General features: G+C 42.8%; 2 protein-coding genes and 1 long non-coding RNA gene across 6 annotated transcripts; 2 read left to right on the plus strand and 1 right to left on the minus strand.

Annotated features, from left to right (window-relative positions):
* Positions 1-1,175: 1,175 nt before the first annotated feature.
* LOC101478330 (protein NLRC3) lies at positions 1,176-32,380 on the plus strand. Of its 3 annotated transcripts, XM_012921800.4 has the most exons (14): positions 22,559-22,840; positions 22,917-23,033; positions 23,252-23,365; positions 23,633-23,749; positions 24,045-24,155; positions 25,463-25,579; positions 25,924-25,972; positions 26,070-26,283; positions 27,358-29,152; positions 29,508-29,675; positions 29,915-30,088; positions 30,218-30,391; positions 30,755-30,801; positions 30,907-32,380. In XM_012921800.4, exons 1-14 carry the CDS (start codon positions 22,758-22,760, stop codon positions 31,467-31,469), a joined length of 3,843 nt encoding a protein of 1,280 aa, XP_012777254.2. In that variant the 5' UTR covers positions 22,559-22,757; the 3' UTR covers positions 31,470-32,380. The 3 variants fall into 3 exon arrangements, with proteins under 3 accessions (XP_014263958.3, XP_014263960.2, XP_012777254.2); XM_014408472.3 differs by lacking the exons at positions 22,559-22,840; positions 22,917-23,033; positions 23,252-23,365; ... (9 more) ...; positions 30,755-30,801; positions 30,907-32,380 and adding exons at positions 1,176-1,294; positions 3,094-3,270; positions 4,937-5,039; ... (6 more) ...; positions 18,730-18,776; positions 18,996-21,221; XM_014408474.3 differs by lacking the exons at positions 22,559-22,840; positions 22,917-23,033; positions 23,252-23,365; ... (9 more) ...; positions 30,755-30,801; positions 30,907-32,380 and adding exons at positions 7,664-7,755; positions 7,941-8,169; positions 9,959-11,738; ... (2 more) ...; positions 18,730-18,776; positions 18,996-21,221.
* Positions 32,381-36,611: 4,231 nt separating this feature from the next.
* allc (allantoicase) lies at positions 36,612-45,298 on the plus strand. 2 transcript variants are annotated; one of them, XM_012921805.5, is made up of 12 exons: positions 36,612-36,814; positions 37,356-37,406; positions 39,216-39,303; positions 39,642-39,761; positions 39,863-39,942; positions 42,108-42,240; positions 42,323-42,478; positions 42,603-42,676; positions 43,271-43,379; positions 43,456-43,574; positions 43,647-43,797; positions 44,727-45,298. In XM_012921805.5, exons 1-12 carry the CDS (start codon positions 36,725-36,727, stop codon positions 44,741-44,743), a joined length of 1,188 nt encoding a protein of 395 aa, XP_012777259.1. In that variant the 5' UTR covers positions 36,612-36,724; the 3' UTR covers positions 44,744-45,298. The 2 variants fall into 2 exon arrangements, with proteins under 2 accessions (XP_012777259.1, XP_012777258.2); XM_012921804.4 differs by having other exon boundaries at positions 43,647-45,298.
* LOC101478887 (uncharacterized) lies at positions 45,249-56,424 on the minus strand. The gene is made up of 3 exons (XR_003024865.2): positions 56,353-56,424; positions 49,828-49,924; positions 45,249-47,681 (listed from the first exon to the last, which is right to left on the minus strand). It is a non-coding gene; the product is annotated as an uncharacterized LOC101478887 (long non-coding RNA).
* Between the last annotated feature and the right edge of the window lie 15,422 nt (positions 56,425-71,846).

The following is a 71,846-nucleotide window of genomic DNA, read 5'->3' on the forward strand; positions in this document are numbered from 1 at the left end:
CTGATCAAAGCCCACTGTATGTAGGTAAACTGTCAGCAATAACACAGGTGATCAGGCATAAAAACGTTTTTCATTTTTAGGTTGTTGTGCAGTCATTTGTCATACTAGAGAGAGAGAGAGAGAGAGATGGCTTGTAACTGTCTACCATGATGAAGACTGTCAGTATAAGAGGGTTTTAAATAATTAAAAAATTTTTAATAAAAAATAATAAATATAAAGTGTAAAAAAATGATTAAGATAATCAAGCACCTCCATAATTCCACCTTTATTCTGTCTGAGGTTGGAGAGCAGCCATATTTGGCACATGTGACGTCTACTTATATATTCATAAATAATATGATCATAAAGGGTGGTGCAGTGTGTCCTTTTCTAAAGAAGGCAATAAAGGAAGCATTGACGCTCTTTTCCTTAGGATTCAGAGAACTGGGACAGCTCAGGTTGCCTGGCAGATTTTTCCAGACCACTGGAATACAAGCATCACATCTCCGCCACAAATTAAACTCAAACCTTACAGTTCAGGTAAAACTGAATCCTGTTGCGATTATGTGATTTTACATATTTTTTCTCTAAGGCTGTTATATGCAGGCATGTCTGATGTACAGTGAATTTTTATCATCGTGATTTTACCTAAATGCGTGTGACTTTCTATGAAGTGTGATATATTTCTCTTTAAACTTGCTGTGAGGAGGGATCTATTCAAACCGTCAGGACTCACAGAAACGTTTGTATGTTTAAATGAGACGAGCGGTCTCTTTCAGCCTTTATTTGGGGCGATCGTGGCTCAAGAGTTGGGAGTTCGCCTTGTAATCGGAAGGTTGCCGGTTTGAGCCCCGGCTTGGACAGTCTCGGTTGTTGTGTCCTTGGGCAAGACACTTCACCCGTTGCCTACTGGTGGTGGTCAGAGGGCCCGGTGGCGCCAGTGTCCGGCAGCCTCGCCTCTGTCAGTGCTCCCCAGGGTGGCTGTGGCTACAATGTAGCTTGCCATCACCAGTGTGTGGATGACTGGATATGTAAAGCGCTTTGGGGTCCTTAGGGACTAGTAAAGCGCTATATAAATACAGGCCATTTACCATTTATTTTGATACATCGGTGAGGAGAATGACTCCATGTTTGATCTGTTAGGTTTCAGATTAAACCGAGTCACAGTGAATACTGTAGCAGACCGTGCTGTCTCCAGCTGTTTAAATGTGACGTTGTAGAAGGGAACCCTCCCTCTTCTCCCTCTACTTCCTGCTCGGTTTACTTTCACTTTGTCCGGCTGCTGTTCCGCGGAGCGTCTTTCCTATCTGTGTAGGTGAGTGAGGTCCGCGTGCCGGTGTTTGTCTCCGAGGTTCTGCTCGTGCTGTCAGATTACTGCTGTAACCGTGTTACCATAGAAACGTCAGAAATCGAGACCCTTTGAGTATCTGTTAAGATCAAACAGGTCGGTGTGTGTCCGCCGCGGCGTCAGTGACTGCAGTCATTTATGTGACGTCAGTGTGGACCCGAAGTCCACGCAGTGCCGAATAAATCCAGCATTTTATTTCTTAAACTAACATAACATTATTATGAACGTTTTTATGTTTAATATTTTATCGACAAATGTTTAAGTAGCTGCATCTCAGAGTCTGTTTGGTCACGTGAGATGTGCTGTGAGGCATTTTGTCCTCCAAACGTGGACAATAAAGTTGTTTTGATTGTTGAAGTAGAAGTAGGTCGAGGCCGGAGCATTTCTATGTTTTTCTTCATAATTCACAATGCTTGAAATCCAGCATTTACATTTAGATGTAAGACATATGTGCAGCTACCAGTCTGATATAGCCTATGCACTAACAACACAAAGTGTAACCCTGAAAAAATTTAGTCATATTACTGTTCATCTAATAAATCAGATTACTGCTGTACATGTGACTTTTGTTTAGCTTTTTTTGTATATGTTTAAAAATGTTTTGGATATCAGCTGTCATATCAGAGAGCTGTTCTACCTTTTAAGACACCAGGCTGCTGTAAATCAGCTCTGACAGAACACAGATAACAGATTTTATAGATGAGCTGCTTTTAGAACAACACGTTTAATAACCCCTTTGAAAATGTAATTGTGCTGATTTTCTGATTGTCAGCAAACTCAGAGTGCTTATGATCCTGCAGCCATGAATACATCTTGTATTCTATTGCAGCGGTCCCCAACCCACGGCCCTCGGACCGGTACCGGTCCGTGAGTTGTTTGGCACCGGGCCGCGAGAGTTTAGGCTTAGGTGTGAAATGTATAGTTTTCAGGGTTTTTATCGGTTTTCAGCGTTATTTTGTTATCGTTTTTATCGTTTACTCAGTTTTCCTTGGTCTTTTCACGTGTGTTATATGAATAAATTTTCTTTTTTTCAGTACTGGTACTAGTTTTATTTTGTTGTATTTATCCGCGACACCTTAAAGGCCGGTCCATGAAAATATTGTCGGGCATAAACCAGCCCGTGGCGCAAAAAAGGTTGGGGACCGCTGTTCTATTGAGCAAAGGCAATATATGTGTACACACACACACACCTACCCATCTATAAATAATGAAAAAGTTTTTTAATTTAGTTTTTAAAAATACTTCTGCTACGCTGAGATGATCCTGCTCTTTTTCCACACAGAGAGAATCCTACTGAGCATGTGCAGATCAAATTTCAGCCCTCTAGCTTGTTTATCTGAAACAGCCATTAAAAAAGTGTTTTTGAGAGTAAAGGAGAGATGTCCTCGTATCTCCTTATGTTCCCTTCTGCTCCCCCTACGGTGTTGGTGTTTAGGACATGGAAATGGTTTTCCAATTTTCTATTGTGTGCTCTTCTGCTGCTGTAGCTCATCTGCTGTAAGGTAGTGTGTGTTCAGGCATGCTCTTCTGCATACCTTGGTTGTAGTGTGTGGTTATTTTACTTACTGTTGCCTACTGTTGCCTTCCTGTCAGCTCACAGCTGTCTGCCCATTCTCTTCTGACCTCTGACAGGCTTTGTGTTAGGGAGAACTGCTGCTTGCTGTATGTACTCAGTGCATCTAGGAATGTAGACATGGTCAAGATCATGTCTAAGTCCATAATCCCCTATGTGTTTTCTCTGACACTGACTGGGTTTCTTTCCACAGGTGAGGCTGGTCGGATGTCTTTGGGGTTGTTTTTTTTATCTGTTGTTGTGAGCTTGTGACGGAGTCCTTAGATCGATTGCTCAGACACCAGGACTGACGAAGAGACTGAGCAGCTTCTTTTCTCAAAATATTTCTTCCACACATGAAGGTGGAAAGGGTGTGAAGTGAGCTCAGCAGGTGAGTCTTTCCAGAGAAGGCTGTTTCATGATGCTGATTGGCTGTTTGCTGTTTGTTGGTATAAAACATGAAGAGAAAAAAGAATTTCTCTCTGAGTTTAGGAACAATAACTTTACAGTGATTCATTTACTTTTAAGTGTTCAAACCATCAGGTAACACTGAAGACCAGTGTTGGGAAGGTTACTTTTAAAATGTATTCCACTACAGATTACAGAGTACATGCCCCAAAATGTATTTTGTAACATATTCCGTTACGTTACTCAAAGCGAGTAACGTATTCTGGATACATTGGATTACTTAATATATTATCATGCCTTTTTACAACTACATGAATGTACTATTGCTGTGTGATTTATTACTATTACTGAAGGCTACTCACCATACCAATACCAACTAGAGTCTTAAATCTTAATATAAAATGAGTAACAGTAGGGTGGACATTAGGTAAGGTTGTATAGAAAACTATTCCGCGTGTATATAAAACAGGTCCGCGGCTCCGAAGCATAGTAAAGGGACCTCTGGCTAATATGTCTGGTTCCATGTAGGGCTCGTAACCGAAAACTTGCTTTACTTTGTTGTCTGTGTCAACTTTGGTAGCGAGAGACAGAGAGAGGGGTTGAAAGGCTGCTCCAACTGAACTCATTTTTTCTGAGGAAAACACGAAAAAAGTGTAGAGCCGAGTCTTAATAGCTTACTTACAACTGGGCTCGTCAGGCACTCTTTTTGGCTGCAGTGGTTATTATTATATTTACATGCTTCCAGCTCCCGTTTCTGCTCGGTGACAACTCGTGCTTTTCGACTCTCCTTTTTCTCCCTCCCTCGCTCACAGACACACAGCGGGTATTGCAGTCCATTCTCCCTGCAGCACGGACTACACTGCCCATGAGGCTAGGACAGGGGTGGGCAATCTCAGGCCACGAGGGCCGGTGTCCCTGCAGGTTTTAGATCTCACCTTGGGTCAACACACCTGAATCACATGATTAGTTCGTCACCAGGCCTCTGGAGAACTTCAGGACATGTTGAGGAGCTAATTTAGCCATTTAAATCAGCTGGGTTGGTTCGAGGACACATCTAAAACCTGCAGGGACACCGGCCCTCGTGGACTGAGATTGCCCACCCCTGGGCTAGGGCAATGCCTGTAACACTCTGTCTATTGCCTTCATATTAAATAAATAAAAATATTTCTTCACGTCATTATGAGACGCTAGATTGAGACACAGCCATTTGAGCCTCTTAATGCGTGTTTTGTTTGGGTTTCCACCGGCGTGGAATTACCATAAATAGAGAGGGCATAGCCTAACATATGAAACAGGAAAAGATCTTTTCCTGTTCCTGACCGCCGTGTAATCCCTTTATTTCAACAAAGTAACTGTATTCTGAATACCACCTTTTTAAACTGTAATGTAACGGAATACAGTTACTCATATTTTGTATTTTAAATACGTAACGGCGGTACATGAATTCCGTTACTCCCCAATACTGCTGAAGACCGACTGAAGGCACACAGGAGAAGATGTTTGGATTCTGTTTTCAGACAAAATATTATAGATGTTTAAATCCTTGTGTGTGTGTGTGTGTGTGTGTGTGTGTGTGTGTGTGTGTGTGTGTGTGTGTGTGTGTGAACTAATATATGTTGTGATATTAATGTTGCTGTGTCTGTGTAAAGGTGTGGCTTCTGCTATGGATCAGTGTGAGCACAGAGAGGAGGGAGTCCCTCCCTCTAAATCCACTCTGTGTGGGGAACATGACAGCAAGACCAAAGCTCAGAGGTGAGAGGACTGTCTCTAGCTGTCAGGACCCTTCTCCAGGTCCTGGTCAGAGACACAGAAATCAAACGAACCAACTGTTTAACTCTCTGACATGTGAACTCTCTGCAGTCACTACATTGTGTGGTCATCACCTTTTCTTAATGCAACAACCTCAGTTAAAAAAACAAAAATAAGTCAGAGTTTTAAAACTTGAGAGAGACAAACATCAAATTGCTGCCAGTACACAAACTTATTTCTGCTGCTGTGTTCCTGTGTTTAGTCTCACAAAACAGCACAATCTGTTTTTTACCGTGTCATCTACTTACACACCAGGTAGAAAATACACAATGGATTGGTTGCTATAAATTTTGGTTCTACAGTTTTGTTTTGTTTTTTGTGTTTTTCAGTTGGTTACTGGAAATTGTTGCAGATGCTTTGAATCCAAACTCACTGTGCTACTGTGCTCACTATGTAGTCCCTGTTTTTTTTCTATCAGTTTCTATCAGAAAACACAAGCCCCTCCTTCATCCACCGGTGTGTCCTTCAAGAGTAATCGATCTATGATTCAACCCATTATATTCAAAGATGAAGACAAACACGCACATTCTTCACTTACAAAATTTTAATTGATTTTTGTTCTGTGATGACAATAAATAACACGTTAAAGAAAATCATTACAGTTATTCAGAGGCTCAATGAGGCTCCACGAATTTTAACAAGAGATTTAAACAGAGCGAGTGATTTAGTGAGTCTGCAAATCATTCTAGAGTTTAAACCCTGTGATAATAAGACAAGGTTGTCTTGATGTTACATGTGATTGATGCACAAACCCTTTTAGACCCTCTTCACTCTGTTAATGTTGGAAAGAAGCAGCTGTTCCATAACATATGACAGACGGTACCATCAACCAAACAGGAGACAGAAGCAGACACTTTTGCGGAATTTTGTTGTTGAGTATTGTTGGAAAGTTGTTTTTGTGCATTGCACCAGAAAAACTGCAAAAAACTGGCTGCCAGAGTTTATCCAGACTCCCAGTGCAGCTTCACACCAAAAAGATCAGCTGATATGATTTTCTCATTGTGACAACGTCAAGACAAATGCAGAGTAACAGTTTACTTATAGCATTTATTGACAGACCCTTGTCCAACCCCCTTGCCTTGGTGTCAAAGAAGGATGTGTGCATGTCCCAACATTTTTCAACATTTTTCTTTTCCTTACTTTTAAATCATGTGTTTAAAGACAGCACTGAAGGAATCTGCTTAGTTTGAAGGAAAGACCAAAGTTCTATGTTTGGCATACCATGGAAAGACAAGGTCACCAACACAGAGATACTTGCAACAACAGGACTACCAGCCATCTACACCATCCTCAAACAAAGACGAATGTGCTGAGTTGGCCATGCCATAAGAACGGATTATGGACACATCCCAAAGACCTTTTGTACGGAGAACTGAAAATTGCTCTGTGTGTAAAAGAAACATGAAGAACACTGGCATGGAAGGCCAAAGGTGAACAAGTTATTTAACAAAATGAGGAGACATGTGACAAAGACCTAAAGGGGTGATTGGGAGGAACGGACTTCCTGATATGAAAAATAATTAAATGATCATTCCTGCAGCCACATAAGTTAAATACTCAGGTGAGGAGAGAAACAGCTGTCACCTGAGCTGGATTAGGTGGTGGGGTAGGATCCTGGACAGAGCTGGTATAGCCAAACATACAGAGTGCACAGGGATGTTCAGTTCCCACCTCTGGCAGAAATTCAGTACTATTCCAATTTCTGACTGAGTGGACCATGTTCTGCACCTCCAATACAAAGGAGCTTTTCCAGTTCAATTCAGTGCCAAACACACACAACAAGATATGAGGTAAAAATTCTACAACACAGAAAAAACACCAGTATTAAGGGAGCCCCAATGAGCAAGCACTTGGTGACAGTGGGATGGAAAAACTCCCTTTGAAAAGGAAGAAACCTCTAGCAGAATCAGGCTCAGGGAGGGATGGCCATCTGAGGAAGACGGGAGTAAAATCTATTTGAGCTTACAGTGGAAATCAGTTGGGGACCTATTCTTAGGTACTGAACCTTAAGGTTCCCCCAAATATCAAACCCCACTCCGAATCATAGTTTGTAGCTATGAACAGCTTAATCGATAAAGTTTTAAAATCATTCTATAAAACAAATAGTCTCGGAGAACCAAAGATTTTGTGCTAACGAGAGTCGAGTGAATTATTTTTAATTCTTAACAGACCTGTACACATGCAATCTTATCTGTTTCATTAGAATACCAACATTTGCTGTGAATACCTTAAATAACACACGTGTGATATTCTTTATTTTCTCATTTCAGAATCAATAAGGAGACACCGTTGTCTACTTCACTGAGCTGTGTGTCAATGAAGAGTGACCGATCTATGATTCAACCAATAACCTTTTCAAACAGAGAGCGGTCTTTTGATACAGGGTGAGAACTGAAACTGTTGATTGTGTTTCTTCTTTAAAAACGTCATGTCCAACAGCAAGACCAGCACTTGCATTAGTGATCACTTTGTGTTCATACCAAGACTCATCATTACAGAGAGCAACACCTTTAACAAACTGCACATATGCTAACGTTGAGCGTTTTTGCAGTGTTTTGCAGAGCTCAGAGACTCTCAGTGGTCAGTCTGATCTGGACTCCATATTTACGGTGAGAAGATTCAAGAGTCAACAGTTTAATATCACATCAATGAGGAAAAAGTAATTTAGTTTCCATCTCTCCTTAAACATGAGACTCAGTGAGAGAATTACTAGATTCATTTAGTTAAAAACATTATGAAGGTTATAATGTGGAATATATGGTCCTAATTCTGTCAAAACCTTAATAGATGAAACTGAAAATGACTGAAAATAAGTTTAAAGTTCTAAATTTATCCCTTTTCCAGACGCTGGAGGACAACATGTTCAGTTTTTTAAAGAATGAGCTGAAGAAGATGAGGAAGGTCGTGCTTTCAGACTATCCAGAATGGTTAGAGTGTCAGAGGGAGGATGAGGAGGTGCTGAAGGCTGAGGATGAAGAACAGAGGAGGAGCAGTAGAGAGTCATTTTTGAAGATCACGCTGCAATTCCTTAGGAAAATGAAGCAGGAGAAGCTGGCTGAGTGTCTGCAGAGCAGTAAGAGGATTTGAACACATGCACAGCATTTCCTCAAGTTTGTCTACAACCCCAGCTGTTCTATGCCCCACAGTCTGAGAAACACTCTGTTGGATCTATAAATTTTTCTTTATCGAAACATAAATGATGTGCACCATGATTAACACAACACCCTGGTGCATGACAGAGACATAAACATTTATGCATCTTTTGTTTTTATGTTTCTATTTGTTTATCTATAACTTTTGTGGTCAGACATACTACATTATAGATGGTTGATTACATCAGGAAAGCCCATAAATCAATGGCTAAAGTACACTGAACAAAAATATAAACGCAACACTTTTGTTTTTGCTCCCATTCCCCATGGGATGGACGTAGAGACCTAAAATTCATTCCAGATACACAATATAACCATCCCTCCCAAACAGTGGTCACAAATCAGTCCAAATGTGTGGTAGTGGGCACATCTGCTATATTGAGATAATCCATCCCACCTCACAGGTGTGCCACATCAGGATGCTGATCTGACATCATGAGTAGTGCACAGGTGTACCTCAGACTGCCCACAACAAAAGGCCACCCTGGAATGTGCAGTTTTTTGCGCTATTGGGGGTCTGGGGACCCAGAACCGGTCAGTATCTGGTGTGACCACCATTTGCCTCATGCAGTGCAACACATCGTCGCATGGAGTCTATCAGATTGTCAATTGTGGCCTGTGGAATGTTGGTCCACTCCACTTCAATGGCTGTGCGAGGTTGTTGGATATTCGTGGGAACTGGTACACGCTGTCGTATACGCCGGTCAAGCACATCCCGAACATGCTCAATGAGTGACATATCCGGTGAGTATGCTGGCCATGCAAGAACTGGGACATTCTCAGCTGCCATCTGCCCTGAACAATGTGAACCATGATTCATCCGTGAAGCGCACACCTCTCCAACGTGCCAGACGCCATCGAATGTGAGCATTTGCCCACACAAGTCTGTTACGGCGACGAGCTGGAGTCAGGTCAAGACCCCGATGAGGACGACGGGCATGCAGTTGAGCGTCCCTGAGACGGTTTCTGACAGTTTGTGCAGAAATTGTTTGGTTGTGCAAACCAATTGTTCCAGCAGCTGTCTGGGTGGCTGGTCTCAGACGATCTTGGAGGTGAACCTGCTGGATGTGGAGGTCCTGGGCTGGTGTGGTTACACGAGGTCTGCGGTTGTGAGGCCGGTTGGATGTGCTGCCATATTCTCTGAAACGCCTGTGGAGACGGCTTATGGTTGAGAAATGAACATTCAATGCACGGGCGACAGATCTGGTTGACATTCCTGCTGTCAGCATGGCAATTGCACGCTCCCTCATTGCTTGTGGCATCTGTGGCATTTTGCTGTGAGACAAAACTGCACATTCCAGGGTGGCCTTTTGTTGTGGGCAGTCTGAGGTACACCTGTGCACTACTCATGATGTCAGAAGAGCATCCTGATGTGGCACACCTGTGAGGTGGGATGGATTATCTCAATATAGCAGATGTGCCCACTACCACACATTTGGACTGATTTGTGACCACTGTTTGGGAGGGATGGTTATATTGTGTATCTGGAATGAATTTTAGGTCTCTACGTCCATCCCATGGGGAATGGGAGCAGTAACAAAGGTGTTGCGTTTATATTTTTGTTCAGTGTAGGTGATAGGCAGAGGGTAGGTGAATTACAGAGAGCTGAGGGAATCCAAGGTAATCCTGTCAGTTCTTAAATAAAGGAAACACCACGGCAAATATTCTAATCAATTCTAATGTTTGTTTGTTTTTTAATTATTAATTTAGGAACTCGTGCTGCAAAGTTCCAAAAAAACCTGAAGTCTAATCTGAAAAAGAAGTTCAAGTGTGTGTTTGAGGGGATTGCTAAAGCTGGAAGCTCAACCCTTCTGAATCAGATCTACACAGAGCTCTACATCACAGAGGGAGGGACTGCAGGGGTCAATGATGAACATGAGATCAGACAGATTGAAACCGTATCCAGGAAATTGAACAGACCAGAAACTGCAATCAGACAAGAAGACATCTTTAAAGCCTCACCTGTTAAAGACAAGCCAATCAGAACAGTGCTGACAAAGGGAGTGGCTGGCATTGGGAAAACAGTCCTAACACAGAAGTTCACTCTGGACTGGGCTGAAGACAAAGCCAACCAGGACATCCAGTTCATGTTTCCATTCACTTTCAGAGAGCTGAATGTGCTGAAAGAGAAAAAGTTCAGCTTGGTGGAACTTGTTCATTACTTCTTTACTGAAACCAAAGAAGCAGGAATCTGGAGCTTTGAAGACTTCCAGGTTGTGTTCATCTTTGATGGTCTGGATGAGTGTCGACTTCCTCTGGACTTCCACAAAACTAAAATCATCACTGACCCTAGAAAGTCCACCTCAGTGGATGTGCTACTGACAAATCTCATCAGGGGAAAGCTGCTTCCTTCTGCTCGCCTCTGGATAACCACAAGACCTGCAGCAGCCAATCAGATTCTTTCCCAGTGTGTTCACAGGGTGACAGAGGTAAGAGGGTTCACTGACCCACAGAAGGAGGAGTACTTCAGAAAGAGATTCAAAGAAAAGGAGCAGACCAACAGGATTATCTCCCACATCAAGAAATCACGAAGCCTCCACATCATGTGCCACATCCCAGTCTTCTGCTGGATCACTGCTACAGTTCTGGAAGATGTGCTGAAAACTAGAGAGGGGGGACAGCTGCCCAAGACCCTGACTGAGATGTACATTCACTTCCTGGTGGTTCAGGCCAAAATGAAGAAGGTCAAGTATGATGAGGGAACTGAAACCGATCAGCACTGGAGTCCAGAGAGCAGGAAGATGATCGAGTGTCTGGGAAAACTGGCTTTTGATCAGCTGCAGAAAGGAAACCTGATCTTCTATGAATCAGACCTGACAGATTTTGAAGTAATTATCAAGGATGCCTCAGTGTACTCAGGAGTGTTCACACAGATCTTTAAAGAGGAGAGAGGACTGTACCAGAACAAGGTGTTCTGCTTCATCCATCTGAGTATTCAGGAGTTTATGGCTGCTCTTCATGTCCATCTGACCTTCATCAACTCTGAAGTCAACCTGCTGGAGAAACGGCAAAAAAAAGATCAGTATTCTTTAAAACATCTCCACCAGAGTGCCGTGGACAAGGCCTTAGAGAGTTCAAATGGTCATCTGGACTTGTTCCTCCGCTTCCTCCTTGGGCTTTCACTGCAGTCTAATCAGACTCTCCTAAAAGGTCTACTGACACAGACAGGAAGTAGTTCAAATACTGATGTGGAAACAGTCCAGTACATCAAGAAGAAGATCAGTGATAATCAGTCTGCAGAGAAAAGCATCAATCTGTTTCACTGTCTGAATGAACTGAATGATCGTTCTCTAGTGGAGGAGATCCAACAGTCTCTGACTTCGGGAAGTCTCTCTACAGATAAACTGTCTCCTGCTCAGTGGTCAGCTCTGGTCTTCATCTTATTGTCATCAAAGGAAGATCTTGATTCATTTGAACTGAAGAAATACTCTGCTTCTGAGGATGCTCTTCTGAGGCTTCTGCCAGTGGTCAAAGCCTCCAAGAAAGCTCTGTAAGTCGATTTATGAACCATTATAAATGTTTTTACATTCTTGATTGTTATCTTCATTAATAATTCTTTCTCTCAGGCTGAGCTGTTGTAACTTGTCGTGGAGAAGCTGCAAAGCTCTTTCATCAGTTCTCAGCTCCGAGTCTTCTAGTTTGAGAGAGCTGGACCTGAGTAACAATGACCTGCAAGATTCTGGCGTGAAGCTGCTGTCTGGTGGACTAAAAAGTGTACACTGTAAACTTGAAACTCTAAGGTAGTATTTAGTATTTATTTATTTATTGTCATTGTCAAGAACAATGAAATTGCGTTTGGGGCTTCCATACAACCCAAAAAAAAAAAAAAGAAGAAAATAATAAATACCCCTTAAAACCCAAGTGTACATATTTAACCCAGTGTGACTCCAATGCAATAAGACAATCCTTAGCAATAATGTTCGTAGAAATTCAGACAAAGACCTGAGAAACATGACAAAATACAACAATGCAACCCATTCAATATTATTGTACTGTGAGATATGATATCAGATATGATAGTTATCTATTTAAGAAAGAGGGGGGGGGGGGGGCAGGAGGGGGAAGAGAATAAAGATATGATGCACCAATGCAGACCAGTTCATTGCTATTAAGAAGTTGGATATGGTTATTGTCCGTGAGAGGGGGGCAGAGAGTTCAGGAGCCTCACAGCCTGTGGATACAGGCTGTTGGCTAGTCTGGATGTTCTGGCTTGTATAGACCTGTACCTTCTCCCTGAGGGCAGCAGATGGAAAAGGTGGCGCGCAGGGTGATGTTGGTCCCGCAGGATACTGTGCACCCTCCTCAGACAGCGAGTGGGGAAGATATTACTGATCTCTGGCAGACTTGTTCCAATAATTCTGCCAGCTTCTTTCACCACCCGCTGGAGTGCTTGCTGATCGGCCTTGGTGCAGCTGGGGAACCACACTAGAAATCCATACGTCAGAACGCTGCTGATGGCACAGTTGTAGAAGTTCAACATCAGAGATCTGGGAATGTGTGCGCTCCGCAGTCTCCTCAGGTAGTAGAGGCGCTGTTGGGCCTTCCGTACAACTGAGGTGATATGGTTACCCCAGGACAGGTCCTCGGTCACAGTTACCCCCAAGAATTTAAAACTGCTCACCCTCTCCACCGCCTCACTGCCAATGAAGAGAGGCAGATGGTTGTTATGACCCCTCTTCCGGAAATCTACAATGATCTCCTTGGTCTTTTTGGTGTTTAAGACCAAGTTATTGTCATGGCACCATGACTCTAGTTGTTGCACCTCTGTCCTATAGTTTGTCTCATCATTGTTGGATATAAGTCCGAGCACTGTGGTGTCATCTGCAAACTTAACAATGAGATTGGACGCGCAGGAGGAAATACAGTCATGGGTGAAGAGAGTGTATAACAGAGGGCTCAGAACACACCCCTGAGGGGCACCGGTGTTGACCACAAGGGTGGAAGAGGTGTTCTTACCCACTCTGACACTCTGTCTACGGTTAGTGAGGAAGTCCACAATCCAGTTGCACAGAGAGGAGTTAAGTCCCAGTTGGTGGAGTTTGGGACGGAGTTTGTATGGCCGGATGGTATTAAAAGCCGAGCTGTAGTCTACAAAGAGGAGCCGTGCATAGGTGTTCCTGTGTTCCAAGTGCTTCAGTAATGTGTGCAGCACTGTGGCGATCGCATCCTCGGTTGACCGGTTCTCCCTGTATGCAAACTGGTGCGAGTCCAGGGATGGTGGAAAAGCAGCTCTGATGTGTTTAATGACCAGTCTCTCCAGGCATTTGGCGGGAATGGGGGTGAGTGCCACAGGTCTGAAATCGTTCAGACATGTGACATTTGACTGTTTTGGGATGGGAACGATGGTTGCTGCTTTGAAACAGGATGGTACCAGTGAACAGGACAGCGAGGTGTTATGATTCAGTGTGTGTGTGTGTGTGTGTGTGTGTGTGTGTGTGTGTGTGTGAGAGAGAGAGAGAGAGGGAGAGAGAGAGAGAGAGAGATTTACGTGTTATTTTAAATTGCAGAATCAGAATCAGAATCAGAAAGGGGTTTATTGCCAAATGTTGAGCAGGTTTACAACATTAGGAAATTGCTGCGGTGCTTCAGTGCAAACATAGTGTCATAAATAGCACTTAAATAGACATGAAAAAATAAAAGTAGAATAAGAAAGTGCTACGTAGAAAGATATGTGCATGAGATATACATGAGATATATACATGAGAATAAGAATTAAGAGTGCTACGTAGAAAGATATGCGTGCAGGTGGTGATCAGTGCCAAACATGGAATGATGCAGTGACACAGCGTAGGGTCATGTGTTAGTGGCGGGGACAGTCATATGGTTATTGTTCATGTGTCCAACAGCAGAGGGGAAGAAACTGTTCTTATGGCGAGAGGTTCTGGTGCGGATGGACCGGAGCCTCCTGCCTGAGGGGAGCAGGTCAAACAGACTGTGTCCAGGGTGAGAAGGGTCAGCTGAGATCCGAGTTGCACGCCGCAATGTCCTGGAGGTGTACAGGTCCTGCAGAGATGGGAGTCTGCAGCCAATCACCTTCTCAGCAGAGCGCACAACACGCTGCAGTCTCTGTTTGTCCCTGATAGTGGCTCCAGCGTACCACACGGTGATGGAGGAGGTGAGGATGGACTCGATGATTGCAGTGTAGAACTGCATCATCGTCCGTGTTGGCAGGTTGAATTTCTTCAGCTGCCTCAGGAAGTACATCCTCTGTTGGGCCTTCTTGATGACGGAGGTGATGGTGGGCTCCCACTTCAGGTCCTGGGTGATGGTGGTACCCAGGAAGCGGAATGAGTCCACAGAGGTGATGGGGGTGTTAGTCAGGATGATGGGGGGGAGTGGGGCTGTGTGCTTCCTGAAGTCCACAATAATCTCCACTGTCTTCTGGGCATTCAGCACCAGGTTGTTGTGGCTGCATCAGGACACCAGACGTTCAACCTCCCTCCTGTAGGCAGACTCATCCCCGTCCGAGATGAGCCCAATAACGGTGGTGTCATCTGCAAACTTGATTAGCTTGACAGACTGGTGGGTGGAGGTGCAGCAGTTGGTGTACAGGGAGAAGAGCAGAGGAGAAAGAACACAGCCCTGAGGGGAGCCGGTGCTGATGGTCTGGGAGTCCGAGACATTCTTTCTCAGCCTCACATGCTGCTTCCTGTCCGTCAGGAAGTCAGTGATCCACCGACAGATGGGATCAGGCACATTCATCTGGGAAAGCTTGCCTCGGAGATGGTCTGGAAGGATGGTGTTGAAGGCAGAGCTGAAGTCCACAAACAGGATCCTGGCGTAGGTTCCTGGGGAGTCCAGATGCTGCAGGATGAAGTGTAGGGCCATGTTGATGGCGTCGTCTACAGACCTGTTGGCTCTATATGCAAACTGCAGGGGGTCCAGGAGGGGGGCCGTGAGGGTCTTGAGATGGGAGAGAACTAGGCGCTCAAATGACTTCATGACCACAGATGTCAGAGCCACGGGTCTGTAGTCATTTAGTCCAGTGATCCTAGGTTTCTTGGGGACAGAATTATGGTAGAGGACTTGAAGCAGGCAGGCACATGACATGCCTGCAGTGAGGAGTTGAAAATGCCAGAAAACACTGGGGCCAGCTTGTTTGCACAGTGTCTGAGGGTGGCAGGAGACACGCCGTCTGGGCCGGGAGCTTTCCGAGCATTCAAATTCTTAAACTGCTTCCTCACATCTGCTTCATGAATATGAAGAGTTGTGGTGGGAGGAGGTGGTGTGAAATCCTCTTTTGTGTGGGGTGAGGAGGGGGGTGTTGTAGGTGAACAGTTTGAAGGTGGTGATGGCTCTATGGAGGGGGGAGAGGTGGGGGAACGAGTGTCCAAAGTGTCTCTATTGTTGGGGCCGTTGGAGGTGTGAAGGCTGCCTGATGGCTCGTCAAAACGGCAGTAAAAGTCGTTAAGGGTGTTGGCTAAGAGCAAGTCATCAGTGGAGTGGGGGGTTTTAGGCTTGTAGTTTGTGATATTCCTAAAACCTTTCCACACAGAGGCCGAATCATTCTCTGAGATCTGCTGCTGCATCTTCTCAGAGTGCTGATGTTTAGCAATGTCCACTTCTTTAGTGAACCTGTACTTGGCCTCTCTGTAGCAGTCCCTGTCTCCGCTTCTGAACGCCTTTCTCTTTTCCAGCCACAGCTTTTTGAGTTTAGGAGTAAACCAGGGTTTGTCATTGTTATAACTCACCCTGGTGCGTGATGGCACAATGCTGTCCTCACAGAAGTGGATATAGGAGGTGACAGTGTCCGTAAACTCGTCCAAGCTGTTAGAAGCAGCCTTCAATGTGTCCCAGTCTGTGGTCTCCAAACACGTGCGAAGCTCCTCCACAGCCTCGTTGCTCCACAGTTTTTTAGTCCTCACGACAGGTTTGGAGAGCTTCAGCCTCTGTCTGTACGCGGGGATTAGGTGGATCATGATGTGGTCAGAAAGTCCGAGTGAAGCGCGGGGCACCGCGCGATAGGCCCCGCTGATCGTGCTGTAGCAGTGGTCTAATGTCCTCTCCTCTCTGGTCGGGCATTTAATATACTGCTTATATTTCGGAAGCTCATGGCTCAGATTGGCTTTGTTAAAGTCCCCAAGAGCAAGTATTGCAGTATTATTATTTATGCATGCTCATCCTGGACTTTTTTCTTCTTTCAAAACTTTAGTCTCTCGGGTTGTCTGATCACAAAAGATGGAGGTGAATCTTTGGTCTTGGCTTTGAGGTCTAACCCCTCCCATCTGAGAAATCTTGATTTGAGCTACAATCATCCAGGAGACTCTCATGTGGAGGAGCTTTCTAAGGGAGTGAAGAATACTCAGTGGAGACTGGACAATCTAAGGTATGAACAAGAGTTCACATGGCGTTGGTTTATCTAACTTGGGTTTTTTTTTTTTAGCCTTTTTGCTTTTTCCTTTTTTCTGTTTATGGGAAAGTGATTCTATGTAAAGAAATGTGCAGACCCCAGAGGAGTCATGGAACAAGTCCTGACTGTTGTTTGTGCTTATATACCGAACAACAGTGTGGGTGCTAGAGGATGCCCTATCAGGGAACTCTATGGTCCTATTGGTGCACTGGTAATGTCTGAGGCCCTGGTCTGCAAAACCTTAAATTCTCACCTTTGACAGAGCTTTGAAAGCCTTCCGTAAGACAAACAGGGGATACTAAGTCCAAAAGGACGATGTCATAGAACTCCTTGGCTGAGGAGTCTGTATAAAGCTGTGGCCTCATGGTGGTTGGCATGTGTCATAATATTAATTTCAAAATCAGATGGTGGACACTAAAAGTGACCAGAGCCATCAAACTGAAAAAGTCCTTAGTTAGCCTGCTGGACTCCTGAGACAACTTACAAGTACTGCAGCCCAAGAAGACTGTATTCTTACAGTAGCTGTGCAAAAACTCACCTTTAGACTGAGATTCTTCTCAAGCATTTCTGGCAAACCTTCAGTCAACTTCTAGTTACTCAAAGTTACTAGTAACTTTGAGTAAGTAGAAGTTACCTAAAGCGGCAGTGCCCAGATTACTTACGTAGACAGCTACTTCGGTTCAACTGATATAAAGTGCGGTAAGCTGAAGGCAGCTTCAACCATCTGTTTGTTGAAAAATAGTAATGCGACCGCACTGCATTTTCTTGTTAGTAACGGTAACGGTCTTGTAACGATAAAAATAGTAATTAGTTAGATTTCTCATTACTGAAAAAAGTAACGCTGTTACTTATAATGCTGTTATTCTCATCATTGGTTGTTTCTGACTTCAGTTGAGGATATAGTCAGCCAGTGAATCCAATACCTTAGGCACCTCCTCAATTCTTCCAATATCCATCCTTAGAGAAAGCAGTGTCTAGGAATTAAAGGGGACAACTTAGGCATCACTAGGCTGAGTTCACTAATGGTCTTAAATAAGTCCTTGGTGGCAGGGAATTTTTGGTGGATGAGATTTCCCCTTAAGTTTCTTAAGGTTCTGGATGTGGTGGGGCTGTCATGGTTGACACGTCTCTGTAATGTTGTTTGTCTGGGGTAGATCATCGGGGTTGGCAGGGTCAGGTGATGGTTCCTGTCTTTAAGAAGGGGAACTGAAAGCAGTGTTCCAATTATAGAGGTATCCCACTACTCAGCCTCACTAAGAAGGTCTGTCCGAGAGTACTGGAGAGGAGACTCTGTTCTGCTCTGTTTTGAAGACACAGCAGGGCATGAAAGCAAAGGTATCAATTTACCGGCCAATCTGTGTTTGCATCCACCCCTATGGCTACCAGATCCAGGTCGCGACTGAAAGAATGAGACTGCAGATACTAACGGTGGACATGAGTTTCCTCCAAGGTGTGGCTGGGCTCTTCTTTAGCTTGTTAGCTTCTTTAGCTTTCAGTTCTGAATGGGACTGACAAACACACACAGGTTTTTAAGAATACACTTTTACCCTTTTTTTAGCTTCATGAAAGCATGACCCATAGCAGTCTCATGACCCTGCAGCTTCACAAGTACTCTGTTTAATCTGCACTGGTCATTCCACTTTATTGTCATTGATATTTATATTTAAAAGTGCAATACTGTAATTTTCTGCTGCTCATTCCTGTGCAATATCCCATCTGCCCTCCCGTCATATTTCTTTTCAAGATTTTCTTATTTAATCACTAGTGTACATATATTTATATTTATAGATACATATATATTTAGTCATCTTTTCTCTTTTACCATGTGTCTCTAATATTTTGCTCCTTACTATTTTTCTATTTTCTTTATTATTTTATTTTATTTTATTTTCTCCTACTGTATCATGGTGCTGAGTGACTGCTGCTCGTCATACACATTTCATTGCAATGTTGACCCTGTGCTAACTTGCATATGACAAATAAAACTGAAACTGAAACTGCTGAGAAGAGAATATATTTAAAACTGGCTGTGTTTCAGCATGTTTCTATATCAATCAGGAATTGGTGCTTCATGTTGAATAGCAGTATGTACACATTATAGATAAAACTCATTATGTTTTTCTCCCTCCAGAGTGGACCATTGTGGAGAGCAGTGGCTAAAACCTGGACTACTGAAGTGTAAGTCTCAGAAATGATAACTAAATGTTTATGTCAAACCTTCAAAACTACAGCTTCACAGTGGCTACAGGCATCTTTTATATACAGTCCTGTATATATTCATTCAGAAAGTATCATCATTAAACTTTCTATGACTGAGCAACATATCAGCAAGTAAAGAAAGAATAAAGCATCAAATATGTCAGATTATCAACTGCAGCTCCATCTTTTTCTTACCAGATTCATGTGAACTCACAGTGGACACCAACACAGTGAACAGAAACCTCAGACTATCTGACAGCAACAGGAAGGTGACACGTGTGAAACAGGACCATCCATATCCTGATCATCCAGACAGATTTGACTGCTGGCCTCAGCTGCTGTGTAGAAATGGTCTGACTGGCCGCTGTTACTGGGAGTTGGAGTGGGAAGGAGAAGTTTATATAGCAGTGAGTTACAGAAGAATCCAAAGGAAAAAAAAGAGTGATGAGTGTTGGTTTGGAGGAAATGATCAGTCCTGGAGTCTGAGCTGCTCTGATGGTGGTTACTCGGTGTGGCACAATAACAGAGAAACATTCATCTCCTCCCACTCCTCTTCATCCTCGGTCTCTGACAGAGTAGCAGTGTATGTGGACTGTCCTGCTGGCACTCTGTCCTTCTACAGAGTCTCCTCTGACACTCTGATCCACCTCCACACCTTTAACATCACATTGACTGAATCTCTGTATGTTGGGTTTGGATTTGGGTTCTGGTCATCTGAATCTTTACTTTCTCTGTGTTCTTAGTGTACCTTTAATCTCATCACTGAGACAGGACACACACCACTTGTAGGTTTTTTTACTGTCCATGTTTACAAGGGGACATCTTTTCAGAAATGTAACCAAGTGGATTTAGAGCCTAAAGCTGACCAGCGAGTGAAGTAAAAGTGGTGAAAAGTGAAACATGTTAGAAAGAGAAGATGGCCTTAACAGGGTGTGAACTTGTAAAGTAAAAACATGATGCATTTAAGGTTATCCTATTTGGTTTTTATTTAAGAAGAGAATTTGTTCCACTGTGCGATGGCCGAGTCTCTTTGTTTGCTTGGAGATAATTTCTCCTGCTTAGAGAAAATCCTCTCACACGAAACAGAAAAGGTTGCATTGCATAGAAACTGCAATGCAAGTTGGTGGGGATGCAGGTATATGATCTTCCTGGGTCCCACAAACTATCACCGAAAAAGAGTAAACAAAGTAAATTGCTGCACATTTTGTAGAATAACATTTTAAGATTATTTTAACAATGAAATTCTTTAATGATATGTATATTATGAAAAGCAGATGTTTTGTTAAGACATTTTAAGTTTTTCAAATTTCAGATAAAATAAATACACCCAAAACAAAGGCAAGCAACAAGAACAGAAAGCTGGCAAACCCACCTGATTGACCAAAATCAACTCAAATTACTCCCACATGACAGAACCTCCTCTCTTCCTCGCTGGCTCCATTTCACTCATTAGAATGATCAGTGGTTTGCTATTTCTCACCATCAAAACACTCCACAAGTCCTGCGAATGACTAATCACTTTCCTATAAACCACTGACTCAGATACTGAAGCAGTTAAATGAAGCTTCAGACGTCATTGATCATGTGACTCTGGCCAAAAGAATCAAGTCTCGACACAGTGCTTCTGAAGCAGTGTGTTGGTTTCTTTTGACACACCTGCCAGAGTGTCGGCTTCAAGCGGGCCATCACTGCTGTGAACTGTAGCGCCCAGGCTGATAAACCAGAGATTAGGCAACAAAGGGACCTTTGTTTTGTTTTCTGGAGCAATTATGTGTTAATTACACCCACACAGGCTCAACCCATCTTCTGGAATGATGATTGCAGTCTTGAAGCTGATCATCGTGCACACCCACATGGATTCATCTTCTTTGATCCACTGAATCAAAGTGGAGGCTCTGCTCTTTATGATGAGTCACGGTATCTGACCTACTATAACTACTTTGGCTCTTTTCATTACCCACAAGGTCATTTAACTCAGGGTGAACATACTCAGAGCTCACAGAGCTAACTCTGATCAGAGGGGCGTACATCGATTTTGGTGATGTAGAAAATGCACTAATGTTTTTATTAGTGCTGTCAGCGTTAATCAACGCGCTAACGTGTTGACGCCGGTCAGCCCCATGAATGGGACGATCCGCGGTAACTTGTTAACAGAGATTTGCCACATTAATGCAGTTATGGCGTTAACGTCGTTAACAAGATTAATGCTGTTTTTATGCTTGATTACGCTAGTTTTTATGCTTGCCTCTAACACCACTAAGTCTGTTTTACACAGATGGATTCATTGGGAACTGAATAGATAAGAAAATTGATCATGGTCAATTTCCTGTGGGTATACAGTGACTAACCAATTTTAAATACATCAAGTTTATTATTTCAGAACTCTAATGTTGCTGTAATGTTAGAAATAAACAGCACCACCGATCTTGAGTACCGATTCCTCTGATCATGTATCTGGTCCTTTTTTTTTTCATCCTGTCTGTCAGCTTTTGCATGGGAAAGGTGGAGAAAATATAATAAAATACAAATAGAAATGCACAATGTATTGACAACTGCTGCACCTGTAAGAAAAACAAAGAAACATACTCAGATTGTGTAAAACCTGCCTTCTGGACAAGGCCCAGAAGAATTCTAAGTTCCACTGTAAGCTTGTCTTACTGTCTGTTAATGTTCCACAAGAGCAGGTTCAAAGTTCAGTGGCATGTGGTTATTGTATGACCTTAAATAATAAAAACTGTGGAGAACTGAATGTGGAGATTAGATTGAATCTGCAGACCAGCAAGCTCCTGTTTAGCCTTGCTTTTAGTTGCTTTACATTACAAGTGGTTGATTAAGATTAATTTCACACAGATTATTTCTTCCATCAAACAGTAACGCAAACTGCTTCCTGCCTCTTCACTGTCAGCAGGTATGTCCAAAAAGCTTCCAAGTCTTTGTAGGATTTTGTTGTATGTTGCTGCAGAGGTGTGTTCATGGGCATTTTTGTCTGTTCATGCATTTTCATTCATGTGACCATCTCAGGATGCTCTCTGTTAGAAAATCGTTATGCTAATGGAAGTTCAGGCTGGTCTGCAAGAACTGATATTCAGATGACTAAATTACCTTTTCACTGGTTTATGTTGGGCTATCACAACCCATCAGTCTATTTCATTTGTTTTAAAAAGCTTTCAGTTCAAACTGTCTTCTACAACACGTCCAAATGTCAACCCTTATGATTATTTTTGGAAAACGTTTTTTTCAGAGTGGGGACCTTCACATTACAACCACCTCTGTGATGGAGAGATATTTTGTTTCCAGCCATTAGTTTCATTAATTGGTCTTGAGTACTGGGGGGACTTATCAAAAGTGTTATTGGCAGTATTATGATCAACCTCACTCCAGATTTAAAAAAACATGAGACTTGTTACTTGTTTTTTTTTCTGTTTCTATCATTTACATAATCCTTAATAAGTCAAATTTGACCTTGACACAACAGGAAGCTTCAGTAACCAGATGGCATGTAGAAATTTGAAACAAACAAACAACACAACTTTTTACCTATAAATAAATGTCCTTTGATGTAATGACATTTACAGTTTTTACAACAAACAGAATGCTATCACACCAATCAGCAGCTGTAATTCATATCATACAAAATCAAAGTTCAAGGTTTTATTTTTCTGAGGTATAAAAATCACAAAAAGGTTCCTGATAACCTTATTGCTCAATGTGATTAAAACCCCACCGCCAAGATAAAACAACATGAAAGGAAATCAAATAAAACAGTTATTAGATGCACTAATTTTGATTTTACAAACACGATCAAACACGTGGTATTTTCTGTAAAGTGTTTCTTATCTTTGTTTGTTTTATGTTACGGTATCAAGATATACTGGTATTATGTTAACAAAGACCAGTTTACATTTTGAATATCAAAACGAATCCAAACTTTTTGTAATTGTTTGACAGCAGTCAGAACAAATGTGTCCTGTGATGTTGTGTGAAGGTTTGGGATCTGCTATGGATCAGTGCAGGGAACATGAGAGTCGAACCAAACTGCAGAGGTGAGATGACCAACCGCCCATGACACATCATCTTATCTCTAGTTAAGCACTCAAGTTAAATTATTATATATAATAGGAAGATCAAACACCACAAACGGGACTCGCCTGTACCCAGTTGTGTCTCCATGGAGAGCGATTGGTCCAAGGGCGAACATGTTAACTTCAAAGATGGACATCACCCTGCTGATCCAAGGTAAGAAGTCAAAGGAACTAAAACAGATTTGTTAGACAAAATGATTTCTTAACAATGTTGAAAGAAATATTGATTATTATTTATTTAATTATCTTAATATTTAGAAAAAAGTTTAGAAGAGCAAAAATTCAAAAGCGTTCAGAGTTTTCTTCATGTGATCACTGTTTCAGGTTATTAATGAGTTCTTATTCAGGATAAACGAGTCCTTGTGTTTGCAGGAGGAGCCTGCAGCAGAGACCACACTCGCCTGTATCCAGCAGCGTGTCCATGCAGAGTGAGTGGTCCAAGGGTCCACATGTCGACTTTAAACATGAACAGAGGTCTGACCTTGGGTAAGGACTACAAACTGAAGGTGCAGCTTTTTACAGTTTCAGAGGGGCAGAAAATGGATGGATGGATGGCTGTTTTAGCACTGCATTTAGCAATACCATTTTCATCCACTTTATTTAACACGGTTTAAATTCTTTATAGCACGCTCCAACCATTTCATGGCTTTATGTTTTTTTAGCAGGAGGATTTACTTACTCATTCTAACTGTCATGTACTAAGACAAGTCACATAGGATGGTGTCTAACATAAATGCGTTCCTATATTTAAAGGAAGATCCTACAGCAGAGACCACACTCTTCTGTATTCAGCAGTGTGTCCATGAAGAGCGATCGGTCCAAGGGTCCACATGTCGACTTTAAACATGAACAGAGCCCTGATGATGCAAGGTAAGAGCGCAACAGGGTCGATTCAGGACTTATCTGAAACAGACATTACACATATTTTAGAATCAGGTTTTTATCAACATATAGATCAGGATGAATGTATTGATCAGTAAGAAGACTGAATAGGTTATGTTTTATTATTGCATTTGCAAATGCCAACTTGTTCCCACCACTTATAACATGTCCAGTCCCATTCGATTCTTTATACTTGCTGCAACTATCACAGCACTTTGTGTCTTTTGCCACTGGGTTCACCCAGTGTGCTTGCTAACTGAAATCTCTCCCCCTGTGATTGTAGGAAGGTCAGACAACAGCAGCGCTCTCCTGTATCTAGCAGTGTGTCCATGCAGAGCGAGCGGTCCAAGGGTCCACATGTTGACTTTAAACATGAACAGAAGTCTGACCAAGGGTAAGGACTCAAAGGTGCATGAGTTATCTGATACAGAGTACTGCACATATTTTAACTATCAATTTTATATCCTAATAAATCTATCAGACCATAAAGCGCCCCGGATTATAAGACGCACTGTCGATGAACAGGTCTGTTTTCATACATAATGCACACTGGATTATAAGACGCAATAAGGGAAACAAAACAGTCCAGTCAGAGTTGAGTAAGCCAGACTTTACTCAACTCATTCTTCTTGCTTTCTCCACTTCTGTACCCTTGATTCATTAATGTTGAATTCTCTCGCAGCTGCTCTATTCCCATGTTGTTGCAGTATATTAATGACTAACCTTGTATTGTGGATGGATTCTCTTAGTTGTTCTCCTCACTGAAGTTTGGTCCGTTTACACCGTCCTATGATGCGTTTGCATTTGCCCCTAACCATCGGGAATGCTCGCGTTAACTTTTATTGAGTAGAAAAAAGTTAGCATTCTTCCTTCAGCTTCACTGTTTAAGTTATGCTAACATAGCTGTGTCGCTAGCAATCACGTAGCACATCATTATATACTATACCGGCTAGTCCAACTTCAGTAACCCTACAAAAGTCACTGCTGTTTAGTTTTCTGTCTTCATTTCTGTCTGAAGTGATAGGAGAGCTGTGTGTTTAATTTTTTTTCAGAAATCTCTCAGTCAGAACATGCTATATCATGTTTAGGTGGAAACTAGCAAGCTAAGTTCCTGTTAACTTCTAACTCCGTTAAATTTAATAAATTCTGTTTTCATGGATGTCTGGATGTTAAACTTTATTGTTACACCTTTTAAAGCAGCAAATTTTGTTAAAGATGAAAGAATTTAGAGAGTTAGTTTTTAACTCTCAGTGATGGCGCAGTGTGCTTTTGACTTTGGAACCTGAAGCAGAGTTTGGACACAGATTACTGCGCAAGGCTCCTGACTACAGTAGCCGTAATGCTCCGATAATCGGAGCATCGACAAGCGGTGTGGCTTCGTAGCTTACCAAAGTTTCAAGGTCAGAAAGCACAACCAGAATTCATACATAAGGGGCACCAGATTATAAGGCACACTATTGATTTTTGAGAAAATTAAAGGATTTTAAGTGCGCCTTATAGTCCAAAAAATATGGAACAATACGGTATATTAAGTTTTAGCATTGCATTTTAAACATGCTGGTCTAATCAAGGATTTTAACATGGCTTATTATTTTTATTCATTTATGATTATCTCTAGCATGGTGCTTTGTATTATTCGTATTTTATCACTGTGGTTCACACCATGTGCTGGGTAACTGAAATATCCTCCTGTGATTGTAGGAAGATCAGACAATGGCAGCAGCACTCTTCTGTATCCAGCAGTGTGTCCATGCAGAGTGAGCGGTCCAAGGGTCCACATGTTGACTTTAAACATGAACAGAGGCCTGATGATCTGGGGTAGGAGCTGAAAGTGTGCAGATGTATCTGAGAAAGTACCTTAATTTTTTTTAAGATTGGTGCAGCCATTACAGCAGGAGGATTAATATACTTGTACTAACTAGATTTTTATTCTCACAGCTCTTTAGCAAAAGTAAAACTGCTCTCAACAAAATACAGCCGGCTTTATGTGGGATACTTTTCACTATCTATCAGACAAACAGTGAGGGGGTGGAAGGTTGGAGGAGTTATTTACGTTTTTACTGGACTGCACAGTCCTGTAAAAGCTTTATTTTGAACCTGTTATCCTTAAGCAACTCACATGATAACTAAAATAAACATAAATATTTTATGTGTCTCTCTAGAGTTCAGCATGCCCAGCAGAATCAAAAAGACCTCGACTCCATCTTCACTGTGTGTAAATGTTCACCCACTGCACTTATCGTCATCAGTGATAGGTATTCTGGTTGGAACAACCTTCAGGCTACATGCATTAATATTTCTGTTCCAGAAACTCGAGAAGAGCATCATCAGTTTTGTGAAGGATGAGCTGAAAAAATTTCAGAGGATTCTGAGCCCAGATGACTCAGTCGGATTGGAGAGTGAGAGAGAGGATGGTGAAGATGTGGAGGAGAGGAGGAGCAGCAGAGAATCATTTCTGAAAATCACACTTTACTTCTTGAGAAGAATGAAAGAGAAGGAGCTGGCCGACCATCTCCAGAGCAGTACGAGTATTTCAGTAATATCGATGTGATGTCACTTACCTACTGCCTCGTACAGGGCATAGGCTTTGAACCTGTGGTGGTGACAATTCTGACATTTATCTTGGTGGTAAAGTTATCTCATGATCCTCATCTGCTGGGAAGGTCACTTGTTTCTGCTGTTATGTCAGCATCTGTTATAACATGTCCGTCAATAATGTCGCTAAGGCAAGGAAAGCGCTCATTCTCCTTGAAATGTTTAACCATCCAACCTGGAGAGCAGCACTACCCTTTTCTTCTGTGGATGCCTTAGGAAGCCTTAGTTTCCCAAAATGGTAAATGATCTTTTCTGTTGCCAGTGGAAGAGCAAGGAAGGTGATTCTTGGTGACTCCATGGGTCCTGGGAGTTAACTGGGTGCCTTACAGGTCCAATATTCTACTACTTACCTCACTATATACATATTTTTCAAGTTTCTGCCCCAAAGTGACAGAGTGACAGCGCAAAGTCGCCAATACACGATCGACACTCTGGTTTTTTAGATGCCTCTTTTTGTATTAACTTCACTTTCAAATCCAGCCACATTCTCAGCACAGTATTGGTATTTAAGATGGGTGATGGTATGTTTTGTCAGGCATTTTTGCTGTAATAAACGCCTTCTCTAACACCTCCAGCTCGACTGTGTTAGTGATTTTTAGTTACAGGCCTTAAAGTCATTATGTCAGTCTCACCCCGTTGTTGGGGGAAACAGCCAGAACAGTTCCCTGAATTAAATGATGCTCACCACTCACTCAGAAACACAGCCTCACAGTTTAACTGTGGCCGTCCCTTTGGCTAGTTATGTATCTACGAAGTGAAGGTGGAATGAACTCCCATTTTGAGATCGTGTCTCAAAATGCAGGCTTGAATGGTGTTAAACACACTAGAACAATATGTGTGCTACAAGGACAAGCTGCCTTTCAACCTGGTGCACGTACTTGTTTAAACACATTGTGTTTACGGGATTTTCAGTAGCTGCATATTTCTTAAGCTACTTGGTGTTGAGCTTTTTGTGTTCGTGAGATTTAACAGGTTTTAATTTCTCTTTGTTTTTTATTCAGGAACTCATAATACTGTGTGTCAATATAAGCTGAAGTCTAGCCTAAAGACAAAATTCGAGTGTGTGTTTGAGGGGATCGCTAAAGCAGGAAACCCAACCCTTCTGAATCAGATCTACACAGAGCTCTACGTCACAGAGGGAGGGACTGCAGAGGCCAGTGATGAACATGAGGTCAGACAGATTGAAACAGCATCCAGGAAACCAGACAGACCAGAAGCAACAATCAGACAAGAAGACATCTTTAAAGCCTCACCTGTTAAAGACAAGCCAATCAGAACAGTGCTGACAAAGGGAGTGGCTGGCATTGGGAAAACAGTCCTAACACAGAAGTTCACTCTGGACTGGGCTGAAGACAAAGCCAACCAGGACATCCAGTTCATGTTTCCATTCACTTTCAGAGAGCTGAATGTGCTGAAAGAGAAAAAGTTCACCTTGGTGGAACTTGTTCATCACTTCTTTACTGAAACCAAAGAAGCAGGAATCTGGAGCTTTGAAGACTTCCAGGTTGTGTTCATCTTTGATGGTCTGGATGAGTGTCGACTTCCTCTGGACTTCCACAAAACTAAAATCATCACTGACCCTAGAAAGTCCACCTCAGTGGATGTGCTACTGACAAATCTCATCAGGGGAAAGCTGCTTCCTTCTGCTCGCATCTGGATAACCACAAGACCTGCAGCAGCCAATCAGATTCTTTCCCAGTGTGTTCACAGGGTGACAGAGGTAAGAGGGTTCACTGACCCACAGAAGGAGGAGTACTTCAGAAAGAGATTCAAAGAAAAGGAGCAGGCCAACAGGATTATCTCCCACATCAAGAAATCACGAAGCCTCCACATCATGTGCCACATCCCAGTCTTCTGCTGGATCACTGCTACAGTTCTGGAAGATGTGCTGAAAACCAGAGAGGGAGGACAGCTGCCCAAGACCCTGACTGAGATGTACATTCACTTCCTGGTGGTTCAGGCCAAAATGAAGAAGGTCAAGTATGACGAGGGAACTGAAACAGATCAGCACTGGAGTCCAGAGAGCAGGAAGATGATCGAGTGTCTGGGAAAACTGGCTTTTGATCAGCTGCAGAAAGGAAACCTGATCTTCTATGAATCAGACCTGACAGAGTGTGGCATTGACATCAGGGCAGCCTCAGTGTACTCAGGAGTGTTCACACAGATCTTTAAAGAGGAGAGAGGACTGTACCAGAACAAGGTGTTCTGCTTTATCCATCTGAGTGTTCAGGAGTTTCTGGCTGCTCTTCATGTCCATCTTATATTTAGCAACTCTGGGGTCAACATGCTGGAAGATCAAATTGCTTCTAAGAAGCCTAAGGTCTTTAAAAACAAATGTAGTCTAAAACTCCTTCATCAGATTGCTGTGGACAAGGCCTTACAGAGTCCAAATGGACACCTGGACTTGTTCCTCCGCTTCCTCCTTGGGCTATCACTGCTGAACAGTCAGAATCTCTTAAGAGGACTCCAGAAAACAGTAGGTTCAGAGTGCAATCAGAAAACAGCCAAGTATATAAAGAAAAAGATCAGCGAAAATGAGGCTACTGAGCAAAACATCAATCTGTTCCACTGTCTGAATGAACTGAATGATTGTTCTCTAGTGGAGGAGATTCAACAGTTCCTGAGTTCAGGAAGTCTCTCTACAGATAAATTGTCTTCTGCTCAGTGGTCAGCTCTGGTCTTCATCTTACTGTCATCAGATGAAGATCTGGACATATTTGACTTGAAGAAATACTCTGCTTCAGAAGAAGCTCTTCTAAGGCTACTCCCAGTGGTCAAAGCCTCCAACAGAGCTCTGTAAGTGGATGAATCAGAATCAGAATACTTTATTGATCCCTGGGGGAAATTATTTTTTTGTTACAGTGCTCCATTATAAACCAACATAAACCAACATTAAGACAAGACAGACAATACGCTAACTAAGAACTAACTAAGAATAGCATAGTACTATATATATATATATATATATATATATATATATATATATATACTCATTAATAAATTAATACTCATTAATAAATAGCTGGAAAAGAAACGTGTAGTTGTAGCAGTAACCAGTGTGTTAAGTTAAGTGGATGCATTGACATGATATATATAATATAATAATATAACTGAACACATTAAACATTTATAATTACTATTTCCTGCTTAGGCTAGGTGGTTGTCACCTGTCAGGGGGAACCTGGAAAGATCTTTCCTCAATTCTCCAATTTTCTAGTCTGAAAGAGCTGGACCTGAGTAACAATGACCTGCAAGATTCAGGAATGCTGCAGCTATCTGTGGGACTGAAGAGTGCACACTGTAAACTGGAGATTCTCAGGTTAGGAATCCATTGCAAAGTATTACACTTCAAATTTGGCAACAGTAATGTTTAAATTGTCAAATTAATTTCTATTAAATAGAATTGGGACATAATTTCTTAATTAATTTAGGGTGGTGGCATTTTTGTGTTTTTGTATTAACATTTGCAGTGATCTAGATTTGTCCAACCAGAAAGCTAATTCAGTAACACCGAATATGAAGTGTGTTTAAAACACATCTCCAACCTTAACTCTAAAGGATGGCTGTGTGCAAACTGTCGTGGAGAAGCAGTGAAGCCCTGTCCACAGTTCTCTGCTCTGAGTCCTGTAGCCTGAGAGAGCTGGATCTGAGTAACAATGACTTGCAGGATTCTGGCGTAAGAGGGTTGTTAGCTGGACTGGAGAGCCCACACTGTAAACTTGAAACTCTTAGGTAAGAAATCAGATGTTTACTTCTCTTTTTCTAAAGACTGTGTCCTGCAGATTCTTTTGTATATCCTGACCAATGTCTTAAACTTACCTATAACACTGTTTTAAATACAATTTCTTTTAATAATTTCAGCCTCTCAGGTTGTCTAATCAGATATGACGGCTGTGCTTCTCTGGCTGCAGCTCTGAGATCTAACCCCTCCCATCTTAGAAAGCTAGACCTAAGTTACAATCATCCAGGAGATTCAGGAGTGGGACTGCTGTCCACTGGACTGAAAAATCCACTCTGGAGACTGGGCATTCTGAAGTATGATTCATGAAGACACCGATGATTTTTGTAAAAAACTATAATAATTAAAAAAAAAAAAACTTGCCATGGAGGCTCTTTGCCTTAAATACAAGCATGCATTTAAGCCATTGTGAAACTTGACAACATGTATTAAGTCTAATTTACACTATTTAGCCCTTCTCTACAATACTGTTATAGATTTAACACTGTCAGTGAAGCTGGGAAAAAAGTTAGCATTTTCAGTTTCAGTTTTGAGAGCATGTGTGGTTGATTGGTTGGTGGCTGCTAATAGTCCTACATTAGCTTATATTTTAGAGCATGTCTTCCACTTTTCATAATGAAAGACAACATATCAGTTAACTGGGTTGTTTTTTTCCCCAGGGTGGAAAACTGTGGAGAGCAAAGGTTAAAACCCGGTCTGAGAAAATGTAAGCATGTACTTTGTTAATAGGAATTTATGATATTTTGAAACCTTGTATTTGAATATTCTTTATGTCCTTTATTTTAAAGCTGTGTCTTCTTTCTTCTGGCAGACGCCTGTGAACTTACACTGGACAGAAACACAGCACACAGAAAGCTGAAACTTTCTGAAAACGACAGAAAAGTAATGCTGGTAGGAGAGAAGGAGCAGACTTATCCCAATCACCCAGACAGATTTGACCGTAGGGAGCAGCTCTTGTGCAGTAATCGTCTGACTGGTCGCTGTTACTGGGAGGTGGAGTGGAGAGGAGAAGTTGACATAGCCGTAAGTTACAGAGGAATAAAACGGAAAGGAAACAGTGAAGACTGCAAGTTTGGAATGAATGATCAGTCGTGGTGTCTGCGATGCTCTGATGGTGGCTTCTCCGTCTGCCATGATAACAAAATCAGATCAGTCCCTCCCTCTTCGGTCTCTAACAGAGTAGCAGTGTATGTGGATTATCCTGCTGGCAGTCTGTCCTTCTACAGAGTCTCCTCTGACAAAATGATCCAAATCCACACCTTCGAAACCACATTCACTGAACCTCTGTATGCTGGGTTCGGTTTTGTGTTTGGGTTGGGCGTTGAGTCTTTGATGCTGTCAATTGACTCCTCTGTGTCTCTGTGTTCAGTATAGGACAAATAATTGCATACATCAGTCTGCATCTGAGTAACATCCACAATGAAAATATGATATGGCATTTCAGAACAAGTTCTAGCAAGATTTCTGGATAAGCAAACAACACATTACATTTCCTTTCTGCTTTAATATACAGTAAGAGATGTGATCTGAAAGTTTTTATATATTGCTAGTTTGGCTCTGAGGATTACTGCTCTTTTTGGCCAACTGCCTTCTAGAATGCAGTAAAACATACTACATGGATTATCAAACTTTAATGGCAGTTTTTCAACTCCTAACTTAAAGTATAGAATATGGCAACTGATTCTAAAGAACATAATAATCTGCTTCCATACATCCATTGTTTGTCCTACTAGGATTAGAATAAGATTGCATTTTTGCCATGTTTTCAGTACTAGAAAATATTATCTTTCAAATGAAGTCTCTTAAATGCATTTATAGTTCTTCCTTTAGCAGATCTTATTAGGGTGTAGGTCAAGATTACATAAAAAAGGGTAGATGTGAACCAAACCCTTCCCCTACCCTTAAATCCTAAAACCAGTCAATGGCAACTGCATACATGTAAAGACAATGCATTTCCTTACGTTCATCAAGTTCATTTTCTTAGTAGTCCTTACCCTTGAAAATATTTCTTCTTCTGTCAAAGGTTATTATCCATTTAAACTTGGCTAAAAGTTTTAAAATGAACACAGGTTGCATTTGAAAGTGCGTACCACTTCAGGACAAAAAAGAAAAAAGAAAGCTTCCCCATATTTTCACTGTTCTGTTCTTCAGTCACCAACATCATTTTCATTTTCTGCAATATTTTTACTCTGAATTTTTTTAAAAGAAAGTTTTTATTATTTCTGCTTTAATTTGCCAAGATGTGAAACACGGCAACATGTACAATAAATGACTGTATAACCTGACTTGTGAGATGTCATGTATTAATGTTTTTCACTGATCACCGATCAGCAGTGATCAGTGAGATGCTTGACTACAAGATAAACAGCCACAAGGAGCAGTACCTTCCATGGCGAAGGAGACTAGAGGCCAAGGTCAAAGTAGCATGGAAGGAAGTTAGCCAATGATCGGAGCTGCAGGAAGGGGCAATCAAAAAGGTGCCTAAGAAGTAGAGCAAGCTCTTATATATATTATATTCCTTCAGCTTGAAGGATAGACCACCAGCAGCGATGAGAGGTTTTTTTTTAAATTACATACACTATCAATCAAAAGTTTTAGAATACCCCAATTTTTCCAGTTATTTATTGCAAGTCAAGTTGTTCACGTCCAATGAATAGTTCAAATGGTACAAAGGTAAGTGGTGAATTGCCAGAGGGTAGAAAAAGGTTACCCAAAAGTGAAAAATTATTTACATTTCAGAACTAAACAAAAAGGCCTTTTTCAGAGAACACAACATGGGTTAACAATTTAAAGCTGCTCTGCAGCAATGGAAGTTGATCAAGACTTGAAAGCTGGAGCTACTAAATCCTACAGGTGTTCCAACTTTTCTGGATTACATACCACCCCCTCTGTCTGCATAAAAGCAGTGCTGGAACACACTGTGGTGCCATACCCTTGTGAGCATCAGTTGAACAGTATTGTACTGCAGTGTGTTGCTACAAAAATGGGGAGGAAAAAGCAATTAACAATGGAAGACAGACAGGCCATCATAGCACTTAAAAATAGCTCTATAAAATAGGTGTAGGTCTCTCCTACAGAGAAATTGCAAAGAAAGTCCAGGTGTCAGTGAGTACAGTTTCCTTCACCATCAAAAGGCACTCAGAAACTGGGGCAAACTCTGACAGGAAGAGGTCTGGCATACCCAAAACCACAACTGAATCACAGGACAAGTTACTGAAAGTTAACAGCTTGCGTGATAGGCGGCTCGCAGGACAACAGCTTCAAGCACAGTTTAATAGTGGTCATAGTAAGCAACTCTCAGTTTCAACTGTTAAGAGAAGACTTCGAGCTGCAGGTTTGACAGGAAAGCCATTGCTAAAACATCAGAATAAGACAAAGAGGCCTGCCTGGGCCGTGAAACACCACCACTGGACTACTGGAGACTGGAAGAAGGTATCATGGACTGATGAATCCAAATTTGAAATCTTTGGTTCATGCAGGATCTTTGCACGCCATCGAGTAGGTTTGTTGGATCAACAGTCAAACATAGAGAAGGATGTGTGATGGTCTGGGGCTGTTTTGCTGTATCCAGGGCCTGAACCAAAATAGCTACTCCAGCATTCTGTAGTGCCATGCAATACCCTCTTGTATGCATCTAGTTGGTCAGGGTTTCAAGATTATGACCTAAAACATAAGTCCAAGCTATGCCAGGATACCCCAGGAAAAAAAGAGCAAGATGGTAACCTTGAAAACATGGAGTGGCCAGCACAGTCTCCAGACTTAAACCCCATCAAGCTGGTTTGGGATGAACTGGACAGAAGAGTGAAAGCAAAGCAACCTACAAGTGCCACTGTCTGTCGACATTACAGGAATCCAGGCCTATACAATAAAGGGTGCCAACTGCGCGGAAAGCAGACACAGTTCAGGAGCCATTGGTGGCAACGAAGCAGTTCTGAAGGCCGACTGCGGAGGCAGCGGCAGTGATGAGACAGTCCAGGGTGCTGGCCGTGAGTAAAGCAGCGGCAGGTGAAGTCCAGATGCCCACCGCTTGGGAAACGGGGGTGGCAACATAGTTAAGGAGGCTGCGAATGACAGCAAAGATGCTCAGCCAATGGCCTGGAACGTGGCCGTCAACAGTGTAGTGCTGGACGTGGACGAGCAGGCCGTGCAGGCCGTGGATGAGCAGGACCAGAAGGCACAAGACCAGATGGCGGCGTAGCAGCCATAGGCGGTTGGATGGCTGGCATCATGGCTGTTGCAGATGGTGGATCTGATGGTTGAGTAGTTGGTGGAGCTGATGGCTGGACAGACTCTCCAGAGTCCTCAGCAGAGGCAAACGACAGCTGGGCAGACTCCCCAGAGTCAGCTGGGTAGACACTGCAGAGAGTCGCCAGCAGATGGCGTCAAAACATTGGACAGCTGGATGAACTCTTCAGAGCCGCCAGCGGGCACAGATGGCTGGCGCGGCTCTCCAGAGGCCCCAGCTGGAACAGATGCAGGACCAGCAGGTGCAGACTTCTGGCTGACCAGACAGCTGAGCAGGTGTCTGAGCAGATGACTGGGCTAATAACTGACCTAGCGACTGAACTAGTGACAGAAGTAGAGGGTGTAATGGTGGATGAAGTGGTGGATTAGCAGGCGGCTTTACTTGTTCTCCTAAGAAAACAAAGGAAACGGCCGGAATGGGTGCAGGCACCTGCTGGACACCAGCTGCTCCCACCCGAGGAGCAGGTACTGGTGCAGAGGTGGGCTGTTTCCTGGTTGGCCTCACCCTGGGGACCTGTATGGGTGCCGGGGCAAACTGGGCACCAGTCACTGCCACCCGAGGGGTGGTTATGGGTGCAGGAGGTAACTGGTTAATGGCCACCCTCACCCTGGGAGCCGGAACAGGCACTGGCAATGGCTGCGCAGCTGCTGTCCCCAGCTGGTACAGGTGTAGAGACTAGCAGAGCCTCAGCTGGCCTGGAAACTGGAGCAGGAACCAACCGGGCCCTGGGCCCCCTCACTCGAGAAACTGATACAGGTGCAGGGGATGTCTGGACCGCAGTCACCCTGAGAACAGGGGGCACAGAGAAGCAGAGGAACAGTCTCTGAAAAAACAGTGTCAGCAAAAATAGATTTAAGCCCTTTGCCACCTTGACGAACAGTTTTTACAGTCTTTGTGGTTGGGTGGACAAAATATGACTTGACAGAACCTGACTTGACAGAACCTGAAGTTCTGAAGAGGAACAGTGCTGAAGAGGAACAACCCTAGGTTTCTGTTTAGCCCTGTTATATGTCTGTTATATGAAGCACTATGGTCTTGGAGGAATGTTGTCTTCACTGTGTATTGTACCACTACAGTACACAATCTATTTTTTCAACAGATTACAGATATAGGTTATCAAGTACTTCTGATTTGAGGGTGTCTTTTTCAGAGGAGCTATAGTATCTGGAGTCGTGCTGTGTGCAGATCAACAATGAATCACATATCGATTGTGGGAGAGAGTGCAGCGTGCAGCGTTTAAAGCGTGGAAGTACTGACCTTACTTTGAGTTTGATTCCATAAAAAGTGACAAAAACATTAGCGTCCATCGTGAGTGGGAAGAAAACTTCTTTTTACAGCGAAAAAAACCCCTAAACTTCCAAGCAAGCACCGAGTGCGCAACGACGTAATGGGAAACTCACAGAGAAAGTCGCGGATTCTTCAACTGACCGCGCCTACCCCACTCCTGCTTTACAGGTGAAAATAGAGCAACAGGACCGCTGAGTCTTTGACTTTATTTATTTTCTGCTGTGTTTTACTTGCATCTATTTGAAAGAGTGAGTGTAAACACAAAAAATATTTTATTTTATGTGCTGGAATGTGTAGAAAATAGGTTTAAATGTTAAACTAATTTATTCAAGTCAGAGAATGTTGCATATAATTAAATTTTTGCTTGATGCATAAAGTTAAAAGATTAAAACTAATAAAACAAGTTAAAAAAATAGACTTTTCCATTTGATTACATTTTGTATGATAGATTATGTAGAAAAAGTAGAATTGGGCTGAAAGATCTATCGCTTTATCACCTCTTCAGGTTGTAAATCGTGTTTTTAAAAAGTAACTAAGTAACTAAGTAATTAATTACTTTTGAAAATAAGTAATCAGTAAAGTAACGGGATTACTTTTTTGGGGAAGTAATCAGTAATTAGTTACTGATTACTTTTTTCAAGTAACTTGACCAACACTGTTTGAGATTGATCACCGTTGTGGAAGTTCACCACCAGTCCTTTGGTTTCCCCAGCACCGATCTGGAGGCACTTCCACAAACTCCTGGGTCAGCTCTCTTTACTTTATCAGCTCCAGTGTGATTGGAGAACTGCTGCAGTGTGTTTTGCTCATGATTTTGTAGGTAGGAATTTGTCTTTATAGGTTTCTGTTCACCTGTAGTTGTGTGTTTGTGTCGGCCAAACTGACTGCACTGGTCAAACTGTGTCTGTTTCAGGTGAGTTAACAAAGCTGTAGATATGCAGGTAAATGAGTGACAGTGTGAGCAAACAGCTGCTGTCTGGCCGAGCAAACGCTGAACTTTGTGCTGCAGGGCAGCGGCTGCGCAAGTAGGTTGGCAGACAGCGGCTGCATCAAGTTTTGTGTTCTTGTCTTAGTGGAAAGTCAAGGAAAGGTCAGTATGGCGGAGAGGAGGATGGCAAGAAAGGCGTGTGCAGAGCCCGACTTCCTGCAGTTCAACGATCTGGGCTGTGAGACGGTCGGAGGGAAGGTGAGTCACCACGAGTATGTTCACGCTGCTGCTGTGGGCAGGTTCACTCACTCCACTCATTACAACTGTTTGAAACCACAGCCTGATATGAAAACAATGTAAAGTCAGTAATATAATATACGAAAGACACAATGAAAACACATGAATTATATTGCAGTTTGTAATCTTTCATTATAGTATGTAATTTATAGTAAATTAAAAAATTGTGAATAAAATCAGGGCTCCTAACATTTGTTCAGTATAATATGACAACAGACATAGAAGAAGACACAAAAAGAGTTTTAATGGGCTTAAAACACAAAAATACATAAAATGATCACAAACAGGTCTAATGCATTTTTTAAAATAATTTTTACGTACATTGACTTTAACTCAGTTAACCGTCTAAATATTTTCTCTCCTGCTGCTCAGGAAAGAGGCCAGCTAGCTGTTCACTCAGTTTCTGTTAGCGTAATGTTTAATCACCGCTTTAACTCTGTTCAGTTCTCTGTGTTATCACATTGAAGCTGTTTGTGTTAGCAAAACAATTTTTTTCTTTCAGGTAATTTTTGCCACAGACGAATGGTTTGCCCCAGCGAAAAACCTGCTGAAGGTAAAATAACTCCACTCATCAGCATCAGTGACATTCACGTTAAAGGAGCAGTCCACTGTTTCTTCCCCTGCCTGAAGCTCTGAGCCCAGTGATTCATATTTCACATCATTAAAAACACCTCACACCCAGCTTTATTTAAAAGAGTTGAATATTTGTTTAACAGCTTATGCCTGTTCTTTCCAGTCTAAAATGTTTAGAAAACAGTTTCTAAGGCACTATTTTTAGCAGTGGAAGAATCCACATTAGGATGGAGGACAGCATATTCACACAGTGATGAACTGGACATAGCAGCAGGTGTATGGCACGATTCTTTCTAATGATAAAGTTCTTTATGCAGGTGACTCAAAATGAGCTGGATAATTATAAGACATTAACAGAGTTATCTTTAAATATTTTTTAAAGCTTTTAAAGGCATTCAGAGGTGGCAAAAGTACACACATTCTGTACTAAAGTAGAAGTACAGATACTATTGTTAAAAATACTGCAGTAAAAGTACTGATTCAGCCTCTTTACCCAAGTAAAATTAAAAAGTACTGGCTCTGAAATACACTCAAAGTAAGAAAGTAAAAGCAGCTCTTTGAAGGACGTTTCTATTTTTGTGCAAAGCTAACTGAACTGTGCTATATTAATATAATAATAAAATAATATCAGTAGATGGAAAAACAGACTTTACTCTAACCTTTAATCCTAATTGAATTAAATCATGAATCAGAAGGAAAAGAAAAATATATTTCTATTTTCTGTTTCCTTCATTGTAGAGGGTGACTTTACCTCTACCTCTAAACAGGAAAATTTGTACAGTCAGGGGTTAAAGTGGAGGTGGCGTGGAAGTGGCCAGGGGAGGAGCGGTGGGGGGATCTCAGTGTGGGGAAAATCATCATATCTCTCAATAATTTCTATTGAAAGCTTCACCAGATTTTCTTAGTGTACGGGCTGTGATCAGCTGGCCTGCTGCTCTTTGTGGATGTATACATGTGGATTCAACCTGATGTGAGCAAATGTTTCCTGAGTTGTCCTGCCTCATTTAATCTCTACACTGACAGTACACTGTTTATGCTGTCTTTATATTATACACTATACAACCATCATCAGCTAAAATACACACAAAATAACATGTTAACATGTAAGCAGTTAATATAGTTGTTTGCAATAGCCTGAGATAAACAGGCACACTAAATTTCATCCCTTGTAATATTATATTTCATCTTAAGCCCAGGTTTGCTCTGTGAGGGGGATACTTCATCTGTTACCATGTAAACCTATACACACCACCTGCCCAGTGGTCTCACGGTTCCGTGTTACAATAACAAGGCTTGGCAGGATGAAAGCAGACATATCTAACTTATCCAGGACCCAGTAAAACTGGGGCACGCAAACTATATAACATCTCTTGTAAGACAAACGCAAAATATAACCACGCTCAACATGTAGATACTACACAACATAGTCAAAGAAAAACGTGGTCTTACATCTCAAAAAAGAAACAGCAGCTTGCCGCCAAAAACAATGTTTTTAAGTTAAATTTGAAGTCTTGCCGTGAAACCTTGTTGTTCTTCGCGGTTTTATTACAACTGTTTTTGCATTACTGCCACCTTGTGAATATACGAAGTATATTGATCCTAATTAACTTAAATGTTATGCCATCAAGTAACACGTTAGTATTCTGTACAGACAATAATAGACAAAATTACGTAGACTTGATTAAAAAAACATATTTTAACTTAACAAAAACATATATTTTAAGTAAAATGAAAATAAATAATTAATATACACTGAACAATCCACCTCATTCATTTTTTGAGTGTACAGAGAGAGCCGCCACAGTTCATCACATCTGCCTTCACCGAGTTTGGAAAGTGGATGGACGGATGGGAGACGAGGAGGAAGAGAACACCTGGTTAGTACCCTGAATTTTCACAAGCGGACCCGTTTTCTGACGCGGTGCTTTCTTTTACTCTCTTCTGGGTTTTCTGAGCCTAAGCTCCAACATTTCTTACACTTGGGTTTTGTTTTTGTTTTTTTTACTTTTAACATTTTGTTTATTTTAGTTTTCTTAGTTTGATCTGTGATTGTGTTAGAGTTTAACTGTTCCCTCTGTATTTCCCGTCTCATCTTCCTCAATCATTTCCCCCTGTTATTTGTGTCTGTGTTTCATCCATCCATTCTTTTCCTTTTTTCCTTTTTTACTGAGAAGTGAACCAATCATCATTGTGTTTGCTTGTTGCTTGGTTGAAGGTCACGACTGGTGCATTATCCAGCTGGGAGTCCCAGGTTTGATCCATGGCTTTGATGTCGACACGTCCTTCTTCACAGGAAACCACTCACCCTACATCTCCATCCAGGCCGGCTGTCTGGGTATGTCATCATCGTCATCATCATCGCATTGCCCAATAACGTACTTTAAACTTTTCCATATCTAAATAGCTTCAATGAAACACTTCCTGTTGTTCTCCCAGACCAGGAGTCTCCTTTCACCCTGGAAGGAGACCGAACTGGCATGGCTGCCTCCGATAGTCAGATGGCAGCTGTTGCCAAGGTAACAGTGACCTTCATGTGATTCAATTCAATTCAATTCAATTTTATTTATATAGCGCCAAATCACAACAAAAGTCGCCTCAAGGCGCTTCATGTGATCACCGACACTGTAGTCAGCCCCAGCTAAACAAATATTTAAAACAAGAGTGATGTGCTGAATTGACAGCTATGGTCGGTTTATCTGCAGCCATGTGAAAAGCGGAGAGCTCCTAATCGTCAATCAGTCATTAATTCATCGTCAGGATACCATAAAGACCTGAGTAGAATGTCTTTTTCACATGACTATATGTATGGCTCAGGGGCGATTCTAGGATCAGAGCTTTGGGGGTGCTGAGCACCTAGAGAGCTGCCCAGCCAGGCAAGATAGACTTTACTCGTCACGATGAGACGTCTTCCCCGTGTCTGTCAGTCCCTGCATCCTTAAATGTCTCCAGTTGTCCCAAGTTCTCTATGACTGTCTCCTTGGTGCATTTAAACCCCTGTTCCTCCCTGTCCTCATCGTCTGTTGTCTTCGTCTCCGTTATCAGTCATCATAATTTTACCATCTCTGAGTAAGTCTGCAAATTTCTTTATTAAATCATAAGATTCTTAAATTCATCAAGTCTCCCTGTGCCTGGGTCCTCGTCACAAAACATGACATCACTGTTTTGTACATTTTAACACAATTGAATCCCCATTTTTGAGAAAGAAAAGCAAAACACTATTTTAAAAGTCAGTAACAAAATCATCAAATCAGATAAAGGTTATTTAAATGCTGCAAACGAAGAATGGATTGGAATAAAAAAAAAACATATCCTAACCTTAATTACTGGGGGAAAATGATGAATGATGATCATAGTGAGTAAGATGTAAACAGAGTGCATTTTTTGGACAGAGATTCACTTTTAATGTGTATGTATAATATAATACAGATACATAAAAATACACTCCAAAAATAGAGTCCTTGAAATGTACAAATGTACAAAATATTGATAAATAAAATTATAAAAATGGAGGCAACTTTGCCTATGGTACAATGTATTCAATGTATGAAAAGATCTTTACTGTAGGCTCTGCAGATTTTTTGTTTTATTTTAACCTATGTCGCCTCACCTTGAGGTTGGCAAATCTGTCTATCACTTTTTGTCATTAACTCTCTCAAGCAGTTTAACAGTTTCTGTTTTGCCTGTCACTGTTCCCTGTCTGTTTTCTTATCTGGTTCTTCCTGACCTTGTACTTTCTTCTCACGTTCCCCTCTTTCTTCTCTCCCTCTTTGGACTGACAATCATACACAAATAGATTGTATTAATTAGATGTAAAAAATTACATTAATATTAAAAAACAAATACTATTAAGACCACTAATAAAAAAAAAAGTCCTCTCTCAGTGTACTTTCAACCAAAAGGCAAATAACCAAACCACATGAACATCTAATAAAAGATATAAATATTGAAACACTGATCCAAAATTATTCTTGATTGACGGATCTTTTGATCTTACACTTTTACCTGAATGTTGCTCCTGGGTTTAATCTTGGCACATGCACATATGACAAAATAACCAACTTCTCCATTTCAAACAGGACAGTGGCAACAACAGTAGACTACAGATAATTTTAAGTTTTAGATTTTAAATAGGCTATATAAATTTCAATGGGAGCAACAGGACAGTCAAATGCCGCTGATTTTACTACAGAGCAGGACGGATTGTAGGGTAGCAAACATCGTTGGAAAACACATTTCCAACACTGCAGGCTACCTGGTGTAATGTTTTTCAGCTAAAAAGAAACATGGTCTGACTCCTACCTAACTATATAAAGAGTAACTGAAGGTTAAATGCAGCTAATATGTCCTGTTTTAAGCCAGGCACTTACACCTCCGCTCCGCTGTGTCTCAGCCACCATCAGGGCGCTAGAGGGGAGAGCTGGAACAAACCATTTGGGGGGTGTTATCTATACTTTTGTTGTTAAAATGTTATGTCTCAAACAAGTACTGAATGCTTTTTATATTTTTAGTAGTGTGTCACACAAACAGTAAATAATCTTTGGGGGTGCTTTGATTCATTGATTCAAAAATGGGCTAAAATCGCCCCTGGTGTGGCTGCTGATTAGGTGAACACCTGTGCCATGTGGGCATGTCTGACCTGGATGTTCACTGAATGATGTCATTTACTGTGTTTGATTGACAGCTGGGATCAGAGGTGTGGCCAGAGCTGGTTAGTGTGTCGCAGCTGCAGCCTGGATACTCGGACTGCTGCCATAACTACTTCAAAGTCAGCTTCAGCAGGAGAGTGACACACCTGCGCCTCAACATGTACCCAGGTACACACACACACACACACACACACACACACACACATGCTCTGTGCAACTTTATATGCATCTACAATATACTGTGTTTCAGATGGAGGCATAGCCAGACTGCGGGTGTACGGTGTTGGGCTGAGGGACTGGTCATCTGTCTCCACTAATCAGGATGTTGACCTAGTGGCTCTGACCAATGGAGGAGTCTGCCTCGGCTACAGTGACGCCCACTTTGGGCATCCACGCAATATGATTGGTTAACATCAGATAGTACAATAATCTGTATTTCAATATAATATATATATTGATAATATTGGGTTGAATGTCTCTGTTGTGAGTGAGCTGGGAGCTCTGGTCAAACTGGTGTGCTGTGTTTGCAGGACTTGGTCGAGCTGCCAACATGGCCGATGGATGGGAAACGGCCCGCAGACTGGACCGACCCAAAAAACTGCAGGTGTGCACGCTGACAACACTAATGTCACATCTCCGGCTCTATACGTTAAAGCAGCTGTACATGATTCACAGCCAGCTTTATTCTGATTGGCTGGCCCAAAGGATTTTTGACAGCACGTTTCTCCGACATCATAAAGATCCAAGAGCAGAAAAAACTGTGTGAAACCACTGAACTGGAGGAACATGAGAGGAAATAAGGAAAAGTCTTTAAAGTTTCTAACCTTTACACATTTATAAAGGTTAAATCCCACAGAAGTAAAAGTGGTGCACTCTCCTGACACCTTTATAAAAACTCTTCACATAGCAAAAAAGACAAAATGTCCTCCAGCAGTGTCTACACAGTGAAAAACATCAATTTCTGATTGACTTCATTTACTACCAACAGTTTCCTTGCTTGTCAGAGAGTCCTCTCTCTCTCTAAAATGTTTCATTTCATTAGAAAGGTTTCCACTTTCTTTTCAAGCTGTCCTCAGTGTCACAATTCATTGTACTATAATGATATAATATTATTAACTTCTTGTTTCTCCAACCGTGAACATAAATATTATTACATTATAGATGTGGGTTAAATGCTTCCCTGCTGCAAATCTTGCAGGCAGACCAGCGTGGGATCCTGCAGGTTCCCGGCTGGGAGTGGGCGGTGTTTCGTCTCGGTCATCCCGGACTGATCAGCAGCGTTGAGGTCGACACCAACCACTTCAAAGGTGGAGACACGTCAGTGCTGCTTTTCTTTCCTTTAAAAACAAACTTAGCTCTTCAGCCTGACACTTTCCTCTCCAGGAAACTTCCCAGACTCATGCAGGATCGAGGCATGCACTTTGACCCCTGAGGAGAAGGCTCAGTGTATCGGCAGTAGGTGGAATTCTGGGAAATGGAGGGTCCTTCTCCCTCCTCAGAAGGTAACCTTTGTCACCTGTTAAATCATTTTCACCCTCTCATCCTCTTCCTCACCGCCTCCTACCTCTCTGCAGCTCCGCCCTCATCACATTCATCACTACGGCAAGATGGAGCTGAAACTGAGCCATCCTGTCACCCACGTCCGACTTATCATCGCTCCGGACGGAGGAATCAGCCGCCTCCGTCTGTGGGGTCGACCCATACCATTCACTGCAACTCTGGCCAGTAAGAAGTGGACAGTGTACAAACTGTGACACCCAGATGACCTCAGACCTTCAGGGCTTTTAAAAAATTAAGCTGCTATTGATCTGCTGGTTATTGATTTCCTTTTGTCTGGTCCTCTGTCATTAGTTCTCATCCATCCATCTTAGTTTTCTCTCCCTCAGGCTCAAGGTCAACTTTAATCATCTTCCACCTTCCAGCCAACACCCTGACCCCCACCTCCAATGATTCTCCAGGACATTTGTCCTTTGAATGAGTCTGAAATGTCCAATTATGATTGCGCCTCCTTCTTTCCCCGTCTGTTTGAGATTTAAAGACATTAACTGGAAACATCTGGGCCTGACACACAGCTCCAGCTGTGGTATGCTCCTACACACAGTGCTCACGAGCGGCAGCAGAATGGCACCGTCAGGAAGGGTCAGGGGTTGGGAGTTAGCTGCCTCATCAATAGCTGTGCTCAGTTGTTCTTACTCCCGCAGTTAATTATAGTAGCCCCTCCTCCACCTTCGTGTTGGCTCACGAAGCTGCTGTGAATGGTGGAGGTGGTGTAGCTCAGACACATGTGTTCACACTGGATTCACGTCACATGTAGAACCCTCACTCTGATATTTCTGGATTTTCAGTCTCTGGTTTCGGTTTCTTTTCCATGTTTTAGTTAGATCATCTCCGCTGGCTTCAGTGATTCCACGATCATTTAAAGCACATACATTTAAAAACACCTGACACGCTTCGGATGTGAAAGAATGAATGGGTTTGTTTACTTCTGTAAAATAAAGCTGTGACAGCCAAAGTTTGATTTCACTCTAAACATGAAAACAACATAAAGTCACTAATAAATGAACAGGTTTAAATTTATTTACAACCTGCCCTCTAATCAAAAACACCGCCTCCTCCACCTCTCTGTAAAACCTCTGACTGTTTTTCATTATTAGGGGCGTGGCCTCTGTGACTGACACGTGGATGGTGACACAGGCAGCTGTAGCTACTATCTGTCTGCTAGCTTCAGCTGAACTGGACCTCTGGACCCTGTCTGTGCTATTGGCCTTTGGAGCATTTTAATGACATCATGTGACCAATAACGGGGCTGCTGTGATGTTACTGTAGTAACAGAAGGCTGATCTCCAGTTTTCACTTCTCTACTGAGTACTTCCATGTTATACCCAGGGACCATGAACCTGACTAATGGATATACAGTACTATGCAAAAATGTTGAGCGGGAAATAGGTGCAGTGGTTTATTGAAACATGCTAACATCATGTAAATACAGCACATGAGGCAAAAACAAAGTTTGTACAAATCTTCATTCTTCAACACAGTCTGGTGTTCAGATTTTCAGTGAGCAGGATGCTCTGAGCACTTGCAGAAGAGCATCCTGCTCTGGAGTGAACGGCTGGGAGAAGAAGAATTTAATTTTATTGATATAATGCCTAGACGGTTTAAATTGTAAGGTGAAGACCCACAACAATAAAAAGAAGAAGTTTTGAGGAGTTGTTTTTTTTTTATTTTTTATGAGCACATATATTTTTTTTTACAAAAACAAGGAACATGATTCAACAGAGGCAGTGACCCCTGACCCTAACAGACTACTGCAGTAAAAATCACATCCATCCCAAAATGTCCATTTTCCTATTTTATTTCATTCTCTGCGCGCGCGCACACACACACACACACACACACACACACACACACACACACACACACACACACACACACACACACACACTCTGCTGGTCACTGCTTCTTCGAAGCGCACAAATAAAGAAAGTGATAAAATTATGTAACCACAGAAAAGCACATTAAGTGATAAAATGACCATTAAAATATGAAGAGAGTAGTTAAAACACACTGGCTTCGAAAGTCAACAACCTTTCAATATTTTCTCATTCTTAATAATCTAATAAATCACCTCTATAATTAAATATCTCACCAGACAGACTTCCAGGGTGCAGACTGGTAGAGTACAAAATTCTCCACTTCTGAAGAGACTCAAATGAGAGAATAAATATTTACATTGAAAAGGGGGAGGAGCAAACTGTACAGCACTTCCTTTTCAAACCAAAGCTTTTCTTTCAGAAAGATTTCATTAAGATGTCCAAACCAGATGAGGAGCATCGTGCAGTAAAACTCCTAATATTCCGATCCAGTTAAACTCTTGCACATTTACACTGAGTGTGGCTCTGAGGAGTGTTTGTATTTTCTTCACCTGCGTCGTGGTTCTGATTACTGTTGATGTGAACGTCTTTAAAACCATGCTGTTTTCTCTGAGCCAGCCACGCACAATTTCTGATTCATCTCTCAACAATTCCTGTAAATCCTGGTGCTTTTTTTCTGAGTGATACATCATCAGCTTACTGTTACTCACAACAACATGAGCACTTTTTAAAGCAACTTTCAGATCGTTTGTATAAACAGAGAACAGGAAGTGAGTCATGCAGCTTCCTCGTGGCATCTCACAGTGAGTGTCTGTCCAGCGACATGAGCAGCTGTTTCCATCAGAGAGAAAACTTCTCATTATAGAAATGGCCGAATCTGAGAAATGGTAAGACTTCAGTTTGGGAAGCAGCAGATTAGGACTGATGACATCAGAGGACGAACTGAAATCTATGAATACAACTCCAACTTTTCTTTTTTTTTTCAGTTCTGTGAGCCAATGATCAGTTATGTCACCAAGAGTTTGATGATGAGTGAAAAGTTCATTGTTATAAAAGTATCCCTGCATCTGCTGGAGGAGTACTTTCTCCAGGATCGGATCAGGACGGAATACGCAGCTCTCAAGATTCTCTGATGGGAACTTGCCGCGGTGGATGCACGAGTTCAGGATGTGACATATGGGAGCAGAGATGGATGGAGCTGCAGCTTGTAGAACATAAGCATCAACGTCGGACATCAACCTCTCAACTTCCTTATCCTCAACTTTCCTAAACTCAAGAGAACAGTGTTTGTTTTCCATGATCTTCTTTTTAATAAGAAACTCTGATGGAGACACTTCAGAAAGAACAGGAGGAGACTTTAAGGGTTCACTGAGGGGATCTGTTTCTGAGTTTCTGCTTCTGGGGACTCTTCTTCGTACAGTGGCAGTGATGAGCTTATGATTACTGATTGATTTAACTTGGTGACCGTCTGGTTCTGAGCAGAGCGCTGGAATATTTGTGTAGATGTGATCAATATATTTTGATGTGGATCGTGAATTTGTCACGTGCGCCCTGGCAGGCTTTTTTACGATCTGGGTCAGTCCACACACAGAGGAGACAAAATCAATCCTTGTCTTTTTTGTAGACTCTTTCGACCAGTCAAAGTTAAAGTCTCCCAGAAGGAAAATGTCTTTGTCTTCATTTGACACCATTTCTATTTTTCTGCAGATTTTAATTAAATAATCTATTTTGCTGCCTGATGGTCTGTAACAACATCCCACTAACACTGGTCTGGTATCTGGAAGGTAAATCTCAACCCAGATCATCTCGAGATCTTTGTGATCCAAGTCATACCGCTGAATAACTGTCATGTGATCGTGAATATAGAAACAGACACCACCTCCATTACTGTTTCTATCCTTCCTGTAAAACCTGAATTTCTCTATATGTAGTTCAGAGTTTTTAACACTGTTGTCTAAATGAGTTTCAGTTAACGCCAGCACATGAATGTTAGAATCTGTTAATATTTTCTCAACGTCAGGATGCTTATTCCTAAGACCACATATGTTCAGATGAGCTAAACATAAATACTCGAGTTCAGAGTCAGCTGAGGGATCTGCAGCGGCCATAGTTTCAAAGAGAGATGAGTGTCACGGGTTCTCTGATCCTGGTTTGTCCTGATGGAAAGTGTCCTCTCTGCATCCTTCAGCTGAGAAGCTGTTGGCCTGATTCTTAGTCTCTTGGTCCAGGTTCAGTCTGCGGCACAAACACCTCACAGTTACCATGCAAAGAGTATAAATGGAACTCACATACACTAGATGGTCTCAATAAATCTGTAACAGTAAACTTTCCTGTGAAGTAAAACATTTCAGTAATATTTTATTATACTTTGTTGGAATATTTCATAAATCAGTCAAAAGAAGATTTGCAAAATCGATTCAGTTTTATTCATATAGCTCTGAATCACAACAACAGCCACCTCAAGGTGCTTTACACTGGAAGGTAAAAATGACATTTATTACATTTAAAATTACACATTACATACAGCACCACTCCGCAAATCACTACCTTATCATTTTGGAGGGGTTTGTGTGTCCCAGGGATCAGGGACAGTGGGGAGGCTGCCCGAGGGTGAGCTTTTGGTGGCCAGGGCTTAGTCCATGGGGCCCGGCCAGGCACAGCCCAGAAAAGGGACATAGGCCCATCCTCCTGCTGGCCCACCACCTGCAGGAGGCGCCGTAGGGGTTGGGTGCATTGTGTGCCGCGCAGCGGGCAGGCACTGAGGCCCTGATAGAAGGAATACGTCGAGGACCTCCTTAATCCCCTGTGGACGGCTAGAGGACAGCTCACCTATCTCTGGGTTCAATTCAATTCAATTCAATTTTATTTATATAGCACCAAATCACAACAACAGTCGCCTCAAGGTGCTTTATACTGTACAGTAGATCGTACAATAATAGATACAGAGAAAAACCCAACAATCATATGACCCCCTATGAGCAAGCACTTTGGCGACAGTGGGAAGGAAAAACTCCCTTTTAACAGGAAGAAACCTCCGGCAGAGCCAGGCTCAGGGAGGGGCGGCCATCTGCTGTGACCGGTTGGGGTGAGAGAAGGAAAACAAGATAAAGACATGCTGTGGGTTGAGGTGACTGAGGCAGTTAAATAACTCCTTGGTGGCAGAGGCTCTGGGGTGGATGAGGTCCGCCCTGAGGGCTGTCTTGGTTGACACTTCTCTGCAGTGTTGCGGAGAGATCACGGGCAGTACCTCTGGATTGGCAGACAGGGGTGGTGATTCCCATCTTTAAGAAGGGGGACCAGAGGGTGTGTTTCAACTATACGGGGATCACACCCCTCCCTGGAAAAGTCTATGCCAGGATGCTGGAAAGGAGAGTCCATCCGTTAGTCGAACCTCGGGTAAAAGAGGAACAATGCTGTTTTTGTCCTGGTCGTGAAACACTGAACACTGGATACTTGAGGGTGCATGGGAGTTTGCCGAACTAGTCTACATGTGTTTTGTGGACTTGGAGAAGGCATTTAATACTGTCCTTCGGAGTGTGGGAGGTGCTTCGGGAATATGGGGTTTTTGGCCCATTGCTAGAGGCCATTCAATCCTATTTAACACTCACACGCATTCGTATTCTGATGAATGCATCGGAGAGCAACATGGGGTTAGTATCTTGCCCAAGGATATTTGGCATGCAGACAGGAGCAGAATGGGATTAAACTACCAACCTTCCGTTTAGTAAGTGACCTGCTCTGACACCTGAGCTGCAGCCACCCTACTAATACAATCGTTGTACGGGTAAGGTGTTCTGGGAAAGTCCCACTGGGGGGAGGCCCCGGGGCAGACCCAGGACACACTGGAGAGATTATATCTCTCAGCTGGCCTGGAAACACCTTGGTGTTCCCTTCAGACAAGCTGGAGGAGGTGGTCGGGGAGAGGGAGGTCTGGGCTTCTCTGCTTAGGCTGCTGCCACAGTGACCTGGCACAGGATAAGCGGAAGAAAATGGATAGAATAACACAGAATAAGAAAACTGTCTCGGTTGCTGGCGTTTAGTGCAGGATATTCACTTTTTGTGTTTTGATTGGTCTGTTTTGGTTTCATTGTGAAGGCTCAACCTGAGTAATGTTGGGCTAAGTTTGGACATCAGAGATAGGGATAGAGCTCTCCTGGGTCCTCACATGCAGAGCCATTAAATTATGAGTTAACTGTGCTTAACCGCAACTTTTTGAAAGCTGACTTTCACTGTCACACCCAGGCCTGACTACTTCCAGACATGTAACTTTCAGGCTGTGTAACAAAGTGGAGCAGATCTCAAACAGCAGCACATCACACAACCAACTAAAGAAAGAGCTGAGGAACAAAGTCACTGACATCTATCGGTCTGAAAGACTTACAGAGAGATTTGTAGTCTGGGTTGCAGATGAACACAGAACAACACTGTGACGGAGGTGTAGTCCGTGGCGCCGCTGCCGAGGAGGGGGGTGGAATGGACTGTAAAAACACACAATTATCAAAGAAACAAATTTCACTACCAACACTGAGAGTCTTGAGTCCTTACTGGGGTTAAAAGCATCCAAAGAACCAGCTGAGAGACAAACTCTGTAACTCTGTCAGTCTACAGGACTCACTGGAACACAATAACTGTAGTTACGGTAGCTATTGTCAAGGTCAATGTCAAGTTTATTTGTATTGCACATTTCAAACATCTCATGCTGCAAAAAGTGCATCGACGTGTGCTAAAAGCCAGTCAAAAGTATTTGTCTTCAGTAAAGACTGAAAATGTTCCAGCATTTGTGCAGACCTAATATTTAGAGGCCGACTACTCCAGAGTCTGGGACTTGCCACAGAAAGGCTCTGTCCCTACCAAATTTAGACCGTGGAACAGATAAGATTAGTTCTGAATAGTGATGTGTCATGTGCAAAAGCATTGACTCTAAGAGCCAACTTCCATCAAGTGAGAGCCGGCTCCCCAATTTTTTTAAACAAGGTTTATTGTGTTGCCACTGTCCTCCCACATACATCACACACAGCATGATTGGTTGGAATTGGTTGCACCTCTTTATTCAGCCATGGACCAAACATTTCTGCATATGGAGTTCAACACTACCCTCTCAGAAACTGCATTACTGGATCGCAGGTTTAAAAAGCCTTAATTAAGTGACAACAGAGCTGTTGATGAAGCACTTCAGAGAATAACTGCCTCAGCAGCAAAATGCACCCCCAGCAGCCACCCAGCTCCATCATTAGAGGGCCAATTGGAGGAGGAGCCACAAACTTCTGCTGTGTGGAGACTCTTTAACGAAAGAGCTACAGGAGATGCTGCAAAGAGCTGATGTTCTACTGGAGATGCAATGCTATCTTGAGAGATGAGATGTTATCTTTCCAACATGGAGAAGACCCCCTGAGCTGGTGGCAGGCCAAGGTCACAGTTTTCCACACCTGGTGAAGGTGATGGAGGGGAGACTATGCATTACAGCTGCACCTTCGGAAAGAGTCTTCTCAAAAACAGAAAAGATAATAACTCAGAGGAGAAACTGCTCTCCAGACATACTGTTTGGTTACTGAGTTTGGTTCTGTTCCTGCTCTGCGGATTTGTTTACAGAGTTTTGTTCATTTGTTTTTGTGTCAAATTAAAATTAAACATTTGATTAAAATATTAAAATTAAGTAAGAATGCCTGCTTTTGAAACAGAAGAAATACACAAAATTAGGCAGTTATAAGGCTGCTCATAAAAACACTAAATACAAAATGGTTTATCAACACACGAAGCATTCATATTTGCCAAGTAAGGCTAAAATATTATGCTGTTGAAGATAATAAATTAGAAGCCATTTGGGAGCCAAAAGAGCCAGCTCTTCCTTGGGAGTCGTGCCACAAGAGTTGTCTCTCTGAAAAGAGCCGAACTTCCCATCACTAGTTCTGATCTTGATCTCTTGGTTCACAACTACAATTGTAGTTATTGTGTGTGCACCTTGAAAGATAACTGTTCAAGGTGTACAGGTGACACATGTCTTGCATGTTTGAACATTACCTTGTGAGCGCATTACTGCTCAAAAAGGTTTTTATCGTTCAACTGACTTACATTTTTAATCTGCAAGATTTAAATTCTCAAAAAAAACATTGAGTATAATTTAACTTTCATAACATGAATATTATTAGTTACAGAACATGATTTATTAGAAGAGAGCTGGAGGGCAAAATGCGATTAGTACTTCAAGTCAAGGCAGTATAGCAGAGACACAGCTAGGATGTGTTTCCTTTTTTTTTTTTTTTTTTTTTTTTGCCTGTCCCGTTTGGCTCTTTTGCCATCAGAATTGTTGTCTAAAGGCAAAGAAAGATGCCCAACGGATTTGCTTTACCAAATTGACCATCCCAGCCTTGCCGTAATGGTCCATTTGATTCACCTTTTATTGTTTATTTTATTTTCACTTACTGAATACGGGACAGACTTGACTGGAGGAAAGAAGGGGAGAAAGAAAGAGGGAAAGAGAAACAGCTGAGAAGAGGGACGGGGGAGAAGGGCAAAAAACAAAAACCAACAGAATGAGCAGAAAAAAAAAAAGAAATAAAAAATGCATATATCAATCACCTGGATCACCTGCTGAGAAAGAAAAAAGAAAACAAGCAGAAGAGAACAAGAGTAATAGAATAAACAACATCACAATGATATATGGGAATATGACAGTAAATACTAAATATTAAACATTATTGTGCAGCACATAAGATCAACAGAACACAGTGTGCTTTGAGGTAGAAGCCAAAAAGGGTGTAGTTTGTGGGTGTGATCACCTGTATGTGTTTCCTGAACTTTACTGTTACGTACTCAGTATGTCAATCATGAATTGTTAATGCCTTGCATATTTAAAGTACAGTGTAGTACCACAAATCCTAACGGATCTGTTAAGAAATATAGCTGGTATTGTGTTGTGTCATAATGTAAAATGTAGTCCAATGGATGCATGCTCTAACAGGAAGTACAACGAAGGAGTTTTCAGCACTTTGGCAGATGTGTCTGTATGTACCTGTGGACACCTTTTGTCAGCATCTTAATGCCACAAACACTTAACAGGGAATGTAGTTTAGATCAAGACAGAGTTGGTAGAAAAACATGATCTGACACATTAGTACAGTATATTAGTAGAGTGCCCTTGTAATAGCATAGAAATGCCTGCTCATGGATCATATGGTCAAAATAATATCTAGTTTAACTCTTGATATACACACCACATAGTTTTAATGTAACAATAATAACAACTTGTAACTGAAGTCAGTGTTTCAAACAACTCCCCCTGTTTCCCTAACAAAGTCAAAATTCTTGATCATGTACTCGCTCAGTATAATTTCCCATCACATAATTTATAATGCAAATATACAGTGGAACCCCGACTTACAAATACCCCGTTAAACGGAAAATTCAAGTTATGAAGGCACTGAACGGCAATATTTCTGCCCGTGTTACGGCAAAATGCCTGTGTTCCGAAATCAGCAGGCTCTGATTGGCCGAGCCCAGAATGCCCAGAATGCCTAGAATGCCTTCCGAATTATGTGCCAACCACCTTGGCTTTCGTATTGTGTTGATGTTGCAGTTAGCAATTAGCCAATAGCCTATTGTTCATTCACAATGAGGCCTGCAAGCGATTCGAGTGAAAAGAAGAAGCGTAAAGTGCTCTCGATGACAACAAAGAGAGAAATTATTCATAAATATGAGTGAGGTGTGAAACTTAGTGCTATTGCACGTGAGAATGGCCGAAATCCTTTGACCATAGGAATAATTCTAAAACAAAAAGAAGTCATCAAAGCAGGTAAACCTTCAACGGGCACCACCATCATGTCCAAAAGGAGGAGCCACATACACGATGAGATGGAAAGGTTTCTCCTTGTTTGGATTAAAGACAAGGGAAAGGCTGGCGATACACTCACCGAGACGATCATTTGCGAGAAGGCGTCCTCAATTTATAATGATTTAGTAAGCAAGGCACCTTCCAATGAGCAGCCAACGGCATCGACGTCCTTGCAGGAGGCACCCCCATCCTCCCCAGAGTTTAGGGCGTCGCATGGGTGGTTTGATCGGTTCAAGAAGAGGACTGGCATCCACTCTGTTGTGCGTCACGGCGAGGCAGCAAGTTCCGATCACAAGGCTGCCGAAGAATTTGTTAGAAAATTTGAGGAACTCATAAACCAAGAAGGCTACACCCCCCCAGCAGGTACTAACTGTGATGAGACCGGCCTCTTCTGGAATAAAATGCCGCAGCGTATGCACATCACCGCGGAGGAACAAAAGATGCCAGGCCACAAGCCCATGACAGACCGTCTTACCCTCGCCCTGTGTGCTAATGCCAGTGGGGACTGTAAGGTCAAGCCACTCCTAGTGTACCACTCAGAAAACCCGCGTGCCTTCAAGAAACACAAAATTTTAAAGGAGAGGCTTGAGGTTATGTGGAGGTCCAACCCCAAGGCCTGGGTGACCCGACAGTTCTTTGTCGAATGGGTCAACTTGGTCTTTGGCCCTGCTGTCAAGAAGTTCCTTGAGGAGAACGATCTCCCCATGAAGTGCCTGCTGAGCATCGATAACGCCCCCGCCCACCCCTCTGGCCTCGAGGACGACATCCTGGAGGAGTTCTCGTTCATTAAGGTTCTCTTCCTCCCTCCCTACACAACCCCTCTCCCCCAGCCCATGGATCAGCAAGTCATCTCTAATTTTAAGAAACTGTACACGAAACACATGTTCGAACGGTGTTCCGACATAACAGAGAGTACGCAGCTCACCCTCAGGGAGTTTTGGAAAAATAATTTCGACATCGTTGCATGACTCAAGTTGATTTCATTGGCATGGCGGGAGGTGAGTCGTTGAACGCTAAATTCTGCTTGGAGGAAGCTGTGGCCTGATGCTGTTGCCCCTTGAGATTTTGAAGGCTTTGAGGGGAAGGAGGGGGAACCTCAACCTGAAGTCAAAGTTGAGGAGATCATAAATCTTGGCACCGCCCTGGGACTTGAGGTCAAGGAGGAGAATATAAACGACCTTGTGCTTGAACATCAAGAGGAGTTGTCAACGACAGAGCTGCAAGAGTTGGAAGCGATGCAGCACTCATCAGTACAGCAACAATTCGGCGAGGAGGAGGAGGCCGTCATACCATCGGGCGATATCAAGGACATTCTCCGCGATTTTCAGAAGGTGGCCGATTTTGTCGAAAAAAATCACCCTGAAAAGAACTTTACCACTCGTGCTATAGAGCATTTTAGTGACATCTGCCTCTCCCACTTGATATCCATTTTGAAAAGTAGACAGAGACAGACGTTGTTAGATAAACTTTTCACAAAGAGGCTAGCAGCAAGTCAACCAGGTGAAAGTGTGCCTTAGAAGGTGAAAAAAGCGATGAAAGTAGCAGTAGTGATTAGTTAAAAAACATAAAAATGCACAAAAATATAAAATAAAAAAAATTATAAAATAGAAAATTAAAAAAATTATACAATACAAGTTTTAAAAATATGAAAGTTTTAGTTTTAATGTTTTAGAATGTTTAGAATGTTTAGAATGTTATATACATGCAGCATATGTATGCATGCATGCATACAACTGACACATATGTACACTTATTCCTCTAATTTTGAGTTAGTGGTAATATTTTTACCCAGATGTGATACTTCTTAAAATACAAGCAGACATTACAAAGAAAGTTGAAGTGTTAATAATTGTGTAAAAATGTCTGAATGAATAGTACATTGTTTTTTGTTGCCATTCTTTTTCACTTGTAGTGTTTTTAGATGCCAGGGCTGTTGGTGGATTAAAAATGTTTGTTAATAAAAATAATGTTTTCTTTCGTCTTTAACATGCACTTCAGTGTCTGTTGCACTACCTCCTTATGTTTAAAGCCTGATTAATCTTTGAATGAAAAAAATCAAGAACTTTACACCGTAATGTTATGCCAGTTTTCCCCGTGGTGGTGCTGTATGCATGCATACGTATGCTTTCTTCAGCCTCCGCCACTGAGAACTTCGTCTCCAGCCAGCATCGCCTCACTCAAAAGGCGTGATGGGTGCTTCGACTTACCTCGGGAACGGATTACTTTCGTAAGTCGGGGTTCCACTGTAGTTCATTTAGTAAATGTGTTTATTAGTGTTGTTATCAATATGACTGTTCTTTTGACCAGTTGCTGTTACGCCAGCTTAATGTCACAACTCTTACTCTGGAAGAATTTCAGCTGTCACAACAGGAAATGTACAGGTAGAATTAATACCATGACAATGACTCATCTCTATGTTCCAGTAAATTATTAACATGCACGAACAATAATAGAAAATTGCTTAAATGGAATGCAGTCTTTGTCTAAGCTGTTGTTGGTCCCTCTGCTAAGCCTGAAACCACAGCTCACTGCATTCACTCAGTGATGGTGAGGCTACAGACTTCGAATCCCAGAGCTCTGTTTCATTGCTCCTGCCATAGTCTGTTCCACTGAAAAGATTAATAAAGCTTTCTGAGGCTGATCGACTCATCCACACACAAAGGAAATTAATGAAACATGAAAAAGGCTTAATGATGTAGCTTCAGCCACTGGTTGACAGATCGCATGACTGAAAGTGTTTCTTCATTTACTTTCCATAATGATGATAGCTGGATAAAAACTTGTCTGACCTCTGAACCACTCATATGTCCAGTTAAAAAGGACAAACATGTTAAGGGAGGAAAGTGAATTGTATTTGTTGAAAATCAACAGCACGTACCTGAAGTAAAAAGACACAGTTGCAGTATTCCTACTTTTAACGTGCTCTTCAGAATGAGAACACCTTACTCTGACACTAACAAGATTCTGAATTTAGCACTTTTAATTACATAAACATTTGTACCCTGCAATTTTAATTTTGTCAGAAATGAGAAAAACAAATACCCAGGAATAAAACCTGCTGAGTTTGTTCTCACTCACCTGTCACTGTTGTTTCACCTTAAAATGATGGAAAGAAAGTGTGAAAAAGAGATTGGACATCCTCGCTCAGGTGTGTCTGTGTTGTATCTGACTCAAAAACAAGGAACCTGTACATCTCACCTGACTGCAAGCTGATGATGCCAATGCTGTTACCTTGGCAGAATGCAGTTTATCAGGTTTACAGACAGATGAACAAACACCTCCCAAAACCATAAGAGTCAAGTTACAGGAGGCATTTACTGTATATAATTGTGTTTCAACAGTACTTTATATGGTATTAATGTCATACCTGAAACTAACTTTGTGGTTGTAAATGTTACAGTAGAAAAGGTGTCATCACCGGTCTAGTCCAATCACCTTCTCCCGCCCTTCTCCAGGCCAATCAACATTCATGCCTCGTACTTTAAATTTCATCTGCATTTGTCTTTCTCCTTCGCAGACTCCTTTGTGCAATCCACCTGCTCCCCATCTCCGAATCTCAGCACGCAAGCTTCATTCAAGCCACCCTCAACTCCACCAGCAGTGTCTAGTCTCCCTTTCTCAGCTGGGGTCTGCTCTGCCCAGAGTCAATTGGCGTCTAACCACTAAACACCTACAGTGGGTTTTCCATTCATCAATAAGTCAAGTTCCTTCTTTCTAATCAGAGTCAGAGTCAGAGAGACTTTATTTATCCCCAAAGTGCAATTAAGCAATTAAGATTGTTAAGGGTTCAAATATTGAGGAGGGATACAGGAGGTAATCCAAATAACAACACTGATCCAGCCGAGTGGAGTCAAACGAGGATTTTAATGAACACACGTGTGGGAGATGAACACTGTATGCAGACAGCATCGATCTCACTCGAACAATACACAATCAGTTGTTTTATATCATCAGGGAAATTTATAACGCCCCTCATGCGTCATCACATGCATAAGTTTCAAAACCACAAATGTTCTGTTGACAACTTGTGACACAGTTAAAAAAGAACATTGTCTCCGTCTCCATGGCAGGTGCTTCCTGTCGCTGCCGGACGCCCGCTTATTGTCTGGAACATCAGGCACACATTTTGCAACAAACTGTTCTTTTGCAGGCACAATTTTGCAGTAACAAGAAAAATATAATTAAACTTTCACCTATAAATGAGCCTATCTACTGTGTGTGGGTGTGTGTGTGTATGTGTCAACCTGAAATGGACTCAGTTTCACCTCTCACCTCACCAACTAAACCTTGTAACCTTTCCACCAGACCGAAGGCCAGCACGTACACAACTGAAACTATATGTGTAATATATTGAATAAATGTTTTAATCAAATGATACTACTTAAAACTTAATAAAAGAATATAAAAGAATAAAAGATAACAATGAATAACCTGGTTATTCAAATAGCCTCATCCAGACAGCTCCTCAAAATAACCACCAAAAAATGCACACTTTACAGAGGAAACAAAGACATTTCAGAAGTACACTTCCTGACTTATTCTGAGTCATCTGTTACCAAGCAAACTCAAACGCAGCAGGTTGCTGAATACACTCAGGTCTTTATTCAGGCCTGTTTCTAGATTATATGTGATACATGTATTATAAGCGTATATGCAATCTTTCCATAGCTCTTAGCCACTTTGCTCAATAGATAGGCCGGACATCGCACCGGACGAAGCTTCTGACCATCAATTAACTGACCCCCATCACACTGAACACTGGTGCTCCACAGGGGTGTGTACTGAGCCCTCTCCTGTACTCACTCTACACCTACGACTGCATGGCCACTAGCAACTCCAACATCATTGTGAAGTTTGCGGACGACACTACAGTGGTGGGTCTTATCACCAACGGTGATGAGACGGCTTACAGGGAGGAGGTCAGCGCCCTGACCCACTGGTGTCAAGACAACCATCTCACCCTCACCATCTCACCCTCAACGTCGCAAAGACAAAGGAGTTGATAGTGGACTTCCGGAGGTGCAGAGAAGTACACACCCCCATCACCATCAACGGCGCTGCTGTGGAGAGAGTGAGCAGCTTCCGGTTCCTTGGTGTACATCTGGCTGAGGATCTTACGTGGTCAGTACACACAAACAAAACAGTGAAGAAGGCGCAGCAGCGCCTCTTCTTTCTCAGGAGACTGAAAAGATTTGGCATGAGCCCCCGCATCCTCAGGACCTTCTATCACTGTGCCATTGAGAGCATCCTCACTGGATGCATCACCACCTGGTACGGCAACAGCACCGCCTGCAACTGCAAAGCTCTCCAGCGAGTAGTGCGGTGCTCTGAACGGATAATTGGAGGTGAGCTTCCCTCCCTCCAAGACATCTACAGGAAGCGCTGCCTGAGGAAAGCGGGGAGGATCATCAAGGACTCCAGTCACCCCAGCCATAAACTGTTCAGACTACTTCCATTAGGAAGGAGGTTCTGCAGCATCCGGTCCCGTACCAGCAGACTGAGAGACAGCTTTTTCCATCAGGCCATCAGACTGCTGAACACGTCATAGACACCTCAGCTTCACAACTGGAACTTCAACATTATGCACTCCATACTGTACAGTAATGCCACCGTTTTGCACATGTCTCAACTCTGTATATTTTTATATATTTTATTTATTGACTCTATTTAATTTGTAAAATATGTGTATACACACACACACACACGTAGAAAAACATTTAGTATACACATCCAGAAAAATTTTTTTTTTGCATATACTATTATATATTGTACATATATTTATTAGTTTCAGATTTAGCCATTCGTATATTTTGCCTGTTTATGTTATTGTATTTTGCACAACTCTGTTGCTTGTGAAGCTCGCACACAAGAATTTCACTCACATGTGCTGTACCAATGTACCTGCACATGTGATGTGACAATAAAAGTGATTTGATTTGATTTGATATTGTAGGGATAGCCCAAGTGAACCGTGTAAACAGATCAGTAACCACAAGTATGTTTTGATAAGTGTCAGTTGGCCGGCCTAAGGACAGAAAATCCATGCCTACAACCTCCAAATGGTATGAGACTGAAATAGGGTGCAGTGGAGCCCTAGGTTCTACCCTCTCTTTTTGTAGACTACAGGGGACACAACCCAGATGAAACTGACGTACCTGCGCTTCCATGTTAACCCAGTAGAACCGCTGCCGTATCCGAGAGAGGGTTCGATCTACCCCCGCATGAGCAGCAGCCTTCCGCCACACCTCATGGCACCTGGAACTAGGACACACAACTTGATAACGAGTCTCCTGGGTATATTCATCCAACACTTTACGGCACAGTATTCCGTCTTTAATAAAAAGTCTTTTTTGTTGCTGCAGGAGTCGTCGCACACCATGTGACAATGTCTGATGTTCTAACTTTGTGGGTGCGACCTGGGCTTCCAGAAGTTGCTTTACTACTTGAATATCCGGATCACGAGCTTGTGCTTCTGCCCAGTCACTCCCCTCTACCTCACAGGTCAATTCAATGGCTGCTGAAGTGACTCCACGCTCTGATCCAGCCCCCTCCAGGTGCTCTGCTGGGACAGTGGGGAATCGAGAAAGGGCATCAGCATTAATATTACTCTTACCCGAACGATACTTCATCTCGCAGTCGAAAGAGGCCAGCTGGGCAACCCAACGTTGTTCTACTGCGCCCAAGCGAGCAGTCTGTAAATGGGCCACAGGGTTATTATCAGTATACACAACGAATCGTGCACCAGTCAGATAGTCTTTAAATTTTTCGGTAACTGCCCACTTAAGGGCTAACAGCTCCAACTTGAAGGAACTATAGTTGGCGTCATTCCGTTCCATGTGGTGTAAGCTTCTGCTGGTGTACGCTATTACCCTTTCTTGGCCCTCTTGAACCTGGGCCAAAATGGCTCCCAGCCCGCAACCACTGCTGTCAGTATACACAATAAAGGGAAGAGAGTAATCTGCGTATGCTAAAACAGGTGCTTGCGTTAAAGCTGCTTTGAGTGCCTCAAATGCTGTTTGACATTCTGGGGACCACTGCACTTTGCGACGGTCTGTTTTCTTGTTCACAGGGACCCCTGTCAATATTGCATTTAAAGGGCGTGCGATTTTAGCAAAGCCGGACACAAAACGTCTGTAGTAGCCAGCCAGGCCCAAAAAGGATCTGACTTGTCTGATGGTATCAGGGACCGGCCAATCCATCACTGCAGAAATCTTATCAGGGTCTGGTCTTACACCACACTTATCCACTACATGCCCCAGAAATTTCACCTCCTGTTGCAGGAACTTGCACTTTTTCGGCTGTAACTTCAACCCATGACGCCACAGCCTCTGAAACACTTCATCTAAATGCTGTAAATGAGACGAAAAGTCAGGTGAATAAATGATAATGTCATCCAAGTACACCAATAAAGACTCTGCAATCTGTCCACTCAAACAGTGCTGCATCAGCCGTTGAAATGTAGCGGGTGCATTGCACAGACCAAACGGCATCCGCTCGAACTCAAACAACCCGACTGGGGTAGTAAAAGCAGTCTTGTATAAAACCCCTGCGATTTGTGCATATAGACTGTTCCACGGACCCCCTCTAACCACTGCTAAGGTGGTACATTCCTCCCATCCTTTGTTTGTGTTTGCGCTGGTTCACCGTGATAGCGCTGGTGGAGCTGGGCTGTTGTACTGAATATGTGTCGTGCGTGTGCGTGAATGATAAGTAAGTGCCTTGTATTTGTTTGTTCTATGGTTGTAACTTATCATATACTTGCCTATGTACATTGTGTCATGCTTTTATAGAGTTTTCCAGCGGTTTGTGTAGCCACGAGACACTGTATATTCACGCTGATTTGACCAAAATGGTGCTACCCTTGTGAACTGAGCTGCCCAAAGTAAAGATGGAGTCTATCCCTGTGCAGCAGCCCATTTGTGTCCACCAGGGGGTGGTGTTTAGTCATTTTCGAATTAGTCTTTCTGTTCAACCCTTTCTGTATTATTTAGACCAGTTTGGTTGACTTTAATTGTTTGCTAATTGTAATTTCTGTTATTTTACAGAACCACACACACATACATATACTCACACGAATTCACTTCTGGAGATGTTTTGGATTAAAGGAACCCTAATTATCATTGCTGTGGACCCTCTCTTTCATCATATAAGTCACCTGTGCCTTCTGACCGAGGATAGGAAAATCCTGCTGTAATTTGCCAGTTTATTAAGCACACACATGTCCAGTTCAAGTGGTCCTTCGAGCCGGAGTAATTACAGCTTTTCCTAACATGCCGACATCCCGATATGATGAAGAACAACCAGGTGCCCAGCACAGGAGACCACATAGGGCTCCAAGATATCTGGATGACTTCATCTGGACCTATCCCCCACAGCCGACTAACCCAGTTCCACCGAATACTAACGCAGCTACTCCAATACACCAAACCGCTGGCATCGACGGCTCACCAGAGATGGAGAGAATAAGGAGGATGGAGCAGTGTGTTACTCAGGTACAGGAGCAGATGAGGGAGATACAGAGCGCTATACAAGTGTCTTTGAACTTTGGCCAAAGAACCCCCCAAGTACAGTTACAAACCCAGGTCCGGAGCCATAGTATGCCTTTACTAATTGTGGATAATAATCCTACACAAGCTCCTCCTATGGGCGGACTAGAAAACATCCCTCCCATATCTCCAGTAATACCTGGCCCTCAGTTTCATACTGTACAGCAGACCTCCCCTTCCACAGCTCATCATGTTGATAACCCTCAAATATTACAGTCAACAGCTCCTACTCTCCCTGTTAACCGACCTATTCCTCAGCCCCCTCTATACGTCCACTCTTCTATGCCATCAGCTGCTCAGCCAACACCAGTGGTACCCCGGTCTGCATTTACAGCAACAGATCAGCCACGTCCTCCCTGGTATCAACAAAGAGACCTGAATTGGCAGTCATCAACCCCACAGTGGTCTGTGCCACACAGTGCTGCTCAGTTTAGTATCCCTGGCACTATGCAGTACCCTGTCACGCTGCCGCCTGGCATGCCCTCTCCAGGTTATCCACCTTGGACTTTAGGCCCACCTCTCAGTCAGCCATACGTTACACCAGTGCTGCCACCTGCTGTTAGCTCACAGTATACCTATCAGCATCCTGCTCCAGCTGCACCGCCACCTGTCAGTTCACAGCATGATGTAATTCAGAGCAGCCCACAACACTCCTCATCTCTGCTTTCCTCTCAGAGACCGAACTTGATGGAGATGGCTATTTCCTCTTCTTATGGCATCCCTAAACCCAACCTAATCCGCTTCACCACAGGAAAAGAGAGTGATTTCCTGCTACTGAAGAAAGGTCTGGATGGAGTTTTGGGACCACATCCACATCTGTCTGAGGATTACAAATTCCAAGTACTGCTGGATCATCTAAAGTTTCCTCCTGCGTTTCAGCTTGCAAAGAGGTATGTGCATGACCCTATGCCCTTCACTAAAGCAATGCAGGCTCTACAGCAGCGCTATGGACAACCACGCCAATTAGTCCAAGGTGAAATTAACAACATTTTGAGAGCTCCTACAGTGAAAGCTGGAGATGCACAGGGGTTTGAAGACTTTGCTCTATCAGTTAGTAGTTTGGTGGGACTACTAAACTCCATGGAAGGAGCTGCTAAGAGCGAACTAGAGTGTGGCTCCCATGTGGACCGGCTTTTGAGTAAACTCCCCTTCTCCTATCAAGACAGTTTTGCTGAATATTGTCTTGCAAAGGGCATCTTGCGGAGTGACTCAGCTAACACCTATACTCTCCCTGACTTTGCACAGTGGTTGGAGAGGAAGTCACAGGCCATACAGATATCACGAAGGGCTACAGAAAGCTACATATCTGATAAACCCCGCTCAGATCGTAGAGACAAGTCATCACGACCATTAAAGACATCCTCATCAGTCTACTATGGCACTGACAAGCCTACAACACCGATGGCTAATACCACTTCAGCCCCTACTGACAGTAAAGAACCTATGAAAGGGAAGAAAAGAGAGAAATTTAAGCCCTACTGCCCCTTCTGTAGCAGTACAGAACATTACTTGAGTTCCTGTTCTGACTTCAGTAAGCTGAGTACTACACAGATTATTACGTGGATTAATGACAATAAGAGATGCTGGAGATGTGGTCGGAGTCACCAGCCTGACAGTTGCAATCTGAAGAAACCTTGTGCCACCTGTGGAGAACAACACCTGCAGATCCTTCATGAAGCTGCCTCTCGCTCAAACAAGAGTATCCTGACATTGAGTACAGCCTCCAGCATGGTGTATTTGGACCAAGTCACTCATTCAGGCAGAGTCATGCTTAAAGTGGTCCCAGTTACCCTCCACAATAATGGGCGATCTCTGTCCACCTACGCCATTCTTGACGATGGATCAGAGCGGACTATTGTCCTATCTGCAGCGGTTCATTACCTGCAATTAAATATCACAGAGGAGTCCCTCAAACTACGAACCATCAGGCAGGAGGTGTCACAGTTACAAGGCGCATCTGTTTCTTTTGAACTAAGCGCACCCAGCTCTCCCCAAATCAAACATCACATCAGACGTGTTTTTACTGCTAAAGAACTTAATCTGACAAAACAATCCTGTCCAGTGGACATACTCCATCAGAGATATCCACATCTGGCCGACGTTCCCATCAAAGCATTTAAGGATGTGCAGCCTATGCTTCTTATAGGCTCAGATAATGTCCAGCTCATCACCCCTCTGTCACCTGTCAAAGTTGGTCCACTAGGCAGCCCTGTTGCTGTCAACACTAACCTCGGTTGGGCCATCCAGGGACCGGCTACCTTTCTACATCTACCTACTGAAGCTTCATGTCTGCACACATCCCTGTTACCAACTCCTTCTCAAGCGCTAAGACAGAACGTTGAGAAGCTGTGGCAGTTAGATGTGCTCCCCTTTCGATCAGAGAAAGAGGTAACTCGCTCTAAACAAGACAAAGAGGCACTGGAGTTACTGCAGAAAACCACAGAACGTGTACAGGTGGATGGAATAGCTCGCTATGCTACTCCTCTGCTTCGCCGCAGAGACTCCACTAAACTACGAACTGACCATGGCGCAGTGATGGCTCTCCTTCGGTCCGCAGAGAAGCGCCTGATTAAAGTTCCTGATCTAGCGGCTGTGTACAATGCAGAAATACACAAACTGGAACAAGCAGGTTATGTAAGAAAACTCACTCCTGAAGAGGCAAACCGCACAGATGAATCCTGGTTCATTCCCCATCATAATAATAATAATGATAATAATAATAATGGATACTTTATTGATCCCCATGGGGAAATTACTTGTTTTTTCTCTGCATTTGACCCATTCACTCAGTGAAGCAGTGGGCAGCCCACTAAGCAGGCGCCCGGGGAGCAGTGTGTAGGGACGGTACCTTGCTCAGGGGTACCTCAGGTATCATATTGGGCATCATAACAATAAGCCTAGGATAGTTTTCAACTGTTCCTTCCAATACAGGCAAGACTGCCTTAACGATCAGCTGCTACCAGGTCCAACTCTCGGTCCATCCTTAATAGGTGTCCTGTTGAGATTTAGGGAGCACCCTGTTGCTGTGAGTGGGGACATACGAGGTATGTTCCATCAGGTGCGGCTTCTTCCGCATGACCGGCCCCTGCTGAGATTCGTGTGGAGAAATATGGAAAGAGATCGGAGCCCGGACATTTATGAGTGGTGTGTCCTGCCCTTTGGAACCACATGCAGCCCCTGTTGTGCCACGTATGCCCTTCAGCGTCATGTGCAGGATCATAAAGATGGCAATGAACAAGTACTAAACTCAGTGCTGCGCTCATTTTATGTTGATAACTGTTTGCAATCTCTGCCCTTTGCTTTGCAGGCACGACCACTTGTCGATAACATCAGAGAGTTGCTATCTACTGGTGGTTTCGAAATCCGACGGTGGGCAAGTAACTACCCAGAGGCCATTGCTCATCTCCCCTCTGAAGCAAAGTCCCCTACCTGCGAGCTGTGGTTGACTGAACACCAACCAGATCCCCAAGAACCAACCTTAGGCTTGGCATGGCACTGCTCCACAGACCAGATCGCCTACAGATGTCGGCCAGTGGTTCCTCAGGAGTGAACCATGAGAAACATCTACAGCATCCTCGCCTCTCAATACGACCGACTGGGTTTCATCATCCCCTTCACGACCCGGGCAAAGGTTATTGTTCAACGTCTGTGGCAGAACGACAGGAACTGGGATGATCCCATCGAGGGCGAGTTACTCCAGCGATGGCAAGAGTGGGTGAGTGAGCTACAGTATCTACCAGAAATCTGTCTGCCTAGATGCTACACAGCCCCAGCAACCCAAGAGGGAACTTTCCAGCTGCATGTATTCTGTGATGCGTCAGAGAGTGCTTACGGAGCAGTGGCATATTTGAGATTTAAATCGGCAGAACATGAGGTCCACACTGCCTTTATCATGGCCAGATCACGTGTAGCTCCCCGCAAGAAACTGTCAATTCCCCGTTTAGAGCTGTGTGCCGTACTGGCTGGGGCACAACTGTCTAGACTCCTCCTCAGTGAGCTTACTCTGCCCATTAGTGAGACTACTTTATGGACCGATTCTACCACTGTGTTGAACTGGATCCAGTCCGAGTCCTGCCACTATAAAGTGTTTGTAAGTACTCGTATTGCCGAAATACAGGAGCTGACTGAGGCCGCCAGCTGGAGGTATGTCCCCTCGGCTTTGAACCCAGCAGATGACATCACCCTTACCATGACAAGGGTTCTCGCCACCCCCACATCAGGGGTTTCAGGCAGTGCCTCCACTAGGGCACAATAATCTGTTCCTTGTGGACCCATCTGAGCCCGGCCCCACACCATTATTTCACTCCTCGGGGGAACTTTAATTTTGCGTCGGCCAGCTAGCCGTACATACCCCACCATTCCGTCCTCCACTGTACTTGCTTCTATCCGTCTGCATGTTGCGAAGGCAGTCCTCCAGGCCTGTTGATTCGTTAATTGCTGTGGGACAGGAACAGTCTTTTCCGGCCACTTAAATACATTCCAACAATCAGTGGGTGCGTACAATGGTCATCTTTTACCACCACAACCCCGCGTCCAGGAACCTTAACACCTTCCTTTTCCATGTCCAGGACAGCATAGGTGGTATAGGGAATTTCCAGACCATTGGCGGCTCTCAGCTTAAAGGCAGTTGGAGTTTTCTCAAGCTTAGCCTGGGAAAAATGCTCATTAAACAAACTCTCCTGTATCAAAGTCATTTGTGATCCTGTATCTAACAAGCCTTGAAGCTCCACCCCCTCGATCACTATCTTCACTGTTGGACACCGCCCAATAAATGTTTCTGTGGCCCTTAATTGCTTAGGTGAACCAAAAGCCCCCGCCCCTCGGACCTCAGCAGCAGGGTCATCTAGTTTAAACTTGGCTGGGAAGAAATGGAGGTCCGGCAAAACCTAGCTATATGTCCTGCTTGTTTACACCTCCGACAGATAGGCCGACCTTGTGCATCCCAGCTAGCATTTAATTGTCGCAGTCTTCTCCTAAACTGAGGTGCAGGCGGAAGAGTAGCTACAGCTGGCTGAGTGGAGCCTCTAATTTCTCTTACTAGCTCTTGTGCCAATCCCTTCATTTGTGCCTTGACGTCCTCCAGTATCTTCTGCTTTAACACCTGTCTCCAATCTTCTTTCTGTTCAACCTTAAAAGGAGCATGAGACTTATTTACAGACAGGCAGGTTACCTCAGACTGGGGCTGTACATGTTCTGAGTCAAGCAGCAGTGCCTCCTGGCGTATGGCAGCAAAATCTTGATCTGGGTTACGCCGCACATAGACTTTCAGTGCCTGACTTACAGGGCCCTCCCGCAATCCTAGCAACAATTGATCTCGCAGGGCTGCATCAGAGGGGACATTATCTGGATCATGCTTTCGCAACCTACAGTATAATTCTCTCAACCACAAAATAAATGAAGATACGGTTTCACTTGGGTTCTGAGTGCAACTAAAAAACTGTGACCTAAGAACTGGGGTGGGGACACGATCACCATATAAAGAGTCTAAAAAAGAAAAGATTTTTTGTACTTGGTCTCTTTCACTGGTTTCAAGAACACTGACCTGACGTTTAGCCTCACCTGCTAGCGCTCCCAACACAATAGCAACTTTCCTCACTTCAGGCAAATCCTGCGATCCCAGCAGCCCCTGCATCTGCTCCTTCCAATCCTGATATTGCACATCCTGATCAGGCCCTTTAAATTTCGGCAGCCACGGGGCTCCGGGATATACAGGCATCATCATCTTTGCTATTCCCCTGACTAGCCCAATTATGTAACGGAGCGAAGGTGATTTTATTTCCACAGTGTTTTTTAAAGGAGGGAAACCTTCCTCCAAACGGACAGAGCAGTGGAGCCGCCAAGGGAAAGCACACGAATAAAAACTGTATAGTTAAAATATAATTTATTATATTTAAATAGTTAAAAATATAAAATGAATTAAAACAACCCTGGCCAGGGGACAACACAGTAAAAATCAATAAAACACAACATTAAAAGTCCAGTGGCGTCTGCCACGGTATAAGAGTCACTAAGAATTAAATGCTCATTAAACAAACTCTCACTGCTGAGTGACATTTCAGACACTGAGATTCATCCTATAGCTGTCAGCGATCATGCTCCTGTATCTTTAACACTAATGCACAAGAATAATACTACGCCAAGTAAAAGCTGGAGATTTAATACATCATTGCTTAAAGATGAAGACTATAAGAGTCACTAAGAATTAAAAATCCAGACGTCAACAGTGTGTAGAATCTCTTAGGACGGTAAGTGACAGAAGTGACGAGTAAGGTAAGCGACCCATGTTGTAGGTGACGTCAGACGCCGGAGATTTGGCGGGAAAAAAAGCAAATGGTAGCATAGAGTTTAACAAAGGTTTTTCAAGCTTCAGTATTACCAAATATACTAATCAATTGTCATATAACTAACAACATCTGTCCTATCATCTCTAACACCCTGGAGGACAATGGGGAGAGTTTAGACGCTCTCCAAGATTACATCGACCGCTGTTTTCAAGATTTAGTAATGAAGAAGGCCCAGAGTGCATCTTCCCTGGCCAAAATTGAGACGCCGTCATCGAAGAGATGTCGCCCGGCAGACTCCCCCGGTACAACATCGCCTGCCGGCAAAGACATCGCAGACATCCTGGAGTCAATCGACAAGCGATTGTCCAGTTTCGATGCGAGGCTGTCCCTGGTGGAGATTTTACACCGGGAATTTAAATCTCTGAGAGAATCCCTGGAATTCAGCCAGCAGCAGGTGGAAACGCTTGCCGCTGAAAATGCCACGCTACGGGAGTCGGTCAAATCTCTCACCGATAACGTGACCCAGCTAAACATTGAAAATAAAAAAATAAAAGAGTCCGTTATCGATCTACAAGCCCGTAGCATGAGAGATAATCTTGTGTTTTCTGGTATTCCAGAATCTGCCGGAGAGGACGCGGAGGCAACGGTGAAAAGCTTCATTAAAATCCACCTGAAGCTGCCGGAGGACACCGTAAAGAACATCGACTTCGATAGAGTGCATCGCTTGGGGGGCGTGAGGTCGCGGACCGGGAGACCACGGCCTATTGTGGCCAAATTCGGTCAATTCAAACAGAAGGAACAGGTGAAGAGTCGCGGCAGAGAGCTGAAAGGAACGGACTTCAGCGTGAACGACCAGTTCCCCAAAGAGATCCTGGAACGACGCAAGGTCCTGTTCCCAGTTCGACGTAGCTTCATCCAGAAAGGCTCCCGTGCTGTCATCGCCGTGGACCGGCTCTACGTGGACGGACAGCTCTACCGCGACCCCGGCACCACACTGTGGTTATATTGACTGCACTCCAGATAAGAACCCACTACACTCTTTTCTTATTCATTCACACTTTCTCCTTTAACATGGGTTTAACCTAGTAATATCAATATGATGTCATAGCAGATATAACACCGTCACCCTCCGTCATTACTTTAATTGGAATGTTTCCATTTCGTTTCTTTTTTTGTTGTTGTTGCTCACAGTTCATGTGGTTTCTTTCTTTCTCTTGTCTTTCACTGCTGTGATCACCTACTTCCCCACTCACCTACAAACAACACCCTCTATTTCTCCATATTTTCACAACATGATCACGCAAACACATCCGCTCAACGGCAACACATTCAAAACAGCCTCACAGCACGCACAGACTTGCAGGACACATAACACAAGCCACGCTTGTTCATATTAGTGAATATTCACACACATAGTCAGACTTATGGAGCCTCTCACCACACTTTTTTTTCTCTCTCTCTTTCTATTTACAAACAAGGGATGTTTCCACATTCTCTCCACCTGTCTAAACAAAACACCCAGCATACATCATTAGACATACACACACAATTATGGGCATGCTGAGGTTTGTCACATGGAATGTAAATGGAGCTGGCACCAGAGGAAAGAGGTTAAAGACATTTAACCAGCTTAAAAAACTACAGGCAGATGTTGTTTTATTACAAGAAACTCACAGACCTGTCACAGGTTTAAACGAACTTAAAACACCTGAGTTTCCTAACGTGTTTGCAGCCTGTTATAATTCTAGACAACGGGGAGTAGCAATTTTAATACATAAAAATGTTAATTTTACAGTACTCGATACAGTTATAGATCCAGAGGGTAGATTTCTAATTATTAAACTATCAATATTGAACAAAAAACTATGTATTGTAAGTATATATGGTCCAAATGTTGATGAACCCTCATTCTTCCACGGATTTTTTAGTACACTCTCTGAACACCTCGATTGCATACTCAACCTTGGATTAAATGAAGAAATGGATAGGCTCAACACAACAGGAACTCAGCGCAATTGGCAATCCACAAATATAATCAAACAGTATATGAGCGACTTTGGCCTTCGCGATGCATGGCGCTCCCTTCACCCCAACAGTAAGGAATATACTTTTTTCTCGCATGTTCATCACTCTTACTCTCGTCTGGATTATTTTCTGGTCAGCAGCTCACTGCTGAGTGACATTTCAGACACTGAGATTCATCCTATAGCTGTCAGCGATCATGCTCCTGTATCTTTAACACTAATGCACAAGAATAATACTACGCCAAGTAAAAGCTGGAGATTTAATACATCATTGCTTAAAGATGAAGACTTTATTAAATATTTTAAAAAGGAATGGACTTCATATTTAGACTTTAATGACACTCCCGGAATATCTGCTTCTGTTCTATGGGAAGCAGGGAAAGCTGTGATGAGAGGTAAAATAATTTCTTTCTCATCACACAAAAAGAAAGAAGAAAACAAAAATATTCAGGAATTAGAAAAAACCATCAAATCACTAGAAGAAGCCTACGCGTGCGACCAAGATCAGGAAACATTGAACAAAATACGCAAGACAAAACTAGAATTAAATGAAACTATTAATAAAAAAACACAATTCCTTATACAAAGACTTCGCTTGCAGAATTTTGAACACAGTAACAAATCAGGTCGATTTCTAGCTAACCAGCTAAAAATAAATAAAGAAAAAACAACTATATGTGCTGCTAAAGATTTATCGGGGAACACAATATATGACCCTGGAAGAATAAACAACATTTTTAGGGATTTCTATGAAACTTTATACTCACCACAAATAAACCCATCTAAAAATGAAATTGATCTGTTTCTTGACAACGTAACTCTTCCAAAATTACTAGACAGTCAAGCAATGGAACTGGATTCGCCACTGACGCCAAGTGAACTCCAGGAAGCCCTGATAAGTATGCCCAATAATAAGGCTCCAGGTCCAGATGGCTTCCCTGCAGAATTCTACAAAGAATTCTGGACAATTCTGGCACCAGTATTCCACGGAATGTTGCAGGAAATCGAGGAAAATGGCAGACTACCACCAAATATGAATTCTGCCAACATTAGTCTCCTGCTAAAACCAGGCAAAGACCCTTTATTTCCCTCAAGCTATCGTCCAATTTCTCTTTTAAATGTAGACCTTAAAATAATCTGCAAAGCTCTCTCAAAGAGATTAGAGAAAATAACCCCCCTCTTAATTCATCCTGACCAAACTGGTTTCATAAAAGGTCGGCACTCCTCAACAAACACTCGTAGATTACTTAATTTAATAGACTACTCATACAATAAAAACATCGAAACCATAATATTATCTCTAGATGCAGAAAAAGCATTTGACAGAGTTAACTGGAAATTTTTATTCGCAACTTTACACAAATTTGGTTTTGGAAACTCTTTCATAAACTGGATAAGAATATTATACAATTCCCCAACAGCTCGTATCAGAACAAATGACCAGACATCCTCCAGCTTCTGTCTCCTGAGGGGCACCAGACAGGGATGCCCACTCTCCCCTTCACTTTTTGCAATTTTTATCGAACCTCTAGCAGCAGCATTTAGACAGGCTACAACAATTAAGGGCATAAAATGTAAGAACATAGAACATAAAATCAGTCTCTATGCGGATGATGTGTTGCTTTTTCTGCAAAACACACAAACCAACCTCTCTGAGGTAATTACTCTAATAAACTGGTTTTCAAGAGTTTCAGATTATTCAATTAACTGGCCAAAAT

The sequence above is a fragment of the Maylandia zebra genome, linkage group LG15 (assembly GCF_041146795.1).
Source record: "Maylandia zebra isolate NMK-2024a linkage group LG15, Mzebra_GT3a, whole genome shotgun sequence".
Classification (NCBI taxonomy): domain Eukaryota; kingdom Metazoa; phylum Chordata; class Actinopteri; order Cichliformes; family Cichlidae; genus Maylandia; species Maylandia zebra.

Excerpts from the sequence above, each read along its gene's own strand:
- LOC101478330 (XM_012921800.4), top strand. The coding sequence starts at position 22,758 with ATGTGTCCTGTGATGTTGTGTGAAGGTTTGGGATCTGCTATGGATCAG. Across the intron at positions 23,034-23,251 it reads CATCACCCTGCTGATCCAAG|GAGGAGCCTGCAGCAGAGAC; the intron begins GTAAGAAGTCAA and ends TTGTGTTTGCAG. Across the intron at positions 30,089-30,217 it reads TGTAAACTTGAAACTCTTAG|CCTCTCAGGTTGTCTAATCA; the intron begins GTAAGAAATCAG and ends TAATAATTTCAG.
- allc (XM_012921804.4), top strand. The coding sequence starts at position 36,725 with ATGGCGGAGAGGAGGATGGCAAGAAAGGCGTGTGCAGAGCCCGACTTC. Across the intron at positions 39,943-42,107 it reads AGATGGCAGCTGTTGCCAAG|CTGGGATCAGAGGTGTGGCC; the intron begins GTAACAGTGACC and ends TTTGATTGACAG. Across the intron at positions 42,677-43,270 it reads ACCGACCCAAAAAACTGCAG|GCAGACCAGCGTGGGATCCT; the intron begins GTGTGCACGCTG and ends CAAATCTTGCAG.